Here is a 72089-nt window from a genome sequence, read left to right as displayed (position 1 = left end):
CTAATTGTAGCTCTGACGTGACTACTGACAGAAACAACTGATGGGCAGCTGGATACTTTGGGCGGCCACTTTGTGAACTGAGTTGTAGCAACATAGAGATAGTACTACATAATGATTCATGAAAAGCTGATTTGGTGTAGAAAATACAACAAATAATGTGCCCTCGAACAGCTACAACATTATAAAGGTTTTATTCTATTTAAATTATGAAAATGTGTTTTTCTGTACCTGTTTTGGGGACCTTTTTTTTATAATTTTATTTTACTTCTTGTCAAAAAATCTTTCCTGTTTCTCCAAAATGAAAGTGCTCCCACCATTGACAGCCGCAGGTGAAACACTGACTGCTCGTAAAATCCTTAACACAACCCTACTTCGAAATAACCACAAATAGCCCTGTAACCCCTTGGTATCAGACATCCCTTGGGTAGGACATCACAAATAAATATGTACTTTACTCAATGTCCCTTGAAAGTGTCTACATGTTATTTAGACTAATTCAAGCAAACACAGCACGTTTGTATGTCTGTCATAAGTAATGCTACTTAATGCTAATGGACTAAAAGACAAGAGGCTGTCCTGAGAGTAAATTACTAATTTGTGAAATACTGTTACCTAACGTAGACCTGCCATGCAAGGAAAATAAACGTTATGGCTTTCCTTCCAACCACATAGATTATTATAAAAGCTTGAAATGTGTGTAATACGCTTTATTGTTAGAATGTGAAACATTCTGCTGTTACACTTTGGATGACAATTAGATAATGTTGACGTTGGACTCTTAAATCAGACATGGTGGTAGCTTTATTTTTCCATGGTTCATATATATAATTTTATTCTTGTTCTCAGAAGCTATGAAATTGGCATAACCACTGGTACACGCTCAAGAGTAATACACACACACCTTGGCTGTTTCACTGTGCAGGCAGGTGACGTTCCAAGTTGCTCATAACTGTCCCACATTGATATTCCATTTACAACAATAAATCTGATTTATTTAATTGGTGAGCAGTGATTAACTACAAATAAACGATCTACCTAGTATAGAAACGTATTATAGTTCTGAGATGCGGAGGAATGTTGTCTGGCCTGTTTTCCCTGTTTCTCCTTTCTCTATTCTAGTTATTGTCATAACCAATGCTTTACTAACATGAAAAACAAAAGAACCTCAATATTGACAGATAAAATACCTTCATCAGTAACTTTGAGCTGTTGCCTAACGTTGTCAGTGCAGATTTATACTCTGCTATCAGTGTCTGCAGACGGCATCAAATACATTTGCCACCGCAAAAATGGCTCCACCGCAAGATGGTGTAACTCACAAAATGTACATCGGATTTGTCTAAATAATTGGAAAGCTCTTTCAAGTGGTTAAACGTTAATCTGATGTTGACTACTGTCTTATCTCTTACTCTGTCCCCATCTATCTTTCTTTTCACTCTTTTTCCAATAATTTCCTCTTGGATTTCTTTCATGAATAAGCCACAGCATGTGATCAAAAATGCCACTGTGCTGATATCAAGTTGCTAGCATGTGATGTGGTGCTGTACAGAAAAATAAAAGCAACATTGTGAAGTGTAGTTTTCTCAGCCTCTGCACGCTGCTGGGCAATGATGACTCCAAGAATGTACATAAAAATTGTTGCTGTGCCAAAAGAGTCAGAAGCATGGAATTTTAAAGCTGAAAAGTTACGTAATACTACTTTAAAGCTCATCAATAGGAAAAATAAATAAATAAATAAAAATTGGCCAAACCACTTTAATGCTTTAAAAAGGTTTACTCTCCTGGCTACCATCCCAAACTGCCCACACACCACACATGTTTTTGGATGTTTTCCAGAAGTGACACACACATATCTTTACTTACATTATTCAACTAATTTTTAATTTTGAACCAACCATCATGTTGAAACCACTTCCTGCATACATAAAATATTATTAATCCATATTGAATTAAAGGATTAGACAGTCATGTTTTGTGAGGTAAGGCAGGACAATAACACATCTATTGACAGTTTCAGACATTATTTTACCTGCTTGCAAAACAGTCACTTCTATTTATTTAACTCTATAACCTGAACCTTAATTTCTAAGACAACAGATTTTACATACTAAATGATGTGCTGTATAGCCAGCCACTATCATCTGCAATATCATCTATGAAGATATAATCATGCCACAATGTCTGACATAAAACGCATATGTACTCAGTCGCCAAAAAGCTGCACCCTTGTATGCAATAAAATATGCAATCACCTATAACCAGGGACTTTTGTGACTGGGCTACTGTGGCTTTTCAACAGAGCTTAGCAGCAGACAGTTGTGTGTATGTGTGGGTTTGTACCTATTGTTGCACCTGAGCACACTGAGTCAAAACACTTGGATTAAGTATGATACGGGAAAGACACACCGTCGGCATGCACTCACACAAATGGAAGTTTGTCTATAAGTAAACAAGCTGAAAACACAGATGCCACACTGTGATTTTAGCAAGATTCCTGGAGTTCAAAAAAACAAAAAAAAAAAAGAAAGAAACACCAAAAAAATGGAACTTATGCATAAATATGAGGAGGCTCACAATTTTTTTCAAGCATTTCTTAAAATAATATCTACAGTCTGAAATATCCATTGAGCTAATAATTCTGCCTGCTCATACTGGTTGTTAAAAGTTTCCTTTACTGATTGTTAGAACTGGGGAGACACGTATGTACATGCACACTTATTAGCACATGTATAAAGCAGTTTAGATAAAGCAATTTAATGCAATCACCTGTTGTGGTCTTATTAGCTCAAATCTTCAATGTACTGTTGTTATCATAAACCTAAATTGTGTATCGTATGCTTTCCACCTCTAAAATGTTGCATGCTTAGTGATTCTGATAATTGAAAGTTGGGTGTCAAGCAGTTGAATGTAATTTCTCCCACAATGCAACTGCTTTTACAGACCGCCCATGTTAAACAGATCACACATATTAAACAGATAAATAGCTTCATTGGGCTTTTCCCAGGCATAGCCTGATGTGGCATAACTGTGACACTCCTGTAGTCTAATCATTTATAATACATTTATAAACCTTTTATCATCAGATCTACTAATGTATCCTTTTTAATGTCTTATCGTCTTAAGATATTAAAAATTTGATATTGTGGAAAGTGAGATTCCTGTTTGTCATATACTGTATATAATGTGAAAGTATCATAATTCGTCACACGCAGTATATAGCCCAGCCCCTTTCCTCTTTCTCTTTTCCAGTTTTTACCCTGGTATCAATGGCCTTGGCAGGCCAGGGACAGTCCAATGCCGGAAAAGCTAAAATAATAAGCAGTTTGGAACAAAAACGAATGTATACATGTCATTGTGTGATCTGTGTTGTGGTGTGAGCTGAAACTTAAAAAAAAAATGTTCTAGGAGATGTGAGACAAGCATAAATATTATAGAACAGTACATAATATTGAAACTTTGGGGTTTTTCTTTTATAGAAAGCTTATTTTATTTATGTTTGTGCATGCAATTTATTCACCATCTATTCTATTATGTTTATGTTATCTCTGGAGACATGCTCACCTACTGCTGCTGCTGCAAATTACTAAATGTGGCAATGGCCAGGAACGTGCTCCATGGCTCGTTAAATAGATTAATAGTTTTTAATGGCTAAGAAATTTAGGTCTCCTTTATTCGTTTGACCTTTACATATTTGCTGTTGTACTCCTGTAAATTGTTATTCGAGGATGAGACTAATATGAGCATCTTCATTTTTAATTGTGATTTAGCACTTGCTGTAAGATGAAGCTTTGGTGACCTGTTTAGCTGACTTGTGTATCCTTATTTCTCATCTCCCATATTTACAGATTTTTGCATGCAATCTGTCATTTACAAACACAAATTTGGTCTCTCTTCCACACATACACACACCTTTGGTTACAATCACATTCAGTATGTCATAAAAACAGAGCCTGTGGCTGACTGTTCATGAGTCAACAGCATTGCTTGCTGGTAGCAATCACACTGACTCACATCTTCAGGATGAGAGAAAGAGACACACACAGAGAAAGAGATCAGTGGGCATGAAGTCAAGACCACCTCATTTATGATACACATTCCTTAAGATGAGTGGTTAAAGGTCTATATGTGTTGTTTGACATTATTACTTTGGTTTCTTCTCCCCCCCACCCACAAGCATTAAACGCAGCTGTATTCTGAAAAAAAAAAATCAGTAATTTCTATCATGTGTCTTATCTGTGTCCTATCGTTTCTGCTGCTGTTTGCCCTCCACCCATTGCATTGCTTTGTTTTCCTTGATAGAATATCGACAGTCACAGCTACCAAACCTCATTTCTGCTCACCCTCCCTCCCTCCATCTCTCGACCCTTTTTCTATCACTTGTTCTGGCCTTCACAGGGGGCTCTCAGGGCGCAGTATGTGGTTGTCCTCACCTCACAATTGTCAAGCATAAACCAATCGTTTCACCTAACCTAACACCAGCATTCATTTGTACCCTGCATGCTGTCATTCTCTGTGTGATCCATCCAGCACTTTGTCATTTTCCACTTCTGCATCTCCCCTTGTCCATTTTGTTGTTGTTGTTTTTTTTCCTTAACATTTCATTGATCTTTATACCTCCTTCTCCTCCCAGTTGCCACATATGTTTGCCCCCCTCCTGTGCTCAGTGTCCATTTTTCTTGTATTTACCATATTTTACTTCTAATTTTAGCATCACTTTCCCCTCTGTATCTTTTCTAAAACATTTGCCAATTGTGCAGTTTCACTTTTGACATGAACACTTTTTTCTTCTTCTCGATTTGTTCGACCTCCCACTAATTTTCAGGTCATTGTGACCTGCTGCTGCAGAAGAACAATAAATGCTTCCTCTTTCCCTCCTATGGTGAAATGCAATGCTAAATTTTTCACAATCCAGACAAGAAATCCATTTCTGTGCACAAGAGTGCTCATGTGTAGGAATGAGTTGTTTGTGCATGTGTACAAGAGTTCACGTTTGTGTTATTGTTCTCAACTTATTGTCTTTGACTGACAGAAGGTCCTGATCCTACAAGTATCAAAGAACACAAAACATTGACTATCCCCTGACTGACTTCAAAGAGGCAAGTTTCCAGCCTATTTGCCCACATAGTGCAAAGGATCATGGGAGTTAAAAAAAAATGCTGAGGTTTTGCATACAATCCTCCAAAAAGCTAACAAGGCATGGCCACTGATAATGACACTATACCAGGGGTGGCCAACGTCGGTCCCACAATCTTGCAGGTTTTCCAAAATTCCTTGCTCCAGCACACCTGATTCAAATTAAATGGATCCAGCCTATAAGGATCTGCACAATGACCCATTAGTTTAAGTCAGGTGTGTTGGAGCAGGGGAATTTGGAAAAACTACAGGATTGTGGCTCTCGAGGACTAATGTTGGCCACCTCTGCACTATACAATGTGACGAAAGTATAGAAACACCTTAGTACATGACAAAAAAATAAATAAAAAATAAAAAAAAACGTTTCTACTGACTGCTGATGCAAAGAGAAATACAGGCTGCTAACATTTTTCAGAATATCTGCATTTTTTTATACTGACCCCATGTGGCCACAGGGAGCTACAAAAGCTACACATGAATCTACAGTGCTCTATGAAACAGTGTGATGGTGACACAGTAACCAGTGGAAATCGTTAGGTTACCCGAAAGCCTACAGAAATTAAAAGACATCTGCTCCACCCAAGGCTTGAGAATACCATTCTATTTAAGAGATTTTAATTGCATGGTGTTTCGTGGAAAATATTCTCTTTTTCAACATTTACACTGTAGTGTGAAGTGCTGCATGAAACACAGACACTGCATCCTGGCTTCCCTGAAACAGCCCGAGGTTAGTCTCTGATACAAAAGCAAATATCAACACAAGGGAAGGTGAGGGAATTTGGGGGATGCTGATACATATATACATGAACTTGCTTATTGATGCCGTGCTCAGGTCAGAGTTCACTTAAAACAGTTGCAAGTTGCCTCTTGTAGTTCAGCTTAAGGGCATTTCATTATTCTAAGGCTGTTACAGTGACCTCATCAGTAGCAGCAACTCTGCCAAAACCCTTTTCATTTTAGGGTGGTCCTTTATGGGTCAGTTCCTTTCAATTGGTGGGCTTACTTTTCTAGGAACATTAAATGGTACACATGGTGATTAAAAACAGCATTCCTACCTTTAAAAAGGGCTACATAAAAAGAAAGAGAAAACTGCAAGACTGCCTTTGCATTTCCTCTTAATGTTTTTGAGAAAGAGGGCAGACAAGGTTCAAACACAGAACAGCAGTAACACGAAATTTTATCACTGGCATTCTTGGCTGCGTAAGGTAATCTAACTCTTCCTCACGGTCCTCCAAAAAATCTAAGAGGCCTGCATCAACTTTATTAAGAGGTTAAATATGAGGAGCAAAACCACAAATCCCTGGCAGCTTCCCGAGCAAAAGAAACCAAGATAGAGAAGCTTGAGCAGTGTTGGAGACTATCCCTGAAAAGTGCATTTTCAATGTAGCAGTACAATGTTGGCACAGGGTGTTGTTTTATATTATAAAAAAACAAATTTAAAGGGGGAAAATTCAGTGCTGTGATAGATTTCTAAATATAGGCTGCATGTGCAACAAATTAGGATTAGAATAATGATGTTTGGTAATTATTTTCATGAAATCAGATTTTAAGAACATTCCACTCTGCAGAAAGGTGGAGACAAACACGCCTCACAAGGAAAGGTAAAAGCATCACTTGTCGGATGAGAGGCTACAGGTCTAACGAACAAGCAACACTTTGGTCTCATCTGTGCACTTTCGTTTAGGCAGCGTTACATCACAGCCCACGAATACCTCACAGCAACATGGGAGAAACACTTGAATTTGTTAAAGGCCGAACTTACCTTGACTGACATTAAAAAAGGTGTGTCCAGGATTTACTGAACAAAACAAGCGAGGTTTCGCCTTCTTTCATACACCTGGCCAGCGAACACCATAGAGAATCAGTATCCACTTGCCATTTATGGAAACGGTGCACACGGAGGCATTTCGGCAATGGCGAGAACGTCGCTGCAGTGTTGCGGTGCAAAGCCCGGTTCCCCGACAGAAAATTGGGTTGTGCGTTGAAGCCCTGGCGACTCTGTGCGGTGCGCGCTGGTTTCCACTGGACTCACATTTCCAAAGAGCAAAGATTAAAAACCAAGTAGCAAATTGTTGATCTGTTTTCACCAGCCAACTTGTTTTGAGACTCCTTAACGACAATTTCAAGTCATTAAATGTAAAAAGATAACCAGTATTCTGAGTTCCACTTTAAGCCGTATGCGCAAAGGAATTTGGGAACACTTTTTTTTGCCATGGTCACGTTGACTGAGCACACTGCAAAAAAATCCTAGGTAGCAAGGGAGAAAAAAATGTCAGCTCCAGAATTTTCTAACAACGTGCATAAACCGTCTCCAGGTCCCAGAAAATGTTGGCAGGACGAACATTTCACATCTTTTCAGAATTACCCGACATATCCGACGTTGATAATCCCAGACTCTTTATCCAAAAGGCTTGCTTTTTTCCTTTTTCTTCTTCTTCTTTATTCAAAACCAATAGCAACAGTTAACTCCCCGCCAGATAAAACATGATTTCCATGTATGGAGTATCGTCTTCATCCCGTTGTGCGCCCAGACTTCCTCCCAGTGGAATACAGGGATGGAGGGGCGCATCTGTTAAACCTGGGTTCGCGTGCTGCCAAAATATCACACCAATGATCGGTTCGGAGAAATCTAGGCATTAAAAAAAGAAATAAAGAAAGAAGGAAAAGCGTTTTCCACTCTCAAGTTACAGATGATCAGAAAAAGTAACCACGCTCTGGGCATGTTTTTCGCTGGCGCGTCAAAACCTTATCTTGTGGGTAAATTCTCAGCGAAAGTGTGTGAGCGTGCGAATGTGCGTGCACGTGTTTGCGAGAAGGAGCTATAAAAGAAAAGAAAGGCTGACAGACCTTTTGTTTTATTTTATTTTATTTTTATTTTTATTTTTTTGTCTCCACTCGTAAAGTCTGTGTTTAATTGCTCGCTATTAAATAAACTGAAATGCATTTAATCTAACTGGATGTCAAACTACAAAGACTACGCCTCTAGAGAGGAAGATGAACTGGGCACTTCTCTGTGTGCGCGTGCATTTTTGCCCCCTTGCTGTAATGCAATATGTGGGGAAAATGATGTGGGATTCAATATTTGATGAAGCATGCATTAGAACCAGTTCACACCAGAATTGTGATTTGAGGTAAACGACTTGATTTTAAGATTAAGTAGACACGCGTGCACACACTCACATACACACGTACACACGCGCGCATTGGTGGATAATCAGCGTTTCATGTCTTCATTTGATCGGACAAGCCAGCGCACCATTGCAGCGTGATCGCGAGAGACTCATGCGTGAGCAACTCTGAATCCCCACCAGGAGCGCATTGAACGAAGTGCACAGCGGATCATGTTGGCAAGTGGGTGGCCATACCTTGGCACAGGACAACACGCTACTGTATCAACTGTGCACAGCAGCAGAAAGTAGACTCTGCCTCGGGTGTGGAGGAGATGAAAGAAAAAAAAAGATGGGAAGTCGCCTGGAAGGCTGCTTAATGTAGATGAAAAATCAGCTGGTAAGGCAAATATCGTTTTGAAGTTTGGGAGAGTGGGTATGACTAGTTCCACAGGCGCGTGAACGGATACATAACTACACTCACACGCCTTGTCAGAAAGAAAGAAAGAAAGAAAGAAAGAAAGAAAGAAAGAAAGAAAGAAAGAAAGAAAGAAAGAAAGAAAAGACTACTTTTACCAGGCTATTCTTTCAGCACCATGGACAGCTAACAAGCCAGCGAGCCATTTTCGGCGCCGTCCAATCTGCTGAAAACGTCTTCTGTAGAAATCTACATCAACCCAGTCCACCCTTCTCTTGTTTCCTTCATTTGTCTGCCTTCACCTCCGCAGAGGGCTTACAGTACTTGGGCAGCTTTACTCATTGGCTCTTGAGAGTTCAGTGATATGTTATTTCCCCTCTTAACCTCATATCCAACAATGACTGCAAGTGTCAAATTTCAGTTTCTTTTTTTTTCTTTCCCAAAGTAAAATGGTCTTCATTTCAAGGACATTGTCTTGTTTCCTTGCCACACAATCTTACTTTTTTGGCAAGCTTGCTGATGACTTAGCAAAAGACTTGTGATCGAAATCTGAAAATTGAGGCTTTGTCTCAATAACGACGTCTCAAATGCCAAGTCAGATGCTCCTGTTGTTGTCAGTTGTTTATTGTTTGCTAGCCATTAGAAATAATGTCCCACATAAAGCAATGTTTATGACCTTTCAGTTCAACTAAACATGACCACATTCCCTCAAATGCCAGATACTGTCACTGTTAGAAAAGAGCTACTTGCTTTGAAACTTCAGTAAATAAGTTACTTTTCCACACCCTCAACCCGCATTGACAGCAAAATATTTATTATGACACTTTAATGCCCTACAAAGGAAAAAGACTGGAGGCATGAAAATTGCATGTTTTGCCATTGTGAAGTTATGACTAATTCAAGGCACCATGTGTAAAAATACCCCCACTTCCCACTTGAGGTAAAATGCGTTCTTCATAAGTTGTGAATAATTAAGGTCCAGGAAACGTAGTTGGAAGCGGGACTTTTTGCTGACTGTGTGCTTTGACTGAGTTGGCACTACAATGCCTGGATTAGGTAATAAGCAGACAGACCAAAGGCACACAATTAAGTATCCTGTGTGTTTTAAGGACAATAAATGAATAAATAAATAAATAACAATCCAAATTTCCCTTTTCAATCTAGTTTGGTGGTATTTTGTACAACCTTAACTTGGCTTTGCCCCCTGCAAGAATTCATTCAAATGTCTGGAATAAATTTGGCATCGTAGTGTAGCAACTCAAATCAGGGGTCGTTATTAACCCTCGTCAGCTTTAATTGTCATGCTCTACAGGGGAATTTTGGATCCTGGAATTTATGTTTATGTTACTGTGACATGTACCACTCACCTACATATTGTAGCAGATATAGAAACAACTCAAAGACAATAAAAACTTGTTTGTTCAGTACAATGCCTTCCAAACTCCCCAGAGTGATTAAAAATTCCTCAGTATGCTCCAAACCAAGCCCAGCTCTATCATACAACCAAAAACACCCCAGTTCTTCACGCCACAGGACACCCCAAATGTCCACTGTCCAAAAGCCCAACTATTCAGACCTGTTCTGGTTACACAAGGAGAATCTGCACAATATTAAGCAAGTAGTTTTTATTTTATATCTTTAGGAAAACAAGGAATTGCTTTGCATCACATCATGTAACATCATGTCACCTAGTGCCACAGCATGTCTCATCACATCAGGTCACTTTATGTCACATTGCATGGCATCACAACAAAGCAATCCAATAAAGCAGCAACATCATGAGTCATGTGGTGGTTTGGTGCTGTTTTTAATTCAGTCCATTAACCTAAAGGCATGATTTACACTACAACTGTCCATCCTGAGACTCAAGAGCTTGTAATATTAATGGTAGCACCGAGAAACAGAATTTTTATGGAGCCTGCATATTGACACCAGAGATGTGGCACCTACTTGGACAGAAGAATGTTTATAATTTCAATATGCAACCAAGTAAAAACCCTTCACTACTAACATTTCTGGCTCTGTATTTGCATTTTAAATCCTCTTAATAAAGAGTAGAACAGTGTGGGCTTTACCAGTAACTGTGGAAAGCTTTTTAGGTTTAATGAAAAATTATTTTGAATGAAGTCAAAACTTTTTTTGGCCTCCTACTAATGCTGTTTAGATGTTACAATTTAAACAAACCATAAAATAGCACAAGTGGATTGTTTGGGATTGAAAATGTTCTGCTGGGCTCTGATTTTAGAGACCAGCTCAATCAAATACATCTGAAAAGTCCCAAGAATCTGATCTGTCACAGTGGATGACTGAGCTAATAGAGGCTGGTTCTGAGATGCCAGTTGTGCACAGGGGTTGCTGGGAAGGGATACAGTAAGCATGTGTGTTTGTGTGAATGTCTAATAGTGGTTGAGTTTAAGAGTATAGGTCAGAATTTCCCCCCTCAATAGGTAAAGATAAGGGGGGAATTCAGGAGGTACCTGAAGCATTGAGGGATTTGGGAAAAAGTGATTAGTGTGACAAGCACAAACCCCACACTCACTATCAAAACACTATTTTTGCTTTCCTTACAGAAACACAAACATCCAAATCCTACACAAATTCATGTAGCTTGTCTGAGAGAAAGACAGTACATCCATCAACGTCATGCAAGATGAAAGATTAGTCTCAAATTGATCTTCCATCATATCTTTTATTTCTAATGTACAGCATTTTATGTTTGCCTGCCTCTGTTCCTGCATACAGCCACACTCTCTGTATTTTACAAATAAACCCTTAATGGTGGCCAAAACATGTAAAGTTAATAGAATGTTCAGCTTTGAGTAGATAAGATGTCACGTGTGTGTATGTTTTTGCTTTCACATGAACTGTTTCTAGGCAGTGCTGAAGCATTATTACAGTAGAGGCATGCTACTTTTTCTCACCACAGCATTGGAGAAAGAGAATGTAAGGGGGGAGAGAAGGTTGAGAACAAAGATGAAAGTGGGTGTACTGACAAGAAAAGTAAAGAACTAGGAAAGCACAAGCTTTGTGGGTGGTGAGTAAATATTGATGATGATATCAAGATTTGAGACCATACAATAGAGAGGAGAAAGAGCCAAGGGTCGAGACACCCATTAATGGAAAATGTTTGCTTTAAACAGCATTTTAAAAATCAAAACACGGCCATTAAAAATAAAGAAAACTGTGGCTTCAAGTGATCAGTTTATCTACGATCTTCTGTCTCAAGCCAGCTGCCCTTATTTTCAGGTCTCGATGGGGCTTGTTACCCATTCTCAGATTGTGGGGATCCACTGATCAGATCAGGCCATGTTTCGTTCAATCTTTTATTGTTCATTTTCAATAGGAATTGTAATTTCAATTTCCTGTTCTCTGCTTTTACAGGGTCATTTGATCAGTGAGGAGTGCACCTTCATACAGGGGGAATTAAACACACTGCTCCACAAGCATTTGTGTCATGGTGTATGGGCTTTGCTATGTTTTCTCTGCCTTTTTTTAAAAATTTGGACTCTTTTTTTATGGACTCCTTTTAGCGATGTACTGATTGTATAAGTCTGAGCTGATGAATTTAATTAAAATGACACACGTGGACAAAATTGTTGCTACCCTTTGGTTAGTGAAAGAAAAACTCAGTGGTCACAGAAATAACTTGTATCTGACAAAAGTAATAAATAAAAATTCTATTAAATTTAACCAATGAAAGTCAGACATTGCTTTTCAACCATGCTTCAACAGAATAATTAAAAAAAATAAACTCATGAAACAGGCCTGGAAAAAAATGATGGTACCCATAACTTAATATTTTGTTGCACAACTTTTTGAGGCGTTCACTGCAATCAAATGATTCCTGTAACTGTAAATGAGACTTCTCCACCTCAGCAGGTATTTTGGTCCACTCCTCATAAGCAAACTGCTCCAGTTGTCTCAGGTTTGAAGGGTTTCTTTTCCAGATGGCATGTTTCAGCTCCTTCCAAAGATGCTCAATAGGATTTAGGTCAGGGCTCATAGAAGGCCACTTTAGAATAGTCCAATATTTTCCTCTTAGCCATTCTTGGGTGTTTTTAGCTGTGTTTTGGGTCATTGTCCTGTTGCAAGACCCATAACCTGCGACTGAGACCAAGCTTCCTGACACTGGCCAGCAGAATCTTTTAATAGTCTTGAGATTTCATTGTACCTGCACAGATTCAAGACACCCTGTGCCAGATGCAGCAAAGCAGCTCCAGAACATAACAGAGCCTCCTCCATGTTTCACAGTAGGGACAAAGTTCTTTTCTTCATATGCTTCATTTTTTTGTCTGTAAACATAGAGCTGATGGGCCTTGGCAAAAAGTTCCATTTTTGTCTCATCTGTCCATAGGACATTCTCCCAGAAGCTTTGGGGCTTGTCAACATGTAGTTTGGCTTTTTTATGATTTGTTTTTAACAATGGTGTCCTCCTTGGTCGTCTCCCATTAAGTCCACTTTGGCTCAAACAACGATGGATGGTACGATTTGACACTGATGTTCCTTAAGCTAAAAGTTCACCTTTAATCTCTTTAGAAGTTTTTCTGGACTCTTTTGTTACATTCGTATTATCCGTCTCTTTGATTTGTCATTAATTTTCTTCCTGCAGCCACGTCCAGGGAGGTTGGCTACAGTCCCATGGATCTTAAATTTCTGAATAATATGTGCAACTGTAGTCACAGGAACATCAAGCTGCTTGGAGATGGTCTTATAGCCTTTACCTTTAACATGCTTGTCTATAATTTTCTTTCTAATCTCTTGGGACAACTCTTTCCTTTGCTTCCTCTGGTCCATGTTGAGTGTGGTACACACCGTGTCACCAAACAGCACAGTGACTACCTGTAGCCCTATATATAGGCCCACTGACTGATTACAAGATTGTAGACACCTGTGATGCTAATTAGTGGACACACCTTGGACTAACATGTCCCTTTGGTCACATTATTTTCAATCTTTTCTAGGGGTACCATCATTTATGTCCAGGCCTGTTTCATGAGTTTATTTTTTTAAATAATTCTGTTGAAGCATGGTTGAAAAGCAATGTCTGACTGTCATCGGTTAAATTTCATAGAATTTTTATTTATTGTTACCGTTGTCAGATTCAAATTATTTCTGTGACCATTTGGAGTTTTTCTTTCATAAACCAAAGGGTCCCAACAATTTTGTCCTTGTGCGTAATATTTAAATTTGGTCCAGTAGTGTTGTGTGCGTGCCCTGCATGCTGCTCAGTTTGTTTCTAGTTTTAATGTGAGAAAGTTTTCTTTTAGTGTTTTAGTTACTTTAATGCTGGGCTTACACCAGAAGACTTTTAAAAGATTTGCAAAAGACTCTACCAGCTCACATCTAAAGACAAATGTTTAGAGTTTTAAGTCTCAGCCTAGTCTCAGACTGAGATTTGACAAAGACTGTGAATCTTTTGGGGTCACTATTTACAAGACTACAACTAGATTCTTTTAGCATTTTTTTGTGATATGTTGGACAGTTGATATGGAACAGAGCTGATCTGCCCACAGTAAAGCAAACAAGGGGAGAATTTCATTCCAGGAGGGAATTACACATCATCATTATTAAGTGTGCCTTTGCATCTCCACCAGGTGTTACACCGACTCATCAGAATCTGGAGGGATGAATGAGTTTTCTGTTCTTCTCTCACACGTTTGATATTGTCGCCGATCCAAGACTAGGGAAAGATTGACATTAAACAGCGCAGATTACCAGCTTAAACCTAACTATCGAGATGATGGTAGTGCGCTGTGACTTCAGTAAAACTCCTAAGAGTTCCCTAAAGACTTCCTTTTTTAGTCTGCGACCGTGAAAATCGTTTGGTGTGACCCCAGCATTAGTTTAATCAGTTACTGATTAACATACATGTTAATCACTTCATAAGTGTAATCACCTCTGTCAGTATACTCTCAGGTTTTCTGTTTCCATTTTCCTGATAACAATTGATTAAATAATTAAAATGAACATGGCACAATTGTTTCCATCTATTTAATTCTTAATTCCATGTACTTCTAGATTAGCTTTGCACCCATCATATCTCCAGTTAGGTTGTAATTATTTCAGAATGAGGGACAACTTTCTCTTATCAGACGATCTCCTAAAAGGGGAGATCTGATTGGTCAAATAGCCAAACAATCCAGTCAGTTAAAGTAGGGATGACTGGTGGATTTCAGCCATGCATATTTAAGCAAGAGCTGGATCCAGAATATAAAGATGAGCATCAGAATAAACCATAAAAGATCACAGCTGGACACCTGATGTTAGGTAAACATGCTTGTTATATTGTGAATTATATCTTTCAGGTCCTCATTGTACACATATTAAACTATGTGACAACAGTAGTAAAGTTCCAGCTGAGGCAGGAACATCTGCTTTTAAGATCTAGAAAGGTGCCTACACACTCCACCAGTGTTAACCAAGACAAATTTATCAATGGTTTCTGTTTGTATTCAATGATTCAAGTGTGGGTCGGGTAAGTGCCAGCTATGGTTGTTTGCGTGAATAACTCTATGTTTTTGAAGGATTGTAGAAACAACAAATATATCCTTTTCATTGCACAGTGACCAAATGCATCTGCACAAAATACTGTTAGCTCTCTTAGCTGCCTTCACGCTGCCCACATCGCTGCTCAGCATATAGTGAGAGGCTAGAAGAGGCTGCAGGGTTGTGAGTGGTTGGCTGGGACTTTCCTGGTTGAGTGGGTTGGTCCATTACATTAAGATCAGTTCATAGCTGCTGTTAGTGACTCGCTCACTTTGTCCCATTGATTTGAATGGCAGCATGGGACAGGTCCAAGTCTTCTCATGACTTGTGTTAGTCATTTATAAATAGCCAGATATAATCCATAAACAACATATAACATATATATATATATATATATATATATATATATATATATATATACATATATATATATATATATATATATATATATATATATATTCATTCTCTTTACTGCTTAGTCTATTACAGGTCACGGGTAAGCTGGAGCCGATCCCAGCATTTAGCAGGTGAGAGGCAGGGTACACCCTGAACAGGTCACCAGTCTATCGCAGAGCCAACACAGATAGGGACAAACAACCACTCACACACACACACACTTACTCCTAGGGAGAATTTAGAGTGACCAATTAACCTAACGTGCATGTCTCCGGACTGTGGGAGGAAGCTGGAGAACCCGGAGAGAACCCACGCACGGGGAGAACATGCAAACTCCACACAGAAAGGCCACCGCCCCCCATGTTCGAACCTCCCCCTAGTCAAGGCTCAAACAGCAACCCTCTTGCTGGTGTGTTGGGGCAGGGATGCAATGGAAACCTGCAGGACTGCGGGCCTCGTAGGACCAAAATGAGTAGCCCAATGATGATCACTGAACAGATAGCCTAAGGCTCCATCTATCAGCCAAATACAGCGTGACGCTGATATCCCTCCCTAGGAAGCTTTGTCACTATTTGCACCTTGATATATGCACTGTGACAGCTCATACAATAACCAAGGTGGGTTTACAAAATATAATTATAATTCTCTCCCTCAAATTCCACATATATATACTATATACATACTCACAGTACTGTATTGTAATGTATTACTTTTACATTTCTTCACTTTTACATTTCTTTACTGAAAAGTTGAAACAATGTCCATGTTACAACTCTGTTACTTATTTGTCTTTCTGCTTCATGCACAATTCTAAGTTACTTTTCCTTGAAAGTCTATGATGACCTTTAAGATGTCTGCATTCACAAAACACACATTTTTATTACCTTTATAAACATGCATGAGCAGAGAACTCTGTTACCACTGCTGTACCCTGTCAAACTTATCACTAGTGGAAAAATCCATCCACTTGCCTCTGAAACAACCTCATCTCAAACATGCACATGACAATCACACAAGTACATCCTCAGCTACAGTCTCATTACACAGTCTGCTCTTTACCTACCTCAAATCCCTCTGGAGGGATTTAGTTAAAAAGAAAGCTAGTTTGTACTTTCCATTAGAGTCTAATTCTATTACACAGTCAGCTTTTATTGATCCAAACATTCAGGCAGACATGCAAGAAAAGTAGCAAATGGAGCCCAGCAGGTGGGGCTTCTGTGGCTTAAAGATGGAAACAGGAAAAGGTGGGAAAGTGAGGAGGTCAATATGGTTGCATAAAATAAAGAATGGATGAGATATAAAATCAAGAAGGAAAATAGAGCATCTGTCTGTCAAAAATGAACTTGCATAAAGATAACCATGATGTCTAAGAGATTAATTTTGGAGTGTTACATGTACATAGGAGACAAAAATAGCACATGCTTATTTATTTCTGTACAAAATCTTTGCGCACATCTTTTAAAGACATGCTACATACAGTATAGACACAAAGAGCAGATCTATTTGCACACATTTTGATGCCCATGATGCACACACAGTCACTCTGTGGCTGCTGCAGAAAACGTTGATTTAAATTGACAGTATGCATGTCATTTGAATAGTGTTGGGAGTTGAGAATACATCACAAACAGGCACTGTTGGATAAATACACACCTACTTGTGTAAGTGCACACACAGCCAGCTCTGTAATGCTACACAGATACAAACTTGAAGAGCGTGCACAATGTTTTGTAGAGGCAGCAATTCTGTTTGACGTTTATGCCAGGTAGCCAGGAGCAAGACGTGGTCACATCTGACTCACCCTGCCTGAGGCAGCTAGTGTAAGTAAACCTAAAAAATAAGGAAGATTATAAGGGCTATTTCTTCAGAGACGCAGGTATATTGAGTAGAGAAAGTGGTGATGAGAGGCAACAGAGCAGATAAGGAGTAGATGAGCTCAGAGAGAAGTGTGAAAAACCTAAGGCAATAAGAGTTAGAGGGGCGTGGACTGTAAGAAAATTTGAAAAAAAAAAAAATCCGGAACATCCAAAAATACAAACCACACACACACACATACACACACTACCTAAAACCTAAAAAAAGCTTTTCCTTGAGCTGCATATGTCCACTCTGCTAGAAGTAAACACAAGGACAGATTCCAACCAAATGAAGACTCAGTGATCACAAACTAGCCACCATAACAGTCATACATAAAATACAAAAACCCCAAGGCTACATGGAAATGATTAATCATGTCATCAAATTAACAAGAATAAAAAAGTCCCAATTTCTGTAAAATATTAATAGTAAAACCTCACTGAGTTGTGTGGATTCTTGCCTTTATTTCTGCTTTTACAGGAAAGCATCTGGGTAACAATAAGGAAAGCTGTGTGCACATGCTGCAACACAAAGCAAGCCAACAACAGGCTAAACAGGCAGATGGGGAAGAAGATGCCATGGAACATACACTTTGAAATCCTCTCCCTGTATTTACAGTCTACAATAAGTAGGCTAACAAGAGTGCTATCTGAACTGGAATTGCTTATTCTATCAGTGATGCACACCCACAATCACATTGCGTTTCTTGTCATTTTCCTCAATGTAGTTTTGTCACTCAGAACAATGTTTCATTTGACAGCTCTGTGTGTCACCAAAATCCGCAAAAAAAAAGAGCAAATGAAGTATGTTCTATGTGTGAGTTAACGAGAATAGCAAGAACCTGTCTTTTTCTTTCTGACTTGAACAGTATGTTCTTCTTATAGACAAATGTAGGCTATGAATTATAATACTCCCACAAATTTAACACTTCAATCTACACAATGGACTATAAGGACATTTAGGAATCAATGTTATGCAGCTTTGTGATGGTTCATTATGAATTTATGTGAGCATTAAAGGCTAATTCTCTTTTAGTCTGGACTTAAATTAAAAAGAATTTTCTCAAAGTCTACCAATTGTATGCTTGGAGCCAAACATTATCTTATCTACACACAAATCTACTGTAGTTCAGTACAACATAAGTTGTTTTACAAAATCAATGCTTTTTTTTTTGTTTCCTTCGAAGCACACAAAATTAAAAATTCTTCCATTTAGCAAACATGTTTATCCAAAGTCACATGAAGGGTAAAATACAAGAACATTCCTAAGGCATTGCCAGCTAATTCAATGTGCTCAGAAAACTGGTGCATTAACAGAAGAAAATGCATTAGTGATGAAGGAACAAATGCAGTTCTCAGTGAAGCGTGCAAGGTTTTAACTGTATTTACAGTGTAAGGCTGCAGTGATTTAGCTGAGCAGGCAGGTCGATGGGTCCTGCCAAACAGCCTGAAACTCTGATTGCTGTGGGATGACAGTGAATTGGTGGGTTAGCTCTATGCTTACCTCATGACAGCGAGAGCAAACATTTGCCTTTAGTCTACAAGATCAAAATAGACAGATGTTATGTTTTCATATATAGCATCAAAGATCAAACTCTGCAATGGAATCTCATCAGGGATCTTTAAATTTTTATGTTTTAAATTGGTATTGAAAAGCCAAATTAAACCCTCAGGTTGTATGAGCTTTAGCAGTAATGTGGTGATGAACTTTATACCAACCCAGGAGACAGCTCAACCAGACAACAGGAGTGACTTTGACACACTACATGTGAGGTGCATTTTAAATCTGTTTGGAGGTTGTGGGTGATTTACATACTCACATACAAACACACACACACACACACACACACACACACACGCACACACACACACACACACACACACACACACACACACACACACACACACACACACACACACACACACACACAAACATCTTTAGTACACCAAGAAGTGCAGACAGGTGGAGAGATTGCCATTGTATTGCAAACACTTGAAAAAGATGGCTGTTGTTGTTTCGTCTGTTTCATATAGCTTTGTGTGTGTGTGTGTGTGTGTGTGTGTGTGTGTGTGTGTGTGTGTGTGTGTGTGTGTGTGTGTGTGTGTGTGTGTGTGTGTGTGTGTGTGTGTGACAGTAGGTCTGATTTGAACATTGTCTGTCATGTATGACCCAACAGGGCAACTAAAGACCCACACTTGTATCTGAAAGGGTTTACTCAGTGGAAAAGGGCCACCTGTGCTGCCATGCATACACATGTCTGCACTTACACACACATTCACACACCGTCATTGTAGGGCAGGTCAATGACAGTGTACTTTCCAAGCTGTCATGGTCATTCTGCAGTTTGCCAAGGAACAAACAAGAAATTCCCCTGAGTTTCAACCTTTGGGGACTGGCTTAGATTTGAAGCCATGCAACATGCTAATATGCAAACATGACATGCATTTTTTGCAGTGGCACAGACCCTGAAAAATCTATAATTTTATTACTGGAACGTTTGATGTCAGCAAGTGATAAAAGATGGACTTTTTATTTTTAAATTCCCTGAGAATCTAGCTGTGTTTCAGGGGCAAAACTAAGCTCAGGTTGTCTAAAATGATCCTCTCTCACCTGGCATTTTGATCCAACAGATAATATAAAGAAACATTTTTAAAAAGGTCTTTTTTCATTCAAAACAATATTAAAACGCTTCATATTCTAGCTATTAAAACAACACACAACGTTCATAAAAATTAATAATTTTGAGTAAATGACCAATAAAACTCTCTGGACTGGAAAATCATGATCTGACCACTAATGTAAACTCCACTGTGGTAAAAATGTGTAAGTCATAACTATAGAAGTTTAGAACAGTTTAACCATGTATTTTGTAATATGCAGAACTAACCATTTTATAATTAACCTAACTATTTATGGTTGGGAGAGGACTATATATATATGTATATATATATATATATATATATATATATATATGATGTGTATAATGCGTTAAGTGTGTTAAGTTTCACAGAATTCCATAGGTTAGACAAGGTTTGTTTTTCCGAACTTCCATGTATTTATTAAGTTCTCCAAAGGGCAATTTATCATATATAAGGAGAATATTTGATTTCTTATTGGGAAAATAAAACATTAGGCCACTGGCTTTTAGAGTATTTTAGTTCATTCTCTCTTCTAATAAGTTTCTTTGCAGCTGTTGATGAGCTTTTCATTGTAGAAATGAAAACCTTGCTGTCAGTAATGACAGTGATGTAATATTGATTTCCAACAAAACACATCAAATGGATTTCTTCATGACAAATAGAGGTCTTACATTTTAAATTGAAAACATTTTGTCTCATAACCACTGACTCATTTCCTTGAATGAAAGAAATTTGTGTACAGAATAAATAAATAAATAAAACAGTCATTTCAATGTTACACCAAGAATTCTTTGAAAATACTCTGTTAAGGGTTAGAAGTGTTTTTTTTTTTTTTTTTTACTTAAAAAATGTTTAAAAATGTTATATTAATGCTGTAAATGTTTCTATGTTTGTTAGAATACACAATTTAATATAGTTTTATAGAGTAACGGTTCCAAATATTGAGTGTCCCAGCTGTTTCATTCTTTGTGATAAAAATGTATCATGTGTTAAAGCATGTTTATTTCTATAATACATTTCATGTACAAGAATATTCACATAGAACATTACAAGCATTACAGCAGGTGCAGAAGAAGCATTAAAACAACTACTTTAAAAAAAATAAGCAGTTGTTTTGATAAAAAGCAGCAAATGGAAAAGTTTTTTAACCTTGATTTAAGACCTGCAGTTTTCTGGGAGATTTTTTTCCACATGGGAGGAGCATAAGAACTAAATGCTGCCTCTCCACGTTTAGTTCTCAGCCTGGGAACACACAGCAGATTTGACCCTGATGACCAGAGAAATGGTTGGTTAATAACACACCAAAAGATCCTGAATGTATTTTGGCCGTAAATTATTTGGTGCTTTGAGGTCACCAGATCATTGCAAAACAAAATATAGATTTTTATTAGAGCTGTCAAAATTAACACATTATTGCAAAGAGATTAATCTGTGAAATTAAATTAACAAGTTCATTTTAAATGAATTAATGCATAAACAGCATAGTGATTACTCATGTAACATTAAAATTACAAATTTGGCATTATTTTGATGAGAGAAGCTGATTTTAGGCATAAAGGTGCTTTGTTACAGCAGTGAACCGAATCCACCAAAACCCACTTTATCCTCCTTATTTATGAGGTCTGATATTTTTTATTTTGAATTTTTATCATCGGATGTCCAGAAATAAAGTTATTACTGGTGATATTTTAAACATCAGAATTTGGCGAGAAAAGCTGAATTTCTGCGAAAACCATCATATGTTATCTTTGGAGTCATTGCTCAAAACGTTTGAGAACCTCTGGTCTACTAACAATAAATGCCTGGACAAGTTTTTCTAAGTCCTGATGAGATATCAGTCCTTTAATCCTCAATATGTTCTTTAAGTCATATTGTTAGAGATATCATGTGTTGGCAAGAACCATAAAACAACTGAGGAGGACAGGTAAGTGTTTTTATTTACAAAGGACTATACAAACTGAATTTGTGGCTCATGGAAAATAAAAAGAAGCACTTAAGGCTCAACCTTTCTGGGAGACAGGTCAGAGTGAGATAATAGATTAGTTAAACAGTCATTGAAGTGTTCCTTAGAGATTTTTTTCAAAGTATTCTGCACTGACCAGTAGTTATTGTTGACAGCAGCTCTTCCAGTGAAAATCCTTGTACTGTGAAGCAAAGTTGCTTGGGGACTGAAAAGGTTTATCTAATAAATCTGTATATCTAATATATCTGTATATATTGTATATCTAATATACAAGAAAAAAAGAATAAAAGATTTTGGTGCACAAGTTGGATTATGTTTAGTATTATGACATAGATTGAGGGTTCACATTTTTTTCTTTGATTTACTCCCAAAAAGGTCCATAAAGGTCAAGGTCTTTTAACTTCCAGTTAGTGTTGATGATTGACTGCAGCTGGTAACTCCTGCCTGCCAACATAAAAAAGGGTTTACTGGACAGCACTCACTGCATTGGCCCACACGCAGTACAATGGGATGGTCCAGTGCAGCTCTGAGATAGAGAATCATGTTTTTGCACAAGTCAGAAAGGTCTGTTGGAGTTTCAAATATGGAAGAGTCTCGGCAAAATTTATTATTAACAGTACTTTGAAGAAATAATACATGGTTAAAAAGTGGCCAAGCCTCTACTCATCTGCATATCATTTTCTTTAGTTTTGGCTTTCAGGAGAAAAGATACTGACACTAAAACAAAAGCACAACAGAAACCATTTGTATATTTACTATTTTCCTCATTTTTTCTGCTTTTTACAGTTTTTTGTGTTTTAATTTTCCCTACTATCCTCATAAAACCAGCTCCAACTCATCTGTTTTTTTGTGGACCATGGGTCAACGATTTGTTGATCTTTGGCAGCTCCTGATTGGACATTACAGCCAAGTAGAGCTAACTGGTAAATGTTTGACAGGAAGTTTAATTTCTGGGTCAAAATAGAAGTCTGTTAGCAACATAATTAGGGTTCTTCCTTTTTTTTATTAAGAATGTGATAAATAATGGTGTTATCATGGATCACACATTGTAAATTTACAATATAGTCTCTGAATAAACATTACATTTTGCTGCCGGTTTATAAGCCTCCTGGATGGGATATAAATGCCTGGAAACCTTCTGTAGATCAGCTACAGAGTTAGGTATCCATCACAATTCAGACCCTAGAGTTACACACTACTGTTCCTGAGAAATTGTTACCAATAAAAGCAAAAGCGCTCAGGGGTGCCAGGGATCTAGCAGTCTTAAGGGTTAAAATAAACACCCTTTTGAGCTGGACTGAAATTTACAGCTGACAACATGGGTAATTAATAGGAGGAAAGTTTATGGTCAAATAAATCAGAAATTTGGTTGTTTGGCCACAGTGAACACCTGTGGCTGAACATTTCACCAACTGTTACACATAATGATGGCGCTAGATTCATGCTGGGAGGTTGATTTGCTGTGAGAGGAACTGCTGGTTTGCACTAAATGGATTAAATAATGTGGAAGACTTAACAATTAGGAAAAGGTTAGCTAACGCTGGCTAAAACATTCCGTATACTTGTGTCAGCCCTAATAGTATATGGATTATTGTAAATAGTTTGATCTCTTACTGGAAACCAACAAATTATTACCAATGCTATGAAGAAAAGAGGTCAAATAAATGACCAGAAATTCTGCCAGAAGCTTGTCGATGGCCATCTAATCTTAGTGTAACTTGCCGAAGCTCATTTTATCATGACATGTCTACGTTGACCATGTCAGAACCAAAAACCCAATATTACCTTAACATTCAGATTCCTGATGGGCTTCCACATGTAAACTTGTGACTGGAACTGCAACCTTATTTGCCAGCCATCACTGCACACACTGTACACATTCATGCATCAGTTAAACTCAGATTTATTTGTCATTTTTGCAGAACGTAAATCCAGCTCTGCAGTCAGCTCATGGCAGGCCCACGCACATCTCAATGTGTGGCTGATAGCTTTGGTGCAGAAATCTGGAGTCATGCTGGCGCTAAATATAGACAGAGGTTTTATGTAAGCTGAGGTGAATCATTCCATTCCACACATTTCAGCACATTTACTCACACGTTGAACAAATGACATGGCACAGGTGGAAAAAAAAAACAAAAGAATGTATTTAAAACCCTCAATATTAATTATTTAAAATGGCTTTATTTTACTGACAATGTAGCACATGCTTGCTGTCTGCTTACTGAAATGACATTTACATAAATTAAAGTGTACATTTGTATATTTGTGTGTGCTTGTGTTCCTCCAGGGCTCTCTATCAGTAATTTTAACGCAATAATCAAGACCTGAATATGATTGATTGGATGTGTGTTGATAGGCTGGATCCTCACCCTTCTGGTGATTGGTACACAAAACACTCCCTTTCTAATATTTTTATGAGACTTACGAAGCGTACAGATTTGCTGCCCTCAACTCTTTTCAAACATGTCGGTCAGTGGGGCTTATACATTACATGTTATGCTATGAGGATATGAGGATTACCATATGTTTCAACGGAGTCAGCGCTGGAAGACAGTCTCGAGCCAAGCTAAAATTATCTAAGTGGATAAACACAGCCTTGGATATTGATCATGTCTGCCACAAAATAACAAAGACAGGAAGTGTTAAAATTAGTTATTTCCAATTAAGAATGTGGGAGGAGGGATGAGTTTGAGCCAGGAAGAAGAGGAGAATGTGTAAGATCGCTCAGCAGAGAAAGAAGAACCATTAAGTGGTGGAAGGGAAAAATGAAAACACAAGGGACAAAGAAAGAGGGGGTGGAGGATCAAGTAAGAGATTGTGAGGTCAGTAAAAGAAGAAAGGGACTTGTAGCATTATACTGTGTACTGGATTATACTTCACTGTCTTCTTTACTCACTTGACTTTGAGAAAATAAAAATGCTTGATGACAAAAAAGTTTCTTAGCCCTTTCAAATATATAGCGTCTATAGTGTAGGTAATTTCAAGACTGTTGGGATGGGTTCAGTAAATAAGACATCTTACTTTTATTCCTAGCTTATGATTTAAAGGGGGTATATCCATATATCTGAGTAGACAGAATAATTTAGGCAGAGAGCAGCAGAATTAGTTGCTTTTGGGAGCCAACATTTGACTTGAAGTGATCTTAAAATAAAGCAATGCTGACACCTACTGGGTAAAATGACTGCTCACTACATGAATTTTTTTCTTTCTTTTTAAATTAAGCCACCTAATACAGGCACAATTTAAGAGGGGTGTTTTACATATTGTAACATATGGTTATTTTATATGGTTTGTATGTTGTTAATGGGATATAGGCTTTACAGCAAGCTTTATTTATTTCAGGAGATGAGGCCTTTGTTTAGAGCTCTTCCTAAACAAACACTTGAATTCTAAACACCATTCAGTGCTTTATTAACTTGCAAGAAGCCTGCAATTTATGTGTAGATCAAGTGCTTTGAAGTATTTGATTGTGCAGAAATTAAATAATGAAGTGTGATACTAAGTTGTCTAGCCAGATGTTTCCTCATGACTTGGAAGCTGGACCAGGATACACCACCTTGCAACCATTCAGCTTTTGGAGAAGGTTAAAGCAGATCAAAGGAGTTGTTGTTTTCACACACGTGTATTTTAGATTAAGTACAAAGGTAATAGCTACAATATTATATCCATCTCACTCATCATTAGCACACTGTGTTGGGTTTCCAAAGGCATCCATCTTTCCCCCACAGTGTGTCTTCTCAGGAAGCAAAGCAGGGGATATCTTACAAAGCGGATAACAATGTGTAGCCTGTTGTTGGGTTTTCCTTCTGGGCCACCGTAGCCAGGAGTAAGTCCCCACATTTCCAAATTTTACAAATTTGTTATGTTTATAAAAGCATGATTAAACAGCTGTTTGCACGCTGTTTGGTCTGCTGCATCACTGTAGTGATGTGCCATCCCGCCACAGCTGTTTTGTTCCGTTTCTCTGTTCAGCAGTGAGAGGTTTTCCGGAGGTTGATTGGCCACCTGGGCTTTGGAGACTGGTGGTCAGGGCTTTACCCGTGCTTGCAGCTTCCCCATGTGGCTTTCTTTTTAATTAGCATGTTTTTGTTGTGTTGTATTCTGGAGAGTCATGGCTGGGGTGAGGGCCTAACCCCAGTAGATTTTATTCCATTGTCTGCAGCTGCAATCATCCTTGCTACCATTATTTATTTATTTATTTGTTTTTACTTCTTTTTTAAATGCATTTTATTATTTTCTAAACATTTTTTGTGCTTTTGATTTTACCTCATTTAAATAGTAAATTCTGCTTTTAATATTGTGAATTTAAAATAAAACTGAAATCCTGAGGGAACACCTTGTCTCTGCTCATCATGTACCATGTGCTTTGTCCTTGGGAGTTTTTACCTGAACATATTATTCCTGGCATTGCCACAGGGCTGATTTTAACATGATGGATTATACCGTGTAGCCTGCCACTACATCTAGAGACACAGAACATGTCAAAACCTTGATACAGCAGATGAAGCTCGTCTGGTGAAATTTGAACTGAATTCTTGAAAATGTCTGACTTACACGCTATCACTGCAGGCTCCATAGAAAACTTTTCTTTAAGGTGTTAAACATTAGCCAAAAGATGAGAACCTTTAACAGAAGAAAAAATTTTATACAGTACAGGACAGAGATTATATGTCACAAACAGCAACATTTCATTTAGGAGGAAAAATTGCTTTATGTTTTAGAAAAGAAAGTTTAGAGACACCTTGTTTCTTTTTTGTTTGTTTGTTTGTTTTTTTTAATGGACATGCTTTAATAGACGCTGTTACAGGTAAGCAATATTCTCAGTTACAAAGTTGGAATGTCAAAGAAAAAAAATTATTATAGAGCACTTGAAAGCATCTCAGTAAAACATATGACATCCCAGGTGGCTCTTTCCAGCTGTACTATGTAAACTGTAAAGTCACAACTCTGTTTGACTTCATTCGGTTTTCTTTTCAGTCAGAAATTACATCAAGCACACAGAGAAGTCACATTACTTGCTGTATAAATTTAGATTTGTTAAAATTTATTTAGCTGTGTTAGGCTTCTTTTTACTTCTCTACTTTTTTTTTTTGTAACTGTGTGGTTACTTTGATCTGATTTCAATATACTAAATTCCTGCAGATTAGGACAACATGTACACTACCGAGAATGGGACAACTTTACCATTAAATCCAATAGGAAAGTTTTCCAAAACTTAGTTTTGGTAGTGAAGTGTTAAGCAATAAAATTTAGCACTGCATAGATTCAGAAATGTGAATATTTAGGGCAAATTGGGCAATATTTTATCTGTTGCCAGATAAACAAATAAAGCATAGAGAGTAAGGCAAAATGAGAATTTCCATCCTGAGGTACAATGGCGGATGGAGGTTTAGATGATCTCGAAGCTTTTGATGCGAGCGTTCCCATCGATGCTGATGACAGAGTATTTCTCTGCTCCCAGGCGGTTAGGGAAGTGGATTGTGGAGCCGTCTGATAAAGTCACCACAAACTCAGTAGGTGTGAATTCAATGACGACCTAAGCGGTAGAAAGAGACAAGAAAAACATAAAAGCAAAGTTATTAATAATGATCTCCTCATAGAAGTTTTGAATCTTGACTTTTGATGCTAATATTGGGTTAACAATAATACCTGAAACAGTGTTATCAGAGGCGCATTAGTCAAGTTTATTAGTCAATCTTTTTGAAAGGTAGCAGTATAGGCTACACTTCAGTAGTAGTTGTCCTGTTTGAATACAAATTTCAAGATGGAAAAGAGCAAGTGTGTGGGTTTCAACAAGAGGAAAGTGGAGGGCTCTTATAGAGTCATGTGGGTTTATTATGTCACAACAAATAGCTGGTAAGGCATTTCCGCCATCCCCCATCCTTAAAAATGGATAAAAAGTGAGTGTATAACCTTTTGGCATATTGGTGGAAGTAATTTAATTCTTTATTTTTACCTTGTCCACATGCCTTTTTGTATTTACTAAGAATCAGCAATGAAAACAGAAATCACAAACCAAGGGAAAGAGCCATGGAAAAGACCAGAAACCTCAAAGCACACATAGAGAGGAAGACTCGGCACGCACTCTCACCTTGAACTCTTCTCCTTGTTGGAAAGGAAAGCATTCCTCTCGTTGCTCCTCACACCAGTTGCCCCCTTCAAATGAATTGCAGACGACTGTATTTTCATCTCCGTGGGCGTTAAAACGGGGGTTGAGGTGAAATGTGATATCCTGCTCATCTGGGCCAACATTCAGAGCAAAGCTAAAGTGAGCAAAACACAAATGCTTATCAGATTTTAGTTAAATTCTTTACATTTAAGGCAATATAATATATTTATTTATTGAAAGCTCAGAGTTAAGTTTAAAGAATCATAGTGTGAACAAGTGAACAGAATAAAAGAGAAGGAAAATGTGTCATACTTTAACTTCCTGCCCTACTTATCTTTTCTGATGTAACTGAGGGGAAACTTGACTGAAAAAAAGCTCTGTTGTTTCCATGAAAACACAATTATAGTCTTGATTTCAGAGTCTACACTACCGGTCATATGTTTTGGGAAACTTTCTGATTGGATTTATGGGGAACTTGTTCCGCACTTAGTATTAATAGTCACATGTCACATCAGCAACTTTTTCATAACTCATGATCAGACTGATTTCAGAATATATGCCAATAACTGTTAAATGAAATAAACAGGCAGTTATACAGGTTAGGACTTACTCTGTAGCATCAGGTTTAGCTACTCCAACAACAGTCAGGGTTTGTCCAGATTTGAAGGACATGTTCTTTATGATCATACCCTGTGCAAACACAGAAGGATGGGGTTAGTGATACAGAATCATCATCACTGCAACAGTAACAGTATCACTGTGAGCTAATGCGACTAACATGTATTATATCTAATGAGCTATAATAGCAGATTCAGGCTGAAAAAAAAGCCCTGATGCTTGTCTTGAATAATGTGCCAATCTTCACTTCTCCCTTACAAACAGCAGAATGTGTGTTTGCAATTAGACTCTCATTGACCAGCTGGGCAAATTTTCCAGCTCCTTTTTGTCCTGTGGTTGCCAAGGACATTTTCATGCTTGCCCAATTTGGCAGAGGCTGAAATGTTGAAAGGAGATTTGGGGTGATTTTTTTTTTTTTTTTATCTCATTTGAGTAATATTTTCCTCTGTTAAATAAAGGATGGAAACAAAAAAAGTGGAATAGCCTGAGCACAGCATGTATTCTCAGTTCAGCAGTTACTATGCACATGGAGAGGAATGTTGGGCTGTGTCAAGAGGAACTTGTACTTAAGCAATCGGTCGTCACATTGCAGAATTTAAATTTTGAAAGTGGGTAAAAAGCGAAATATTATCAAGAAAACAAGTACAAAAAGATGCAATTGAGGATTTGTAATGGTTAACCTTATAGTTAGATGTGTGTTAGAGAACAATATTATCAAACACTGTAAATAAAACTAATAAAAAAAATCATGCATCTTAATTTTTTTTACTACTTTTAAGAAATTATTGCAATCATGGCCCATTTTAATAGACAAGAGTAAAACTTTTGTGCAAAAGGTGCAGCTTTTAAGGAAATCCTATCTAATGTTGATCTTATGTTAAAGTCAACAAGATACCAAACATTCCCACTAAGGATAAATTTGAAGACTTTAAAAGGATCTTCAGACAAAACGTTCTTAGTCAAACAGTAAAATGTGCTGATAACATGAAACATGTTCAAATAGTGCAACATTACAGCTGACTGCAGAACATGAGAAGATAAATCTGGAGAAAAAAATGCTACCTAAAAACATAGAATGACATGGGTTCGACATTCTTTCCACATTAGAGTCCGTGTGTAAAATGCATGTGTAATAGATGTCACTTGTGCTTGAAGTGTGTGGTTATGGGTTGAGGTCAGAGGTGACACATACCCTGCATCTCTAAGGGTTTCTGCATGCTGTATTGTTTAAGTCATGCGCCCTCATTAGAGCTTTTATTGACATAATGACAACATGTGGCTGCCAACCTACTTAATATGGCTAATAAGTTTAGGATGACTCATATAATTAGCACAAATAAATGAATGATCAAAATAAATAATTGTACTCAAACTGTCATCCTGCTGCAATTTCTTCCCTTACACATTGTAACTGTATATCAAACAACAGCCTCTTAGGACTCGGTCATACAAACAGGAGAATCATAATTTTGTTACATCTATTCTGGTCTCAACATTATTACTTGATTTCATTTTATTCTCTAATATAATTTAAGTCACTGCAACATTTTCCAAAAGTGTTTACCCCTGGGGCCAGCAAAAATCTGGAATGGGACAAGGCTTTCATTGTAATCTGCTGAGTTTATGAACTCAAAGAGACCATAATGCATTTTTCCTGTTTTTTTTACTTCTGATGCGAAAAAAATGGGATGTGGCTGGTTTAGTTAAAAGGTAACAACTGTGGAAGTGCACTGTGATGAATAGTTTGCCCATAAAAGGTAATCAAAGGAATAAATTGAACTAAAGCCTCCAAAAGTAGAATAAAAGTTACATTCGATGAGCTGCATTAGTTGCAGCTCATCTCAGCTGTTTCTATTGCATCAGCTTGGAAAATATAGCTAGCACCAGCTGTCAGTGTCACATTTAAACCATGCCCTATGGTTGTCCTTATCAGTCATGAAATACACAGGAGTGAAAGCAATGCAAATGTGCTGTTTGTAAAATATATATATATATATCTATACTTACTTTCATCATCTTTGCAGATATAATTAGTCCAGTACAGCAGAGAAGAAATGAGGGTGCTGCAGGGCCTCGCCTCCCAGTCTGCACCCTGACTCATGACTTTATAGAGTGTGGGAGGTTCCTTTAGCCTGAGTGACACTCCACACTGCAAATACAAGAGTGCCATTGCTGCAGAGCAACTAGCTGATTATAAGTAGAGTTACAGATCATGGTCAACTAACCAAGTGGTTAACAAGTGAGTGTGGTTAATCAGAGATTGATTATTTATTGACTTCAGACCGTTACTTTGCACGCTGGTAGATTTGAGTCTGTCCGTGAGAGGGAACATTGCCCAGAGCAGCTGACAAAAATAGAAATGCATTTGTTGCCAGGGAGACAGCTAAATATTTACATATATACATGTATATATACATGAATTTCCCTGCAAAGGGATTAATAAAGTATTTTTCATTCATTCATTCATTCATTTAGCCCAGGCTGCAGCCTTAATGTCCACTTACTGTATATAGCTTAACTTACAGTAAGATCACATTGTAGCACTTAAACTCAACCTGACTGCAGAGTAAGTAAAGTTTATTAAGGAAGGGATAAAAGCCTAAGTAAAAAGTCACAATGTTAGATCCTGAATTGTTTGGATTTCTGACTCAAAGGCAACAATTATCGACACTTACAGCTGCTGACGCACAGCTGACACTACTTCCTGTGACTGAAAGAGGAGAGGAGGCGCATACTTGGATCACAGTGCATCACAAATTACATTGTAAATTACATTAAAATCACATGGAGCAACTCTTCTTCTACAGTTTGTCCTCTTTCATGTGATGCAATGATAGGATTATGAGTAAATGGTCTGCCCTGGAATGTGCACATTAAAATCTGCCTTGCAGTCATTTAACATTAATAACATTTTTTTATGTTACCTCTATGAACAGAGGTTTTTTTCCTGCAGGAGCTTCTTCTTTGGGTGGTACTTTAAAATAAATGCTTCTTGATGAAAATATTAAATGGTTTTCTTATTTATTGTTGACAGTGCTGACATAAAGGTTCCAAAATGGCTTAAATTTGTTTATTGTGGTGATGGAAAACTTGTGGAGTCTGAAAGAAATTAAAATTTTGATGGCTGGTTATTTTGCTAGTTTAGTAGGATGAAAATCTGCACATGAGAGTCTGTAAAAGTATTAAATGAACACTGTTGGCCTAGAAGATAAGATGAGGTTTTCAAAAGGTTAACTTAGGTTATCACACTTTTATTCACCAGGGGAGCCTTCTTTTACTTAGTTCTCTCCCTCAGGTGTTTGTCTCATTATCTAAAGCCCACCCATGACCCTCCCTGTGATCATCATTCACCCATTCAACTTTCCTTCCTTTTCTTCCTCAATCATTCATCCATATTCCCCATTCCTCAAGCCCTTTCTCTCTCCTTCATCCATTCGTTTATCATTCCACATTCCTCAACCCCTTCCCTCACCATCATCTTTATTCTACTCCCACTCGATGCTCTCCATCCTCCATTTTCCTTTTTTTTTATCCTTACAGCCGCTTTGCCTCCTCCATTCCTCTCTCTGTAATTAATATGCGTCCCACGCCTATTACCCTTCTTATTTAGGTACCATCTGGGCTATAAAGCCAGGGTCACTGACGTCATGAGACGGGACCCCCATCTTGAGTCTTGTCCACCTAGCATGTTATCATGGCGACCCACTTCATAAACCTCATCAACCTGGTCCTACCATCAATCTACATCAAATAACTAAATTCACATTGTTGTGGTAAGCAAACAGCCCTGAATGAATATTGATCTTGTATAAGAAGTGTTAAAGTGGGTTATTCCCAGTTAAAATGTGGAAGGAGGGATCTGCCTGATAGAAGAGAAGATACAAAGAGAACAGAGAATGAAAGTAGGGGAAGTAAAAAATGTGGGAAGCAGAGAAAGCATGAACACAGCAATGCTGACATCTAGAGGTTTGCATGGGTAATTGCTGCATGTCCTTTATTTTTCATTTTTTAATATTTGAATTAAGCAACGTGGTCTTGCAGAAGTCAAAGAACAAACAAATAAATAAATATTTAGCCATTTTTGGGGCCAAATACATCCTGGTTTAATCTAAAGTTACATCCACACAGAAACTAAGCAATTTCATAAAAAAAAAAAATGTACAGGCAACAGCTTTTCCACAATGATGTGCATCTACACAATTTCAGTGAAAAAGCTGTAGTGTCAATGTCAGGTCTGTAAGTGGCACTGCAATGCTGCCACATAAATACTCCAAAACCTGAGAAGAAGAACTCAGCATAATCACCAGCATAAAAAAAGGACCAGAAAAAGGAAGATCTGAGCTCAGGCTTTTGCATGGACATGGTTGTAGTTTTGGCACTGGCTTAGTTCTTGAGTCTCAGAACCTTGGTGCTTTTTGGTGACCTGGTCCCACATTCACATCAGTTTAATCAGAACCACAGTGGGTTGACTTTACTCTGTAGAAGCAAACATCATCAGCTTGGAGGGTTAGACAAGAAAGTTGACAGTTGAGGTGTCAGGCTCTCTTTGTAACCCACCAAAATAAAAAATAAATAAATAAATAATAACAACAGTTAGATGTTAGGATGTCGGCACAAGCTCATATAAATCACCTAACAACATTTTTATCAGTTGCCAGGCAACATTACAACACAGCAAAGTTCAGGATTTGCTCAAAATCAGTGATTTTACAACCTTTTTCTGAGCCAGAGAACCACCTGTATCTACATCCCCTACCACCCTCACCATTAAAATGGTGAGGTTACGTACACTCTTCAGGTTTTATTTTTTATCATTTGACATTTGCCCTTTAGATCTGTAAAATATTATTAGTCAGATTTTCCACACATCCATGTTCACTAGGGAGTAATCTGATGACATAAATCAGATGCGCCTTTCTATCATAGAGAAAGATATCTAGTGTTTGCTTGATCCAGAGGCAGCTTAGAAGCCACACAGCCTATGTGCATTCCATGGTATGTTGATATGAAGTAGGCCTACCTGTTTCAAATCATAGACTTTTACGTGTAATAGTAATGTTGATGAATAAGGTTGTCATATTTTAACCAGTGTTACTGTATAATGTTTTGATGTTATACAGTAACAATAAGCTTGACATACTATTCCATTCAGCCTTGAACATCTGGTTCTATGTACCAGATGTTCAAGGCTGGCCTCACAAAGATTGTGCCAGAAAATACCACAAATATCTCATTGATGACTCTTTCCACTGTGGATACACAGATATAAATGGCCGCCCAAGATAGAACATCATTTACTGGTTAAATCTATGTGTATTATGTCACATAATAATTCCAGAATTTAAAGTAGTAAATAAAAAAAAGAAAAAACATGAACACTTCGCTGACACATTAACCCTGCACTTCTCTAAGGAAGCCATCATGAATGTTTTATGTTTTTTTTTTTGTTTGTTTGTTTGTTTGTTTTATTTTAACACAGTGACAAAATGTCAGCTTGGGAGAGCTACTAACTCCAAATTTTAGCTGTTTTCACAAGTAATGTGTAAAAAAGTATCTTTCTATGGTCTAAAATCATGTCCTGTAAAGGCAATATGAGTCCTAGAAGAGTTTGAAGTTATAGTCCAAGTTTTTAACCATTTTTATCTGCACCACAGATGCTGTTGAGAAAGGAGGGATTCTGACAGTATTTTTCAGGGATCAGATTAAGGTAACTGTCATTATATCAGATACAGATAACCCTGCCAAATTGTGAATTGCTTTAGCACTACATCCCCTCTTTGTACTTTAACAACTCTACAACAACACCTGTTTCTCCGTTTGATTCACTGTTGACACATTGTGAAACACTGCTACTGCTCTTTGATCTTTCTTACAGATAATTAAATCCATTTACATATGGCTGCACTGATGCTTTAGTACTTTATGGGAGGCCTTTTAAACCAGAAAAATATAAGAATTGTAACTGTTAGTGTAAAAGAAACACACATTTACTCTTCACTAAAACCTGGTTTTGCCTTTCCGTTTGAGAATGTTTCCCATCCATTATGCATTCAACTTACTGTAACCCAATAAACACTATTTTGCATCTGTGATTATCTTTAAACAATTATGTTACATTAATTCAAATAAATATAAAACCATAAATTCAAATATCAAAAAGCATAATCAGCTGTTATATTTATGATCACTCACCATTTTATCCAGTTTAAATGCAACAATCATCAACTTGTTTGTCTAATGAGCTGACTTTCGACAACCAACATGGCGGACGCCATGATGTATCGCAGCAATGGCCTGAGGCGGTGGGTGTAATGTAAGACCATTGCTGTGTCCCAATTCATCGTCTACACACTACGGAGCGCACAGGCTACATAAGCCAGAGTTTTTCCTACATAGTTTGTGCACTACGAAGTGTATAGACTAAGACTGTGATACAAATATTATAGAGAGCACTAAGTCTGTGACACTTGAGTAGTATCGTACCCAACAAAACTACTCAGGTAGCAGTTTAGTGACTAACAGCTTTGTCTGGGTTGTTTGACAGATGCATTTTTCCTCTGCAGTCTGTCATTATATACTAGATTTGACCTTGAGTATTCTTCCTTTTACTTCATGAGGACAATGACCAGATAGAAGAAAAGCACTTGTTCCTTAGGTGCAAAGTATCAACCCAACCATAACTCAACACCTGAGTCATGCAAAAGCCACTCAGCTTCTCAGAAACATTTCAATATAAATGTGGAGTACAGGTATGACCAAGCATGTCTCTCTCTGTACTTATATTTCTTCAAAACAGCTATACAGTCTGTACGAGGTTTATAGAGGTGAAGTACAGTAGCATTGCTGTGGCTTTTAACCAGCAACAATTGACACTGATGAAGGAATTATGTGATGAATATTGTGATATGTCTTGTATTGTGATATATCTTAATAACAGTAAACTGTTTTTATATCATTGTGCAGTTTCATAAAGAGTAGCTTGACTGGACAAGGAGGAGATTTTCAGGATGAATTTATTGTATGCTTTGAGATAATTTCACAAGTAAGCATAATACAATAACTAATATGTCAAAGTCAATTTTTTAATAGAGGGAATGTGAAGCAGCTCAAAGAAAACCCAATTACACTGATCGCAGTTACTCTCAAATGTAAAGCTAAAATGGCTTGAAGCAACTGTGCAACACATTGTTTATTTTAATTTTAGGTATTTATAAGCAATACGTATCATAATTGATTGACATTTAGAGTTTGCACCTTGAGCTTAATCTTGATTCAGGTTTACATGATCTCAAGACTTTTGATGCGAGCGTCCCCCGTGAAGCTGAAGAACGAGTATTTTTGTGACCCCAGGCGGTTTGGGAAGCGGATCATGGATCCATCAGATAAAATCACCAAAAACCCGGTAGCGGTGAAGATGGTGATGATCTAAGAGGGACAGAGAAAAGGAGAATAAAGTAATCTGTGATAAAGTTGTTAACATATTTGGAGCATGACATCCAGTATTTTTTAAACAGCACAAGGCCAAAGTGAAAAGCAGAAACACAGTAACTAATTAAAAAAAAAAAAAAAAAAAAAGAACAATAAGAAAAAGGTATGGAACAAATGACGCATGTCTAACAGGAAGCTCACAGTTTTCACACCTTGAACTGATTTCCTTTACGAAAGGGAAAGCTTCTTTCGCGGCACTCCTGGCCCCATGAGCCACCCTGGTTAGAGTTGCAGACAACCACATTTGCATCTCCACCATAAGAAAAACGGGGATTGATGTGCAGTGTGAGGTATTGTTCACTGTGGCCAATATTCACAGCAAACCTACAATTGTCAAAACACAAAGATTTGTTAGATTGTTATTTTTCACGTTTAAGACAGTATAAAAAATAAAAATAAAAAACTGAGGCAGCAGCAGCAGTAGCTCTGTGGTTGGTACCACTAATCCCTATCTGTCTGTTGAGGAGAAGTTAAAAAGCTGCTAGCTGTCTACAGGATGAAGAAGCAAACAGGAAAGAGAATGATCACAGTTAAACTTTCAATTCTTCACTTATTTTATCTGATAAAACAAAGGAAAAGAAACTGAAAATGAAGAGAAGCATGTCCTGTTCAAAATGTAGAAATATGGTTTTGTCTCATTTACCTTGTTGCATCTTCTTCAGCTACTCCAACAACAGTCAGAGTTTGTCCAACTTTGAAGGACATGTTGTTTATGATCATACCCTGTGAAAAAATAAAAGAGAAGGTTGGTGATACATTAAGCTATTGTGAGGTACAACAATTAAACATTGCTGCATCTGTTATTTCGGCTGCAGATAAACCTCAGTTTAAACAAAACATGGAATATTCCTAAAATAATAGAAATTCATCAATAAAGTTGATGGAAAAAGTTTCAAAAGACTTGAAGTGTTGTGTTACGCTCAGTGACTTTTATTGATGTTTCACCTGAATACATAAAAAACAACTATAAATAGATTTATTCTGGTGCTTGTTAAAAATATATAAACAAACTTTAACCAAAATTATTTTTTTTATAAAACACAAAAATTGAACAGCTTTGAAAACATGAGCTACAACAGTCCATATCACTAAAAAAACACACACACAAAGATAATAATAATAATAATAATAATAATAATAGCCATATCTGTCAAAACTATACTTACATTTGTCATGGCTGCAGGTGTAGAACAGTTTGTCAAGTGCAAGTGACAGTAAATGAAAATCTGCAACGCCGTGCCTTTATGTCTGCACCCTGACAGACATGTGGGAGGCCTCTCATGGGAGCTAGATTTTAAACAGGAAATGAAAACGGTTCAATTGCGTTAAAGAAATGACTGCAGAAATCAGTGAACTGAGAACGATTAGTTTTAACTTGTTCAGAGGTATTTGAACAGATTACTAACTTATGGTCACAGAACTTAAAAACCAATTCCTAATCTTTTCAGTAAGATGTACGAACTTCATCATTTAACCTCACCTGTTAAGAAAACTTGCATCACACATGTGTATTTTACTTTCAGGATTGACATTGATGTACTTCTCCATTTCAGGCCTGATGCAGCATGACAAGTTTTAAAGATGCTTATCATCAGAGAAGAACTCTCACACCTGTTTTTTCTTAGCCTCCTCGCTGTTATGAAAGGACTCCTCAGAGACAGAAGGCAGATGAACAGACTTTATTTATACAATGGCTAACAAGGGAATCATCTTACTTAAGACAGGCAGCAGGAGGGCTGACTGGAGATCCAAGGTGCAGGAGAAGATTGGTCCATGAAGGTATGAACTACCTTCAGAGCAACCTTCACTTACCATTTCTTCATTTAGTTTTTGTTTCTCTCTCTTTCGGCTACAAAGAGTACAGAACCCATACAAGCAGAATCGATGCAGATTATCTTAATCTGCTTATAGCAAAAATTGGTATTGGTGTTACTAGAATCAGCTACAGATGACTGATTGTAAACTAATTTATTGCCAGTTGTTCTGCAATTAATTACTTCACTACCTACATAAACCTGTCGTAGACTCTTTCTACTCATCATAAGGGCGGTTCCTTTTGGTGAGAAACATCCTTCCACATTACAAACCTTTTGGGCTGGTTGCGAGCTGCGGAAACCCTCATTTTAGAGGTTTTATTATAAAACAGTAGTGAAGTTAGAAGTAACAATGTTTAATATCAATGGGGGCGACGTGGCTCAGTGGATAGAGTGGTCGTCCTGTAGCCCAAGGGTTGCCCGATCCTCGGCCTATCGAGCTCATGTCGAGGTGTCTCTAAGCAAGACACCGAACCCCAAATTGCTCCTGATGGGTTGTGGTTAGTGCCTTGCATGGCAGCTTCTGCCATCAGTGTGTGAATGTGTGTGTGAATGGGTGAATGTGATGTATATACAGAATACAGACCATTTACCACTTACCAATGGGGTGGTTGGGTGTACAGCAGGGCGTATATAAACTCAGAAACAGAGCCCCTCCTTTCACTCCATCGTAAAACTCATTCACCCTTCATCCAGTCAATCATTCAGACTCCCAATCTGACCTTTTCTTCCTGTGTATTGATCCTACCAAGTTATCACATTACTCCTGAACTCTGGTCCAGATCATGACAATCTATTCTTGTGAAATCATCTGGCTTTATTCTATGGAGCCGAATCAGGGTCATAATGTTTGTTCATTTAAAAAAATACATATTTGAAATTGATAAAAATGTAAGTTGAAATTGAAAGTGAAAGTGACGCAGGTTGGATACCTTTTGCATATGTGGCACTCCCTTATTTTCTAGTTAATACACTGAACAAAGTAATTCAGTAATAATTATAAGACAGCCCTTTTTCAAGGTCAGGTATGTTTATAAGTATCAAATTAGACTCAAATGTTCCTCTAATAGGAGTTAATTATCAGACTGTCTTATTTATTATTCATTATGGTCTTAAAGTTGAATTATTCTCCTCATTTCATTTATTTAAAAATGATAGTAGATAATTTGTTAACATTACAGTTTTGGGGGTCTGGTGCATTTAGTTTTCAAGATAATGCAGTGACAGTATTATCATCATAATCTTGAAATTACAAGGAATCAAGTGATACCAAATATGTCACAATTGATCTCTGAGAAAGAACTAAAATATCAATACAAAATTGAACTGTCTTTGTCACGAGGTCCATTAAAATAAAGTGACTTGCAGTAACAGCTGATCTGGTAAAGCCTTCATTAGGAGTTCATACAAAAAACAAAATAAGTATCAAACTGTAACTTTAGATGTACAAAGGCGTGTCACTGGGGTGGTTACCTCAAAAGTACGGCTTTTGTATACTCAACAGTGGCAAATTATATGTACCCTAATTTGTACCTTATAAAGACCAGTAATGTACCTCTAGTGGTCTTGTTGTACCTTAAGTTAAAGCGGGAAAATGCCTGTCTCCCACCACAGGCCAAGACAGAGATAAATTTTCATCATAACATTCACATGTCACTGACAACTCTCTTTTTCTTTGTTGCTTTTTCCTAACTAGGGCTAACATTTAGAAGAAACAGCACATATTTGTACCATTGACTACTAAGGCACAGAAATGTATCTTTCAGGCTCTTAAAAGGGTACACATACTTACCTTGAGGTCCAGTTGTTAGCTCAGCTAGATTTGTAAAGATAGATTGTACTATATATATATATATATATATATATATATATATATATATATATATATATCAGAAAAGAAATTTAATTTTTCATTTTAAAAATAAACCTTATAACTTCTGATTAGAACACCACTCTCCTTTGTTCAGACAGTAGACAATAATGAAAGTGTTGTCCTCGCAATAAGACTTTTCTGACACAACATCTGGAAAAGGTCCTTTTTTCTGTATGCCATTTGTTTGAACTGTAGAGCAATGTAATAATTTAATATTTGCAACATATAGTTGAGAAAATGTTTTCTAAATTAAACCAGGATTGTCTCCTTGTGTCAGGTTATATTTTGTATTATGTTTTGTAAGCTTAAATTCAGGTTATCATGTTGACTGCGACTTCTAAGTAACTGGCGTAACTACACACTTCTGAAATTATCATCTCAGTGAACTATAAGATTTGATATATGGACGCTGGCATGTTCAGACATGTTCTCTTAAAATTAGTTCATAGTCTAAAAAGGACATTACATCTGCCGTTTTACCATTGCATCAACAGTAGTTCAGGAGTATTACAAGGTGATTACAACATTACCACCCTCCTCTCGGCCCCACTAACCTGCGGAAAACTGGCCCTACTTATAATAATATGGGCCACCCCCTCACTGTTATTGGTCCGCTGCTAACATATTCACAGGAAAATGTACACTATTGGTGAATAAAACGTTAAAACATACGTTTACTCACACACCCCTTATTAATATTGATGAGGTGGTGGCAGTTCTTTGATTAAATGGCTTGAATGCAAAGTACCGGCTTTAAAAGAGGTCGTTTTTATTGTAATATTGGTGAATGTGAAGGCTAGAGCGCTAACTACTTTATCCCCATGTGTAGCTAATGCTAGTAAACAAACGTTAGCTTGCAGAGCTTGCGGTTAGTGTGTGCCATCACAACAATTGCATTGCCTGAAATTATAGTATTGCAAAGTTGGCGTAGAAATGGCATCGATAGCAGCGGCGCACGAGCCAGGCATAACATCCGGCTCCGTTCCGCTGTCTGATGCTTTGGTCCCTGCGAGCATATTCGCTCCAGACCGAGGAGGATGTGGCGACGATCCCGGGGATGAGTGCTTCGAGGATGGGGACATGGCCAATGGTGAGCCTGAGGATCGTGGGATTGACTGCAGCAGCAAGGTAAAGCTAGGCCTAGACATTATAGCGCTGCCAAGCTAACACCCGCTTGTCGCTCCTCTGGATGAATGAATGGATGAAAATATGAACACACCTCCTGCATTTTGATGTGTATTTATTAAACATACTCATACTGTGGCTGTTAAAGACCATGTGTATGGCACTGTTTATATTGCTGACTTCCTGAGTTCAGGGTTGCCTTGCCGAATCCGATGTTAAATAAAATAGCTGTGGCTAAAGCTAGCCATGGCTGATGCTTGAGCGGGTAACCTAAAACAGCGCTAACATAAGTTGCGTTTCTAAGCAGACTGCACCATAAACTACTTCTTGACATGCAACGACATGTGGAGATTATGGTAACAAGAGCTGTTGTTGTAGATCTAAAATACTAACTTATCATAGTCTATTAACATCTATACACAAACACGGGGACTGATGACACACAACAATAAACCGTGGTCAGGTTGTCCTGCTGAACCACTACCAGCAGCACCAGACCGTGCAACCTCTATGAGCAGCTGGAAGTTGTTATTATATACAGAAACTCTTTAAATGAGTCAAAGTTTCATTGTGATGTAATCTTTGACGTTTGGGTGTAAGCCAGACAGCAATCAAGTTAATTCCCGGAAGCTTCAAATTACACATTGCAGTGGTGCTATGTATCCCATAATCAAATTGCAAAGTGTTGCATCAGGAAGGGAGAACCTTATTGACTTACTGTATTGATAACTTTTTCAATAAAGTTTTTTATGGATGTTAGGTATACCAAAAGTGTATTTAGTTGGCGTCTAGCATATTGAATCTTGATAATATTTTGTAGCACCATCATTTTACCCCTAAATGCACATATTTTAGCATTAATCTCATAGTAATGACACCATTATAACCATGTTTTCCAGGGAGATCCTTTAGCTGATGGGTCAAAGTAAAATAAAATTTTAAAAAGTACAGATACACTATCAAATGATAATTGTCTTTAAAAAAAACTTAATTCGAACTCATAAGACTTGTCCAAAAGCATGTAAGAAGGCAGTAACATTTTACAGTCATTTAGGAGATGCTTTTATCCAAAGCGACTTACATTTGAGAGTAAGAACAACACTAGTAAGAATTTTAGGCTTGTTTAGCTAGAGTTATGAGTGTAATTTAAACTAGCAACCAAAAGCAGTTTCAACAGTGGTGCAGTTTGACATGGAGTTTTTGGGCCACATCACCATGGTTGATAGTATTGTGTTAATGAGTAACACTGGGGTATTTCATGGGAAGAGAGACAGCTGTGTATATAAAGAGCATTTTTTGAACCTACCATCCCCTTATACATTTTCCTTCTGGCTTTTATTTGAATATTAGACATCGTTGCAGTGGATAAAGTATGTCCTGACATCATTGTCTGTTTTAAAAAACACCACACCTGATAAAATCCCACGATTAACTTTTTCTCCTTGTCTTCTCTGATCCCTGGAACCTAACAGCTTGCACTTGTTAGCCCAAATGGAGAGCAGTATGACTCGTTACTCCGGCAGCTTCAGGACAGAATGGAGGAGGGCTGTGGAGAGACCATCTATGTGCTTGGGGTGGGCTCTGGTAAGAAACACACAGCTCTTCTGTACATGATAGTGTAATCACCATGTGCAGTTACAACACAGCTATTGTTCCCCTCCTGGGTAGATGGTGGTGACTGGGGTCTGGATGAGAAAGATATGGAGGCCTCGGTAGCCACGGTGCATTCTCTGTGTGAGCAGCTGGACGCTGATCTTATCCCTCTAAGAGAGCGCAATGAGGCTGCTGGGTTGGTGCGTGACTATTTGATTCGGAGGCGTGTGGGTGAGCTAGACTTCCTGGAGGTCAGGTTAGTAGTCAAGTGGTAATAACTGCAACCCAGTACCAAATTCCAGTCACAGTGTCAGAGTTTTCTAACTTTTAAGAGTTCTGAAACACTTTCTTCTACTGTTTGCATTTGGACATTAGATAATAATTACTCGCCCTCAGATAGCACTTTTCAGATGGTATTTTGCCCTTCAGGGTTGCAGTGGTGGGGAATGTGGATGCCGGTAAGAGCACCCTGCTGGGAGTGTTGACGCATGGCGAGCTGGACAATGGCAGGGGCTTTGCCCGCCAGAAACTTTTCAGACACAAGCATGAGATGGAGAGTGGCAGGACCAGCAGCGTGGGCAATGACATCCTGGGGTTTGACCAGGAAGGGCAGGTGAGGGAGAGGTCTGCTGTCTACACTGCTTATAAAAAGAAATATTTATTAGTGGGATAAAAAATTTAAAATTTTTGTTTCTATGATTAATTTTTGTTCAATACAATGAAATGTTGGACACATTAAACAGAGAGGTAAAAAATGGGGGGGTTAACTGCAATATGTCTTTAGGAGCATCAATGGTCCTGCCTTTAGTAAAAAAATAAACTGTTCAAGGTGACATGAAGAGTCGTAAAAGTAATTTTGTGTACTATCCTTGAGGCGTTATACTTTCAGCCTGTTGGAACATATATAACTACTTAACGTGTTTCATATCTCATGTACATAAAGTTCATGATATGCTTTGTGTCTACTTCCAGGTGGTCAACAAACCAGACAGTCATGGAGGAAGCCTGGACTGGACCAAAATCTGTGAGAAGTCCTCAAAAGTCATTACCTTTATAGACTTGGCCGGCCATGAGAAATACCTTAAGACCACTGTGTTTGGGATGACGGGACACCTTCCAGATTTCTGCATGCTCATGGTTAGAAAGGGGGAGGCTGTGTTTGCAGGCAAAAGAACAGCCTCTATAAGGCTGTCTTTGTATTTTAATTTATATCGCAAGTATATCAATACATTTTTCTCCCCCTCTTCCTTTCCAGGTTGGCAGTAATGCAGGTATTGTGGGAATGACCAAAGAGCATTTGGGTCTTGCTTTAGCTCTGAATGTGCCCGTATTTGTAGTAGTAACCAAGATAGACATGTGTCCAGCCAACATCTTACAAGGTTAGTTTTCTGTAACGAACTCTTAGCTATTCTAAGCAATATATTAAGGACTTTGTGCTGAATTGTTGTGGTCTTGCTTTCTTTCTATCAGAGACTTTGAAGCTGCTCCAGAGGCTACTAAAGTCTCCCGGCTGCAGAAAGATTCCTGTCCTGGTGCAGAACAAGGATGATGTCATAGTTGCAGCTTCAAACTTCAGTTCAGAGAGGTCACCGAGTTAGTCCCAGCTACATATTGGATTAGAAAGGAAAAGCTTAATTGTAACATGTCTGTTTTTGTTTTTCCAGGATGTGCCCCATCTTTCAGATCTCCAATGTGACCGGAGAGAACATGGACTTGCTAAAAATGTTTCTCAACCTGCTCTCCTCCAGGACATCCTACAGGGACGATCAGCCTGCTGAGTTTCAGATAGATGACACCTACTCTGTACCGGTACTCTGAGCACTGATGAACTCCTATCACTACATGTATTTTACTATGTAAATTAAACCAATGTTACTAAAAAAATGTTCACTAAACTAGCAAACTACTGGTGATGCTTTGTTTATGTCTCAGGGAGTGGGAACTGTGGTATCAGGAACTACTTTGCGTGGACTCATACGGTTGAATGATACCATGCTTCTGGGCCCAGATCCTCTCGGGAGCTTCATCCCCATCGCTGTTAAATCAATCCACCGCAAGAGAATGCCTGTGAAGGAGGTTCGAGGTGGCCAGACTGCCTCTTTTGCTCTCAAAAAGGTAGGAGAAAACTGTCTCACAGTGCCATCTACAGGGAATTGTAGGGATTGTAGGGATGTTGGTCATCAGTACAAATCAGCTAAATAAATCATATTAAACCCTTAAGAAGCTAAACAGATAAAACATTTAACACCATTAAACAGTTTTAATAATAGGTTACAATATTCTGACAATGATCAAATGCAGTGATCAGATAAACGATCCTCTTTTACATGACACTTCACCAAAAAAGACAAGATCTAAGTTCATTCCCAAAGAAGCAAGTATATCTAACTCTACTATCCAAAAACCTTCACGTTTTCTGGCTACCTTCTCATCTGGAAACTGGACCTCCTCAGTTCCACTACCCCAAATTGAGGTTCTAGGACGTTTCATACAACATCAAAGAACATCTGGTTGTCATTCTCTCTCCATAAATATCCATTACAGCCTTAGAATTATCTCCATTGCACAGCAGGGTGGCCAGAAAAATATTTTGTTGTTACTGCCTATAATTTTATATTTGACCTTCAACTTGTATGCTTTTTTTTAAAAAAAAAAAAAAGATCAAGCGCTCCTCCATCAGGAAAGGCATGGTGATGGTGTCCCCGAGGTTGAGTCCCCAGGCAACTTGGGAGTTTGAGGCTGAGATCCTCGTGTTGCATCATCCTACGACGATATCCCCCAGATACCAGGCCATGGGTGGGTAATAGTGACACAGTAGAGAACGTGTGTCAAGGATAAATTGGGAAAAACATGGATCTGTGGGTTTCAGCTGTAGTACACTACACTAAAGCTGTACAGTGACTACATTTGTTAGAAGTAGAGCTCAGTTTGTCTCCACTAACAAACTGTAGTCTTTCTGTCTCTGATGAATAACATGTTCATATTGCAGTTTATCAGTTTGAAGTGTACAGTAATTAATCTTCCACCTGTTTCTATTTTGTCTCTACAACTGGCAGTCCACTGCGGCAGTATAAGGCAGACAGCCACCATCTTGTCCATGAACAGAGACTGCTTACGGACAGGGGACAAGGCTTCGGTTCACTTCCGCTTCATCAAAACACCTGAATATCTGCACTGCGACCAGCGGCTGGTGTTCAGGGAGGGGCGCACCAAGGCTGTGGGAACCATCACTAAGGTAGAAAAACCATGTGGATTTTGTAGTGTTTCCATGCTGGAACTTTCTCATGTCACGCTACAGATTAGAACTGAGGATTGTGTCAGATCTTAATACTCTAATTGGTGGTTTTCCTATTCACAAGTGGTAGTTTCTACTGAGAGAAGTCCTGCTGCTTCTGAGGTATTCTGAGGCAATTTTAAAATAGCAATTTATGGCATTGTGTCTCAGAAACTTTTCTCTTATCCTTTTCAGAGCATATTCTAGACATTTATCATTTAAAAAATAGTTCTTTAAGGCTCAAATACTGATTCATATACTTTACAGTTGCTGCAGTCCACCAATAATATGCCGTCAAACTCCAAACCTCCACAAATCAAAATGCAGTCCACAAAAAAGACGCCTCTCCGAAAAGAGGACGGTACCATGGCAACTGGTGACGATGCAGCAACAATAGCACAGCCAACAGGCCCAAACACATCGCAACTGGTGAGTCAATAATGATGTTAAAACATACTGCACGTGTCAGGGAGAACTCTTCCTGTGTTTCTTTGGATTTCTGGCCTTGTAGAAAGTAGCTCCAACATTGCTGATCTGTTTTAACTATTCAACTTCTGTCACCCCCCCCCGCCCCACCCCATCTTATCAAACATGTTATGTTTTGATATTTTTTTTATCCATCCCAAACTCAAACTTTGTCCCACCACATCACTCCTTTACACTCTCTCCCCTCTCCTTTGCTTGCGTGGCTGGCTTCTAAAGGGAGAGGGAGATGATGACCCTCAAATAAAGGAGGGCAACAAAGAGAACAAGGTAAAATGTGTTGGTGAAATAGGAGTAAGAAAATTACAGTGGTGCTCAAACTGAAAGATTGAGTCAAACAGCTGGTGTAACAACTTGGAAGTATATATATTTTGTTAAAAGTTAAATGTACGTGTCCATTTTGCAACACCTAATCCGTCGTCTTTGTCCTTTCTAGCCAAAGTCTGGAGGTGGTGGAAGGAGACGAGGTGGACAGAGGCACAAAGGAAAAGGCCAGAACAGCAGCACTAACTCGACAGCACCGCCTTCCTCATCGGGGTTAGGAAACTGCTGAGTTGCTGTTGTCTTCTTGCAAATCTCCCACTCTTTCATTCCACACATCATGAAGGATAGAGATGTTTGGAGCAAGATAATCTTACTCCTTTGCCTTTTTTACACCAGGTCATTTATTTATTTTTTGTGAACGAGGTAAACCTCAAACCAAAAGCATACACCTTGTCTGCATTTAATGTCAGCTGCCTTTACTATGTGGAATTATTTTGGATGAGGTTGAAACAGTCCTATGGTAGGAGAGAGGGAGGCTAAACATAAAAAAAGGGTCTAGTACCAATATGAGCAGCTATATGTTAAACTCCCTCATGCATTCCATGTATCTGCATCAATTAAAACAATTCTATTTATACTGAAAATGTACATTAGCTGTTAGCTGTATGGATTGGAAAGATGACGCTGTACGAAATGTATGCAAATCACAAATGAATGTAGCAGAGGGCACAAAGTGATTTAAACTAAGATATATGGAAAGTATTAGCTGTGGCATTTACTAATGATCAGTAATTTATTTGGCACATGCAGAATGTTTACTCGTGGATGATTGAACTCTTTTGACCATATCTCACCTTCGCTCTTAGACTCAGTAGTATCCGTCATGCTTCCATTATCAGTTCATGTACACTCCTTACAACAATAGTGTTTGTACAAATACAGATTATTTCTCACTTAATGCTAATGATTATAATGAAATACTTGCTACTCTAGTACCCCAAGCAGTCAAGCATTATGGCCTGTTGTTGTTTACATGTTGTGACATTTTAAAAACACACTGCTGCAAAACTAGGACTATGAATAAACACAGTTTACTGAACATTTTAACAGTGCTGCGTTTTCAGTTTGTGCCCTTTAAGAAAAAGTTTAGTGGGCATCACAGCCACCATCCAAGATGAAACGTACAAGATACACGAATACATCAGGAAGGTGGCCCCAAGGGATGAAGCAGTAAGTGAATGTCTCAGGCAGTGGAAACTGGAGGGAAAAGGGAGTTGAAGGAACTATTACTGAAGTGGCTGATATGAACAAATCCTATAAATGGCCAGAAAGGCCTGGACTGAAGGACAGCACAGAGGCGCTAATCATGGTGACACAGGAGCAAGCCTTGAGCACCACAACATGAAGCTTAGATCTACCACACCAGGCAGGATCATAGGTGCAGGCTGTGCAGAGAGGCCCCTGAAACGATCCAGCACCTGACAACTGGGTGTAAGATACAGAGACAGCCTGGAAGGTGAAGGCAACAGACGCCAACAGATATCTGGAAAAACATCAGACATCTCAGTCCAGAAGAGCACAATCATGGGAACAGCCAAGGTCCTCTGCAGAGCTTTAAAGCTTCCAGGCTTCTGGTAGAGGACCTGAGCTTGAAAGAAAGGCAACTACCTACATAGTGATGAGGAATTCATTATTATTTTACATATGTATTTATTACAGGTATATTTCTGAGTGGTGGTTTTGAAAATTATGTGTTTTAAGTGTTGAGTACTTATATCAAAAGGTGGAAGGAGGTGACTGGTGGCCAGATTATCTTTCAGTAGATAGACCTGTAGTGTATGTGTAAATTTTTAAGGTTATAGTGTCATTTTTCTTTAAAGGAAAATAATACAGACCAAGAGATTTAAACTGATTGTGTTCTCTGTGCAAAAGAAAATAAATACTAGTTGGAAATCTTAATTTAAAAACTTTACATTCAATGAAAACTGTTTTGAAAAGTGACATTTGCAAGTAAACTGTTTTTAGACTGCATCGAGTAACATGTGTAGGTTATTTTAGATAATCAGTGCAAAACCTAAGTTCTGAATTCTCTCCACTGCATCACAAAATCATTGAAGGTCAGTATTATTTTTGAATAAAAGTTGGTAAATCATTGTCACAAATGAGAAGCATGAAAGCCCAAGCTTAATTTCCTTTACCTTGCCACATTTAGTCACAAACAACAAATATATCCATTTACAAGGAGGAAAAAAGAAAAACAGCAAAGTATAGATCATATATATGCATCTATATTTTATGTATCATGTATTATGTAACACAAAAAGTATGTACTTTGTGTACATTATATTATACAAGTGCATTTTCACTACCACTGTCAAGGTAGCACACATAGTTTTTAATGAAAAGGCTTTAGTTGGCATGTGCAACATTACAGTAGGTTAACATGAAATACTTTGTAGATCTCAGGATATTGAGGAAAGTAGCATTACTCTCAAAAATAGTTTATATCTTTACAACTCTGTGTTTAGGAATGCTCCATTTGGTCTTGATATTTGGGAATTGACAGTGATGAAGAATTAAGGATTATGTTAAAAAAAATCTTGTTTCTTAGTGATTAACAGAATGTGCGAGAAAGAAGACAATGTCTAACTCTTAAAGTTAAGCAGACTGAATGGACTAAGTAGTGAGTAACAAAGAAAAAAAAAACTCTTGTTGGGAAAGTAGTACAGACCATTCTGTACTATAGAAGTTTCATATATTTATATATTTAACCTTGTTATGAAACCTTGTTTAAAGGGTGCAAATAAAGTGTGAACCAACATGTTCCCATGCTTCAGCAAGTCCTGAACAAACCACTTTCACTTTACTAGTTTCAGTCATTATTTGAGTGTTTTCAGTGGTCAGTGCCAACAGGAGGGAAAGGGTGTAAAGGAGCCACCTGCTGTAGCTGACATTAGTGTCTGAGTTTGATTTGCTGCTGTAAACAACAGCCACAGAGACATAAAATATACACAGATACCAAGCTCAGGATAAGTTTTAGCCATTTCTGTCTTCAGCCATCAATGTCCCAGCTGAAGAGGTGATGTTTCACCAACATATCCTGCACTCCTTCCTTTAGAGGTTTCTGCTCCTTCTCCTGCAGACAAATGAAAAAGTCTAAATCAACTGCAGCCACATAAAGGGACTTGTATTACCACAAAAAATAAAACAGGAATGAGGCCATTTTTTTCCTTTTAAAAGTATTGCTTCATTTCAAAGATGAAGTAAAGGTTAATATGCAGAGCTGATTTTTGCAACAGAGTAACAAAATGACCAGCTAAGTCAAGCTGTCTAATGACTAAACTACTGCATTCAGAGTCTCATACACGTTACCTAGACATCCAAACTAAAGAGGTGATGCTGAACCAGCACATCCATAACTTCTGCTTTCAGAAAAGTAGATTTCTGAAACAGCAAAAAGTCAAAAGTTTTTTTTTCCTCTCCTGAATTCTAACATGCTGTTGTGTCTATTAATAAGACATGCATCCTTCAGGTCTGTGTTGCAATGCTGGAAAAATCTCCAAGGCTCACCTCTTTCTTGTCAGGCAGCTCACAGTCTTGAGAGAGACTGAAGGCAAACTTTGACAGGACCCTGAGAACACAACAGAAATGGTTGTTATACCACTGGGTTTATTTTATGTCTTTGACCATGATTGGTTTGCTCACTGTATTGCATGTTTAATACCTGAGCTCACACTTGATCTGGACCCATCCCGGACTACGAAGGAATGACCAGGGATGATACCACTTTTCTACAGCAGCCATGCTGGAACACAACACCTCCAACCACAGATGCAGCACCTGCTCACTGAAAAGACAGAACTTTTCCTTTAATCTGAAGGTTTCAACACTCTTAATCTAAAACTGAACTTTGCAGAGATTTGTAAAATGACAAATTTGTGTGTATGTTTGAGCATGTGTGTGCTGAAAACTCACTTCAGGCCAACACAGACAAGGGACCTAAACTTGACATCCATCTGAGCATGTGCAGAGTCGTGACTCATGTTGACTGACTGCACCGCCTGGGAATAGCAGGCAGAGGGCACTCGTTCACTTCCTGGTAATTTTTTATCATTGCTGGCCTAATTTATTTAACAAGTTTGGTTTTGGTGAACAGAAGCCAAGGGAAATGACGTAAACCCTAATGTTGAGCTAAAATAAATTCTCTTTTCCCCCCTTTTAAAAAGCAAAAACAAAATACATATTAATCAGATTGACTCACTCTGTACAGCAGCTCCTCTGGTGTTAGTACTTTCCCATCTTCATCTAACCTGGTAAATGCCAAAGAAAATGACTTAATACTTATTTTATTGGACTGTTTGAAAACTAGAATTCTGTTTATCTTTTACTCCCTTATATCTAGTAAAAACACAAGACGCTGTGCAAGCAAAGTAGGTCAAGTTCTATAAATATGTTGCATCTATTGCAAAGGAAAGTCAGCTGACTCCCAGAGTGCACCGGGAGATCATAATTCACTTTTGGGTGATAGAAAAAACACAAAAGATGTTATTTACCTGTATGTTTTGCACAGCACAAGTCTAGAATATACCGAGTTGAAGTCTCTCTCAACCTCCCTGCTGGCTGCCTGAGAGAGAAGCAGAAGGCGGAATCGTACGTTACTTATTGACTTTGATGAAAATGTGAACTATGGTTCTACAATGACAGAAAAAAACAAGAAAAATCTACCTCTTCTATGAATAACCACGGGTGACACGGCCCTCCTAGTATAGATGGTTTTTTCAGTCCGTGCTGAAAGATGGCCTTCAGAGCTGGACACAGAGTGCCTCTGACCAGGTCTGTCACTGCCTCTGTCACAGAGTCATCGCCAGCTAGGGAGTACTGGGGACACAAACAAGATGCCTGTGTCAATGTCCATTATACTGCCTGAATTTATTTTGCAGTCTCTAGAAGGAGATGATGAAAGATGTACAAACATTACATGGCATTGGGCATCAGCTGTGCACATCAGACAAGTCAGAAACACTCAAGTCTAATCAAGATAAAAATGGAAATGCATTCTCACCTCCTTGCTTCTTTCATCTAAAATCTCCACAAACTTTGCTGGAAACCAACCTGCCACACAGAGTAAGAAGAAGTATGATGCAGTAGATTACAGAAAGCTCATTCACTTTCCAACATTTGATGCTAATGAAACAAAACAAAAACAAAAAAAATTCACACCTCTAAGGCCATTGAGCTCACCAACCCAACAGTGTTCATCTTTCTGTGAAACAATCTGGCAAAGAAAGAAAGAAAAATAAGGCAGAATGAGTCAGTCACTGGTTACATGTTGTGTGCTTGCCAAGCAGTGTTTTGTTTTCAAGCATTTCAATCTAAGTCATAGCTCACAGTGATGATGTCATTCTTTCTGAAGCCCAGTTCATCATCATCGTGACGCTCAAAGTCCAACAAAGCCTTTGCCCGTCTCCGTCGGTTTCGAGACACCACAAGAAAATTTTCGTGATCTCGCTGATGGCTCTCCATGGAGTAGTCTGGAGTCAGTTCCTAAATAGAAAACAAGGGAGAAGTCATTAGAGTGAGGTTTCTACAATAAATGCTAACTCACAGGTTAGGACTAACCAATTTAATGTTTCTCATATAATGGCTAATAATTTTCTGAGAAGACATAAAACACTGCTCCTGTGCTGCAGTGTTGACTCACAGTGCTGGAGTGACGTGGGTCCAGACAGTGGAAATGCTCTGCAGTGCGGGCTATAGCCTCTCGGAGGGCAGCTACCAACTCTGTCTGCTTTATGTTTTTGGATTTCAGGGCCTCTGCTTCATCCTCTCCAAACAGCAGAGAGGTCAGAGTGGATTTCCTGCGCAGGGACTGTCTCCTCACCACCTAGAAAAATTCAAACACAGGAGAGAACCTTTCCATTTTTACCCAACAAAAAGTTAGGTAGACTTATGTCCAAACCACAAGACTCTAGTTTACCAAACTTAATTACCTAATTTAATCACTTAATTTCATCACTTCTTTAATCTCTGATAATATTTTTCAGCAGGCTAATGGTTCTTAGTTAACTCAGACTGACCTTGTTGAGACTGGTGTTGAGTGCTGTACTGTTTCCATTATTGAGCTGAGCCTGTTCGTTTAGGATATAGGCGAGGTGTTTGTGTCGGTGAGCGTCCAGAGTTTCTTGAGATAATGTCCCTGCTAACCTCATGGCCTCCCCAAGAACTGCCGGCCCATCTCTCAGCTGACTTGGCAAGTCCGACAGAGTATTAAAAATAGACGCAGAGTTTTCTGATGACACAAGCTCCACCTCCTAGTTATGAAATAAAAAAAAAAAAGGGACAAAACTCAATATAAAGAGCTTTTGTCAGTAATTTGAACGGCTGGGGGATGGTTTGTGAAGAAGTCATTCCAAGCTGTGTTTAATATCTGCTGGCATTAATGGTTTTAATTACTCATTCTCATTATCTTCTATTCACGGTACAACTTTCCAGACTGTCAAGAGAAGTATAGAAGGTGTAGTGCCATACCTTAATCTTCAGCATGCCCAGTGTGACCTGAAAGAGCACCAGTGAGCCTTGGTAAAAGAGCAGATCCCAGATCCTTAGAAGCAGACGGATGTCCACCACACTGGCAAATGATGTCAAGAACCAGTGCAGAGTGATCAGCGATAACTCTACACGTATAAAGAAGAAGGTGTTATACACTGTACATGATATATATTTCATTAGATGTGGCATCTAATTCAAGAGATGTGACTCAGTAAAAACTTTCATGACAAAAATTCCCTTTTTAAACTCCCTAATCCAATCCCTAATCCTTAAGGCAAATCTTCTTCAAATGCCCTTGTTACCTCTGATACTACGCATCCCACTGTCACCATCTTTACCTATGTCATGCTCCTGGAGAAGACGGTCAAGGGCTGGTAAGTACTGAACAATAAGTTGGCGAAGAACTCTTTGATCTGTCTGGACTCCCAACAGAGTGGAGGAGAAATAAGATGGAGGAAGGAGGTCTTCAATCAGGGCACACATCATCCACAGCGCATCCTCCTCCTCAAGAAAGAGCAGCAGGCAGGAAATGACCTGGATGGATGAAGATATTAAGAAACAAGACTGATAACACAAAACACGGAGGTGATGTAGATTTGATGCTGTCACTACAAGTGTATATTGTAAAAGTTAAAGTGTAAATGAAAAAATGCATTTAGTCAGGCAGCTGGTATACAATAATTGTGTGTTCTCACCATGCCAGTGCCCTGACAGTAACCGATGTCTGGGTAGAGCCACGCCAAGCCCCTCAGGACTCGTCTCAGCCTGGGTACTCCAACACTGGTCAAGTTATTGAAACAGGCGTTGGATGGCATAGTCCGTAACAGATCTTTCTCTATCTGACGGGTAGAAATAAATAGAAGACTATTATTATCTCAATGCAGCAAAGTAATTTCTGACTCCACTGAGTGTTTCTTTTTTTTTTTTAATGGACAGTAATGTTCTATCCTGTGTTTGTGTTCACACAGAGAAGATGCAAACACAGTCAGGGATTTTACCTGTTTTGCTGTGGTAGTTTCATCATTAGAGCTGTTTTTGACGATTTCTTTGTAGGAGATCTCTGAGGTTCTCTTCTTTTGCAATGCTCCAGACAGACGCATCCATAGCTAACAAATAGAACATCTTTAAAGCTTATTTTTGATCACAGAGACAGAAGATTTTATTCGTATTTACATCTGGCAGTATCTGCCTAACTTGGGCTGTACTTGATTGAATTTTGTCAAACCTCTAGTTAATGCCAAAAAACAGTCCACCACTGCAGTGGACCTGCTTACCTGTGGCCTCATGCTGTGAGGAATGCCGCCAAGCACCAGGGAACGCAGACGGTCTGAACGTGGCAGGACAGGATCGATAAGATCCCAAGTCAGATCACCCACTGTGTGGTTGTGGGTGAACTCCAGGTGGGCTTGCCAGCGCAGTCGCTGCTGGGGGTCTTCACGCTGAGGTGAGCCCTCAGTGCCCAGCCAGGACTTGGTCTCCCCACTCTCTGAGAGAGGAAGAGGTAATAAGACCAGCTTTAGAAGTGTCTGTTCTTTTAAATTACAATCACAACGATGGTTGGTCCTGTGGTGCAACCTCTTTAAGGAAAGTAGAATACTGAAAACAATTAAAAAAAGATTTAAATTATTGTGTAAACAAGCATCCCAGAGACAACAAAGGAAGAGTTTCTCTTTTTATAAAGAAACAAACAAAAAAACAACAGCAGCACATGCAGAAGCTATTAAATGACAATAACAACTATCACAAATCCAAATGTTCCCTATTGGAACACATAATGTGTTAACTATTAAGCAGACACGTCTGAATCAGATTACAGAAGTTGTCCAAAACACATTTTCCATTCATCAACATGGGAAAAAGTGGTGAAAGAACAACTCTGAGATCACATGGACTTGATCTTTGTTCATAATGTGCTCATTATGCCCACATACAAAGATTTAATTCTTCTCAATACTAATTCAGTTGTACTGTTGAAGGGAAAAAAGTGAGATGGAGAGAAAAATGTAAGTATTGTGTGAGGAAAAAATTACCCTCTGTGTCTACTCTGAAGCCAAACTCATCGTACTGTAGTTCAGGCTGGTCTGCAGGCTCTTTCTGCAAAGACAAAAATTTTAACATTAGCTCTCAACTCACTGCAGAATAAACATAAAAAGTGACACATGTGGCTCAAGATGGCTACAGGTCAACGACATAATTAAAATGTTACTGAGTAGCAGAGCAAAAAAAGCCATCTGTACCCGAGATAGTACGCAGAAATGACACATTGCAAGCAAACAGTGGATCTGACAGAACTGTGGCCACAATTCAACTCCTGCAGGGAAGTCCATTTCACACCAAGTTGGACCACAGTTTACAAAAAAAGAACATAATGTTTTAATAATAAAAAAAAAAAGATTAAAAAGAAACATGCAAATGAGACCATACAATCATTAGGGACACAGTAATAACATATCGTGTTTAAAAACATAGTAATTTCCTCATAGATGTCTATAGTATCTTAACTCCTTTTTCTCTGCAGTCAGAGGAGCAGCCTTGTTGGGTTTTAGAAGAGGGGAGGCTATTTCCTCAATGACTTCATATTTTTAGTCATAAAGACTATTATTTCTAACATTTTATCTATTGTTAAGTGTGGTTTTATCCATTTTGTCCTGGATTACAGATGTGTTACAGCGTATTGTCTGTAAACTGTCAATTTTTTCGGACTACTTTTAAAATCACTTTCTTACTTGATGGTACTTGGCCAAAATGTCCTGGGGCCACATGCTCGGGGTGAGAGCAGAAAACGGTCCACCGGGAGCTGGTGTGTAGGTGCCTAGCACAGAAAAAATGAGTTTATACCAGAAACACAATAAACTGTAAAAAAAAAAAAAAAAAAAAGGAAAAATAAAAAATAAACAGAAAAACATATCCATTTTATCCACTAAAAATAAAAATGATCAAATTATTACCAGACATTTTGTTGACTGAGTTAATGGTATAAATATGGAGAGATTGTGGTTACTCTGGAGAAAGCCCATCAGCTGACACACACTCTGTAATTAGAGAGAGAGGAGGGAAAAAAAACACATCAAAAGTTAGATTTTTCAATCATCTAAACAGCAAAAATATCCATCCTTAAAATGAGAATTACAATAAACCCCAGACTGCTGTAGCTGTTTCTAGGTTAAAATGACACAGGACTGTACCATCCATCCATTTTCTATACCGCTTATTCCAGTTCATGGTCGCGGGGAAGCTGGAGCATATTCCAGCAATTAGCAGTACACCCCGACAGGTTGCCAGTCTATCACAGGGCCAACATAGAAAGACAAATAACCACTCACACTCACTCCCAGGGACAATTTAAGAGTGACACAGGACTGTACCAAAGATAAAAAAAAAAAAAAAAAACAAAATAAATAAATAAAAACATCTTTAACTGCAATCAGCTCACCACTAAGTTAATTGCTACAAAAAGCACTGCGATTTACTCGTCTTAAGTCATATGCAGCATTTAAAATCCTTTTTTTTTTTTTTACATAGTCTTGCATCTCTCAGCTGCTTTTGTTTATACCAATTTCAATTATCTTTAAAACTTGCTTAACTTGCTAAACTCTAACGCTATTCCTAAATAGTAGCACAGTACCTTACCACTGAAGAAAGATTGTCCAGTCTCTAAATAAACGGCTGTGTAACAAAGCAATGCTTCTTCCTCTGGCGTCACTTGAAGTAGATTCAGGAGGTTCTGTATTATTATATTAAGGGTGGAAAAAAAAAAAAAAAAAAAAAGTTGTTGAAAGAGAAAGGATATCATTGTGTCTTTTCTCATGGCCATAAAACTGATGTACTTACCAGAGGCTAATTATCTACTTTGTGTACATGCTCTGCTTTTAAAAAGAACCAGTTTCCTCATATTATGTGAGAACACTGTCAAAAATTTGTGACTAAAAATCCACTGAGCCAAAATGTGCTAATTGCACACAATAAAATGTACTACTGCACCAGGAGCTACATTACAGTGCTGGGTCTTTGGCAGAAACAGAATCTTACTAATCTCAGTTCCCATCCATCAAACGCAGATATCTCACTATTACAGAAACCAAAATCTCTGTAAAAGGGAAGTGGTCATGCTGTGAATGAAAGTATACGGTTTACCCAGGGGAGGGGACAATATTTGACATATAAACACAGTTAAAGCACACACCAACATAGATGCAACAGAAGCTCAAGTGTAACCTGGAAAAGAGGCTCACCAGCATGCAAACACCCTGCCAAAATGATTCATTCCAGCAGCAGGCTTGCAGCATTTGAAGGGGGATTTAGGACTTAAAGAGAGATGAGAAATCAATTTGAGGTCGGGAGGATGGCCAAGTGCTTTCAGGGAAGCTCTGTTTGTAACTCTGGGGAGTACTGGGATTTTAGAGCTGCTCCCTTACAAGAATATTAACAGTTTAATCACAAGCCAAGAAAACCAACACCATAGAACTCCTGCAAACTGCTGCTGGTATTGATGGTCTGACTGTGAATACCAAAAAAAAAGAAAAGTGCCAGGTTAAACCTGAGACATTTCATCCCATTTCATTATTTCTTTCTCCTGAATCCTTATTCAAATTAACACTTCAGATTCTTGGGTCAGCCTAAAAGTGATTCAAAGATCTTAATGGAGCAAAGCCAGGCTAAGGGGGGGGACCAAAAAATTGGAAACTGGGGCAACCCTTTTTGGGTGGCTGTTTAATAGAGGTTCCTCACTGGCAAGCGCCATATGGCTGTGCCTTGGCTTTGAGACTCAATCCAAAGAAGCCACAAGAAATTACACTCACCACCTGCTGAGAGGAAAATGAAGTCAGGGACTGTATGAGTTGGGTGGAGGATAAGGGTAAATGCCTGAGTGTGCAAATTCCCAGTGATACCCAACTATATCCAGTGGGGAACCCAACTAGATATAATTGCTTTTGAACCTAACTAGATACAGTTGGGTTCACCCTCATGCACTTGATACTGTAACCAAACCTCTGAAGAGGGGCTAGAGACATTTTTCTCTCTGGATAAAACCAAGGGGAGAAGTGTCCACGTAAAAATATTCACACGCCCTCTCTGATGTGTCAATGTTGGAGTTCTACTCCGGTCCTCGGGGGTTGCAATCCTGCAGGTTTTTGTTGTTTCCCTGCTACAAAACCCTGATTTAAATCAAATGGATCCAACAGCTTCTTGTCAGCTTCTTAACAATGACACATTCATTTCGGTAAGGTGTGTTTGAGTAAGGAAACAACCTGCAAATTAAAGCTGCAAGCAGCGTTGGAGGCCCTCGCACCTCTGGCGCCGCTTCGGCCTATTGTACCGCCCCATCAGCCAGCAGCCTCCCTCCAGCGGAACAGGAAACTATTTTAATCATGATGCTGCAAGAATTCAGTTCTATTTTCAACCATGAGTTCATGCAGGATGATATTAATGAGTCTGAATTGGTTTTACAGATAATAAAGGGTTAAAATGGTGGGACTTCCTATTCCCAGGGGGCGCGGCTATGGCGTTGACAACATCAGGACTCGACGAGGCTTTTTTGTATTTCCTGGCATGTTAAATAAATATGCTACATTTCATCAATGTTAGTCAAAGCAGTGGTTGGAGCTGATAGATTTAATATTTATAGATGGCGCTATAGAGCCACATAACCAGCATATGTCCATTTGAATCAGATACAGGTCTGACCACTGTCCTCCCTGCCGACTTTTGTGGAGATCGGGAGTACATTGGGTCAGTTACAAGTACTTCCTGTTTCATGGCGGTGGACGCCATTCGCCATGGTTTTACTTAGCGAAGGAACTTGAGGGCTTTTTTCTGTAGTATCATGAAAGGGTTTGACCTTATCTGAAGCACTTTAGAATGTGTGAGACTCATTCCTGAAGAAAGGGACCCGCGTGTCTGAAAGGGGCATTTCCTGTTTCAAGTGGGCAGGGCTTAGGTCAAGACCAGAAGTAGTTGTATGTATCTGTTCAGGAGCAGACCCTGATTAATCACTGTAAGTGTGATGGTGATTGGATGAAAATTGAGGGATTTATACTGATTAATGATGTCATGGCGTCTTATCCAAGCTTGTCATGGCACCATGGTCTCGCCATGCAGCGCTGAGCAATGTCCCGGTGACAACATCTTCACATGTAGATGTGGTCGGCATGGAACTTAAGTGAAACATGGGCAGATTGGTGCAGACTGAGTGTTGTATGTCAGAAATAATGGATTCCATGCTTGATGGCGAAACATCAAAACTTGATGAGGCGCCGCTGCTGAACGCCACCTCCTATTAGAAAATTTTCAATAACTTTTAACCACACATGCCTCTGGAGTGTTCAGACTGAGTTTGACGTAAATACGATAAAATCTGTAGGAGGAGTTCGTTCAAATGCAAGGCAAAGAAACATGCAAAAATGACCCCAAAAATGACACTTTTTTCAAAATGGCCGACTTCCTGTTGAAGATATCATATAGGTCCAAGAGGCTTTTTTGTACATCCTTCCAAGTTCTATCAATATACCGGATTTCAGCCATATCGGTCTATGTAGTTGGCAGATATGATCAATTAAATATTTGTAGGGGGCGCTATAGAGCCATATTGCAATTTTTGCAGCATATGTCAATGAGGCTGACTTCCCGGCGTGACTGCGGTCCTCTCTGCCGAGTTTGGTGGAGATCAACGTTACAATGGGTCAGTTACAAGTACTTCCTGTTTGATGGCGTCGGACCACTATTCGCCATGGTTACGTTTGGCAAAGGAACTTGAGATTTTTATTGTGGTATCATGAAAGGGTCTGACCTGTTGTGAAGCACTTTCAAGTGTGTAAGTGTCATTCCTGAGGAGATGGACCCCGGCGTCTGACAAAAAGCACTTCCTGTTGGAAGTGGGCGGGGCTTAGGGCTGGGCCGGTATTGGTCATATGGATCTGTTCAGGGCCGGATCCTGATTAATCCCTGCAAGTCTGATGGGGATTGGATCAAAATTGAGGGATTTATAGTGATTAATGATGTCATGGCGTCTTATCGAAGTTCGCCATGGCGCCACGGTCTCGCCCTGCAACATAGAGCAACAGTTTTCACTGGATATCATCACCAACTTGTTTTGTACTGTCTGACCCAGTTTGGACCTGGTTGTGTCCAAAACGTTAGATAAGGTGGTCTTCGAGTAAAAACCATGACTTCCTGTCACCAGGGGGCGTGGCCAATTCATAACCCAAATTTTGACATGTAGTTTTGTTCAGGATGGGACTGGCATCATACATGGCCATTTTGGTTCAGATATATTGTTTTATGTGGAAGTTATATCACTTTCGTTCTTCATGGCGAGACGTCAAACTTTGAGGCCCCACCCCCTCCATGCCCTTTCTCCTATTAGAAAACTTTCAATAACTTTTAAAGAGACATGTCTTCTGGACATCCTGAGCTATTTTGGTAGCGGTACGAAGAAATCTCTGGGAGGAGATAGATTTTGAAAATGTCAGTAAAACGCCAAAATGGCGACTTTGACCCAAAATGGCCGACTTCCTGTTGGTTTTAGGCTGTTACTCCAAGAGGATTTTTTGTTCGCCCAAACATTTGGAATACATGTAGCGATTTTCATAAAGATTGATGAGGTGCAGTGGCGGGGCATCATAAATAGGTGGCGCTCTCATTCAATTTTGCCCGAACAGTCCCGAGCACCACAAAATACGTAAATTTACACATTCCCTTGGGGGGGTACGCAAAATTAGGCGCGTTTTCGTGCATGTTCAGGTCCCCTAAAATGCAATTTACTTTTGACAAGAAGAAGAAGAATAAGGAAGAAACGGAGCAATTACAATAGGCCTTCGCACCGCCTTCGGTGCTCGGGCCTAAATAGGGGCCCTAGAGGACCAGAGTTTGACGCCTGTGAGCGAGAGGATCGCCCTCTTGTGGCTATGAGCTGCAGGAAAGAAGTCTTTGACTACAGTCTGTGCTTTTCCACTGAACAACAATTCAGATTATCGGGCTTTATTGGAGATGTTGGGCGATGTTTTGGAAGAGATGCCCCCTTGGGCACACTGTTCTCCTGAGCGACATGAAGGGGAGCAACAGAAAGGAATGGCCTCTATGATCTAAACATAACTATGTTTTTTTCTTTTATTTTTTTTTTTTGTTATTTGACTTTTGTGCAAATGAATGCTGAAGATGGCTGTGAGCCAAAAGGCAAAGTTTTCCATTCATTGTCCCATCTACATTGCAATCCTTATCAATGGTCATGGGATTTGTGTACTGGCTTAAGGAATAAGACTGCACATACAAACAGGTGAAATGAGTTTCCATCTGAATATGGCCGGGCTAAACCTTAGAGACATGGGAAAAGCCAAACATCCAGGGATCCAGGGTAATCTTGAATTATATCCACCTTCTTGGCATTTAAGAACTCAGCTAAGACAGTTCAGGCTTTTGATTATGATGCTTCCTGGTTGCCTTCCTTTGGAAGTTTTTCCATGCATGTCTTAGTGGGAGAAGACCTTGAGACAGACCCAGAAAAAATCCATTGATAGAATAACCTGGTCTTTCAGTATATTCAGGTAGTCAGCGGAACTAATTCTTTGGGTTCATAATATTGCTAAACCTAGACCTAACCAAGTGCAGTTTTCTTCAGGTTACACAGCTGTTCACACTGTGTGTGTGGAAATGCTCTTACTTTTACTCTTAAGCAAAGTCGTGAGTTCTATTTTCTTTCTTTTTTTTTTTTTCTTCAATCTTTGATTTCCCTAAAAGTTTAAACGATCATCCGATTACAATTATTCAAGACTTTTTTTTTCCTGACAAAATTCATTGCTGGAGGATGATGGTTCCTTACTACCCTTCCTGGTTTTAAAAATGCATTGTATAGTTCTTAATCAAATTTGAGTAGTTTCAGCAGCCTCCTTATATGTTTTATTTGCTTGATGCATGCAAATATATTTGACCCTTCTGAAACAGATTGACATCCTCTTTTTGGACCGTAGGATGTGTAGTTGTTTAAGAAATGAAAAGCTACAGATTGCAAGAGTTTGGGGTTAAATAACTTGCCAGCTGAAACCTAACCATCCATGCAGTAATTATTAAATGGGAGGCTCTAACCTATTTTTCTTTTCTAAATTAAGGTGATGACTTCTTTTTTGGGCAGGCAATGTAAATGAAAACCTTTACGTACATACAAGACTGAGTTTTTAAATACTGCCTAATTGTTTTTTAACATCACATAGAATTGACAAATAAGAGATTAGAAAGCAATTAAAGCATACAAATCAATTTACATTACTGCACCCAACTCCAAAAATATAAATTACCCTATAAACAAGAACTAATATGCAAGGAACATATATTATATTTAAAAAAAAAGACCTATGAAACATGTCATTAAATGGAACTGAAAAATCTCCCTTTGTACCACTTGTTGTTCCACTACTTGAAACTACATAAGAACATGTAAATATATATATATATACTTGTGTTCTCCCAATGATGTAAATCTTGGACCTGACATTTTAATGCTGAAATCAATTCTAGGAAGAATATCAAAGTCAACAAAAACACAAGAAAAATCTCAATTATACAGGTGCGGCAGTGCTCACCTGTGTTTGCACTTAGTGGTCAACACCCTGCTGCACCAACAGCAGTAACATCCTGCTTTACAGAGAAGACTTAACTGTGCACTGCAAAACATCCTTTTACTTCACTAAAGAAAATTATTATATTAAATCATGGAGTCTGATGCTCGAAATGTCTCTTTCAATGAGCACTACCCCACTTCCTCCTAATACACATCACCTGTTTCTCAAGAGTAGCCACAACATTGGTGAGGCATTTATCTTTCATACACAAATTGCCACGTGTATTAAGTAAGCATAGTAATATGAGAAGAATGCAACTTCCTAGAGCTCAGGGGAATATGACAGCGCAGTAGAGATAATTCTGGTACATTTGCAGAACGAAAGCTTTATTATCAAAATGCCATAAGGACACATATGTAAAGCAACAAGTTCCCCTTTTAAATGTTCTTTAGTGTAGTAAAAGGAAGTTTTGCTATGCACAACTAACAGTCTTGTCATATACATATATATATATATATATAGATATATATATATATATGTGTGTGTGTGTGTGTGTGTGTGTGTGTGTGTGTGTATGTGTTATTTATTATTCTTTCGTTAAGGGTTTATACAAATTTCGAAAAGGCTAACGTCAAATTTACACGTGATGCAAACAATCTGTCACACGAGAGTTTAAAGTACTTTTTGCATAATACAAACCACAACATCAAACAGCTGTTAAATTAAACTGCAGTGACGTGATAAACGTGACAGTAAGCCACAACGGAAGTCAGATGCTGTACGACAACACTGCATTTTAAATTCTAGTCCCACACATTTAATTCGCCATTTATTTACAAATGACGCCAGCTAGAAAAAACACTGAGCGCAAAAGTAAGCTATGCCGTCCATATGACAAAACTCTATTAACATAGGGATATGCGGTCTTATTTCCACTCTCAGATGTTAGCTAAAAGCTAAGTGTAGCTTGTAGCGCTAACAGTTATTTGCAACGCTATGACAGGGCTTGCTCATATTACTTACCGTGACATTATTCCAGTGAAAGCACAAGGGTTTGGTTTATAGTGACGATACCTTCTGTCCTTGGAATAATGATAAACACCATATACTACGTCATTACTCGCCTCGTATTTATGACTTATCTCTAGGTTGTGCACCTGCTAGATGCGACTTGTGGCTCCGGTGTATACTTACGCCCATAGATATTTGCGTATGCTTACGCCCCCAAAGGCTTTCCACGTTCCTTTTCCACCCTGACAAGAAGTTCCAGAACCCGGAACTTCACAGCTTAGTAAACTATATCCTTCCGCGAGGATAACTGACGTAGGCACTCGACGTGGCGCTGGTTTGTTCCATTCATTCATTATTGTCTCGGTCGTCATTCACGGCACTTTAGAAATAAACTAGTTCCGTTAAACAGCGGAACTTGCATATTATATACAATTTGTTAGGGATGGTTTGTCGATGGTTGTGTGTTAGTGTATACTTTATTTCTATAATTTCAACATTAAGTTTAGCTTCTTTACATTTATTTACTATTGTGCCCCTTCTTTGTATCATCTCTTTTAATCTTGCTAGAGAAATTGTGATTAATATTGTCCGAAAAAAGAAAAGGAACAGTAAAAAGGCCAACATTTTGTTAAAATATTTATTAATCCAGTTTCCTGACTGACAATTTATGGTTGTTTTACAGTTTTACAGTGGTTTTCTTTGTAAAAAATAATTTATATAGCTACTGGCTCTTGGGTTGTTCCCTTATGAATTTTCATAATTTGATGAGTTATACTGAGATTGAATCAGCTCTATCCTCAGTTTAGAAGCCTAATTTTGTTTTTATTACTAAAAAATGTCACATGCACAGTGAGACCTCTTGACATTGGCACACTTTTCAAATATGTTTTATTCATTAATGAATCTTATGATATAGTTTTGTTTAATAACTTATAAAATGACCATGATTAGTTGTGTGGACCCAGTACAAACTGGCCTATATGTTATCTGAGCTTATCAAATGGAAAGCAAATAGGAATTGGACCCAAATGATTCACCAATTTATCACTGTGGACATTCATGCATAATAGAAGGCAATACTAGGATGCTGCATCTGAAAATTTTGCACAGCAAAAGGCAGCATTTGAATTTCCCGTTAAGTCCCAGCTGAGGACCTTCATATGCTAATCACATTGTGTCTTGCTCTGGCATTATTCATTGCATTTATGCAACACTTTACCATTTATTTCTAATAATTCCTCTCCTGTTTTCTTTTGCTGAATTTCACCTTTTTCTGTCTTTTTTGTTTTGGACATGTGTACATCTAGTGAAAACTTACTTGTTCCTCTGAAGAAAAAAACAAAACAAAAACAAAAACATATGCCTTCCTTTCAGTCCTTCTCTCCTTCAAATCATCTTCCCCTTTACTTCTGTCTGCTGACACATCAGTATGACACTACTCTCTTTCTAACCCTCTTGCAAAGCTTGCATGCTCAGTCTGCCGCACCATGCCAGAATGACTCACATCATTAAAAAAGCTGAAGCCATCGACCTTGCCCACAGCTTGCTGCCCAGCGCCTAAACAGTTCATTCCCCAGACATGTCAAAGCAATGTGGGTGTGGCTCAGATGTATTCTGCCATGTCTTTCCCCCTATTCCACCTCTGTTAGTGCTCATCTGTCTGGCAGTCTTTGCCATCCTTCTTTTTTTAATACATACAGAATCATGTGCCCTGTCAAGCAAGCCCTGAATCTTACACTGCGGTTACCATGACGTCAGGCAGAGGCAGAGAGAGGCGGAGAGAGATGCCAAGGGAGGAATGAGGAGACAGACAGAGATCGAGAAATATATAAGGTGGGAGAATACATGGGGGAGGAACGTGGGGGAAGAGAGATGATGTTGCCATAAGGGAGGTATAAAAATACAGGAGGATGACAAAAAGATTCAGCTAACGAGATGTGTGTCTGTATGCTTGTGTGAGTGACTGAGGCAAGAGAAAAGGGAATGATTAAGGGAACAGGTAAAGCAAAGAGTACAAAGAGAAAGCTGTGGAAAATACATGAAGAGGAATAAGAAAGAATGTGTGGGCTGAAAAAAGCATTTTTTGGGGAGGCAAATGTTAAAAAAACACAGTCTTGTACTAGTGGGTGGAATTTTAGACAATTCAAAAGCTTGTACACACATATACAGGAACACAAAGGTTATCAATCTCTTTGTTGGATCACATAAAAGACTTTGGTGAACCAGATGAATCAGTATGTTACTGAAAATATGAGTAAAAACAAGTACTTGTTCACACTAGATCAGTTTGCTGCAGTCTTGCAGTTATTTTTCAGGACAGAAGATAGCAGTGTTGCATTGCATGAGGCCGTAAACATGTAACTATGCATGTGGGCTATATTTAAGTAGATTAGACCATAAAAGCAAATGCATGCACATCCCTTTATATGCACATTGATGTAAACATGATAGACCTGTGCCAGTGTGGCATTCATGCTCATCAGTTTATGTGTTTGAATTTGTAAATGCAACACTTGTCTATCCAATTTCACATGTATATTTCATATAATTACAATGGGTGTGCACCTTTATATACACTTTTTAAAACTTGCATTCATTTGCAGATAACCTTAAACCATTAATCCACAACATACATAAATCTACATGCCTCTGCTGTCATACTGGACCTGCACAGGGCAAATTCTAAGCTCATTGAACAAGTTCATGTAACTTGCTTGGCGTGGCCTTTCCCTTTGACATAATTTAGTTCATGTATGCAAATAAGGTCAGGATAGACCAGGTCAGGTTGGGTGTCTGGGGTTGGATTACAAGTCTTTTACATGGCTGTTTACCCTGTTCTCAGAAGGCTTCTCCTGTGATGAGGATTGAAGTTAAAGGGTAAGGGGCTCTGTGGCTACACACTGCATTGGTAAGTCATTTCTCTTGGGTGTTGTAATGAGAGTGGTATTTACGACTGTGGTTTCAAAACTATACTGAATGTCAGGTGAAACATGCAGCAAAAAAAGGTAATTTAGAAAAAGATAATTTATACCGGTATTAAAAAAAAAAAAAAAAAAAAAAGATCTGTTCTAAAAATCATGTTCCTGGCAGTCTTTTGTCTTGTTTCTGGGCTCTTTGAAAGCGTAAAACGATATTTTCTATAGAGAGGCTTAAATGAATGATGGAGGTCTATATGAATCTTACATTTCAATCTGACAATCTGACATATTTTTGCCCGGTTGGTCACACCATCTGTCACCCAGTGGTCTTTGTCTGATCAAAAAGAAACCCTTGCAACTGCAAGGGTCAGATAATGCTGGATGGAAACAGAGGCAAGAATGTAGCTTGTTTCCTTTTCTTTGTTTTTTTTTTTCAATGTGGGGTATAAAATACAAAGCTAAAGAAGGGAGGATAGCAATCATGATGCTGCAGCATAATTTCACAGAAGCATATAAAATACTATTGGTGTGACGATACAAGCCAGCTCAATCAATACGTAACTGCCATAAAAGGACTCTCCATCTTTGTAATAATAATAAAAAAAATGTTGTGTGATGTCCTTTACAATATTCTGATGGTACCTTGTAAAGTGTTAACAAAAACCATAGACACTGAATCCAACAGCAGCGAACATGTAAGACGCACGTTCCAACATGCTATTGCCATAGTGATGTGCTGCATGTGCAGCACTTACGCTGCTTGATTCTGTCCTTCTGCTGTGGTCATGTGGTAAGAAGAGTAGCCATTAGTAAACTTTGTGATAGCCACAGATGAATGGATGATGCTGCAACATAAATCCCTTTAACCTCCTATCACTCTTTTTATATGTGCTGTGTGACCTTGAGAATAATTCTCATTAACGTGCTAATCCGTAGTGTGTTTGTGTATCTGTGTAATAGTCTATGTGTGTGTATGTTCAGATTAAGTCACAGCTGACAAAAATGTAAAAAAGCAGTGAATTTTTTTCTTTTGAACATATTTCTTGGGTTCATTTTATAAACTACTGAACTTTTCTTCGGCCAGATCTATAGTTTCAGTGTTCATTTCCAACTAATACTGGTGACTTTCTCTGACTGCCGAAATAACACAATGAGGCCAATTTCCTGAAGTATAGATTGTAAGGACTCTTATGGGGTTTTTTTTTTTATCTAAATCTTAAGTTTCAGTACTTGATAAAAGAGGTTTTATAGAGACGTTTGAAAAAAAAAAATAACAAAAGATTCAGCATAGATTGTGACTTGCTGTAAGTTTACATGTTAATGTGTAGGTGGGCACATCTAGGAGGTTTATATCTGTGGCTAAGTGCTTCCTAAGAGGATATAAGAGCAGTGTGTCCTTGATCGTAATGCTGACTTACATCATAGTTGTAATAATAATGGGTGCGCAGACTCTTCGGCATTGACAGTAATGGCTGTAACCAAACAATCAGTTTGTAAAGAGAGCCTGATATGTAAAGTTAATGCGTAAAAAGCTGAGAATGTGTATGACTATCATTCAATGAAGCTGTTATATGCTAAATTACTAAATGCACATCTCAGTGCATTGATGCATCTGTAATGAACAGACTGTCTTTTGTCAAGGTGTCAAAATGTCATATCCAGAGGTGTTTTAAAGTTTTTGAACCTTTCTGTAGTTATTAAACCTGGCCGAAAATGTTATAAAATACTATAATACATGAAGAGCCTTCTTTTCATCTGTAACAATTACCCATTATTTGTGTCTGAGTGATGTTTGGTGATTTCAGATGTTGAATCAATGCTATAGACAAATGCACTGCCTTGAGGAGGATATCTTTGCCATCCATGCACAAAAGCTCCCACAGTTTCATATGTATTGCAGTCTATATGCAAACCATGTCTATTTAATGATTTACCTGTCAGCTATCAAATGGGAGTGCTTCACTAATTAACATGGGTTTTTAGCTAAAATAACCACTTACTGGCTTCTCTCCTAAGCACTAAATTAATCCTTAGAACTACATCTAGGAGAAAATCTTTTTTACACAGCTTTCTTGTCTGTTGACTTTTCCCTTGAAACAATCCCGGTAATAATACAACATCATAAATAATAATTTGCTATTTAGATGGTTAATACATCCATCTAATCCTTCCGCTTTCCTTGTAGTAATGATTATGGATACAAATGTTCATAACTTGAACATCACTCCAATGTCTGAAAAAAATAAAATCTTCTGCAGCACCACTGCAGATAAAAATCAGCAAGAACACTCAGCAGTGAAATTCACTGATACTATAAATGGATTCCTGCAATCCTGTTACACATCAGATGATAGAGACAGTCTTTCCCCCTTTATGTCAACACTTCCTGTTGATAAACACTGCAGGTTCTTTGTATGTCTATCCAAGAGGTCACAGCCATAAACACACTGAGCACTTTACTTGGAACACCATAAATGGGTAAACTAAATGGGTGAGAGTCCTCCTCTGCTCTCAGAACTGCCTCAGTTCAATTCATGTTGACATGAGTGCAACAGATCATTTTTGCAGACTTGTGCACATCCATGCTGCAAATCTGCAGTTCAACCACATCAAAGGTGATGTACTGAATGCTGATCTACTAATTAGGTCCAGTTCATGGAAGCTGACTCCCTGCAACGATCACATAACCAGTTTGATAAGATTTTGTTGCTGTGCTGCACAGGGCATTGCCAGTTAAGGTACCCATTTTATGTCAAATTCTACGCCCTGCTCAACTATCTGAGATTTAATGGACTTGTGGGTAAGCTTGTACCCTCTGCAGCTGCATGACAGTATGCATTGTGCATTCTGAGATTCTTCTCTCTTTTTTTGGTTCCCAGTTGTTTGTTGGTCTCTTCTGAACTCCACAACACATAAATAAATGTATAGCTTTTGCTTGCTAGATCTGTTTTGTTTGTTTTTTATTGTCATTATAAATAGACTCAATAGACATTGTAGGGCTTGAAAATCCCTGGGAAAAAAGTGATGACTCAAGTGTTTTTCCATAGTTAAAATTACTAAAGATATTTTTTTCCCATTTTGTTGTGTGATATTAACATTAACTGAATTTCCTGACTTAACTACACACAATTTTATGAATCCCACTGATTCCATGAAGAAGCATCTGCTAAGGCGTTCTGTTTTTAGTGACTGTTGAGCATCCATCTGTCAACCACATAAAAAAATTAATAACAAAATAAAAGGACTTATAGCTAACATATAATCCAGGTGTGAGAACAACAACAAAGAATTCAAGGTATTGATTTTGCCTCAAAATTCCCTCAATCTAAATCTTGTGCATCTCTGAGAACTATTACTGAAGACTGTTTACTGGAAAATACAAATCCAAACCACTGAGCTCTCTCTTTGCATTTTACAGGACTTGTTTAATCCAAAAAGACACATTTAGAGGTCTTTTGCAGTCCAGGTCATTATGAGCTGAATCAGTTCCGGTGACATACATCAGGAGTTTTTAATGTCGCTGATCTTCTTAGTGGGAGTGTAGGAGCAAAGCACATTTTCAGTCTCAAATAAAAACAGTTTTTTGATTGGCCCTTGATGAACTCATTAAAAGTCTGCTCCACTACAAGACAGAAGAAGAAGCCAGAGTTATGGAAATTCAACACTAAATAGTATGAAGTACAGAAACATAACTAAAAAAAGAGAACAATACAAAATAATAAAATAAGGCTCTTAAAAGCAATTTTATGCAACAAAGATTTTCTATAAACCCTGGATGCGATGTGGATGCTAATACTGATTGAAATGTTACTACTGAGACTTCATTAAAACCTTGTGTGAGTAAAAACATCCCAGTGGGTGTCTGAACCAATAAAAACCAGTAATACTTCAGGATTTCAATAACTCTGCCTGCAGGTAAAGTTAAATTCAACCGAGCGAGTTTAAAACATTAAATGAAATACCTTTATCTTGATGAACATTTACTGACAGTCACAAACATGGAAATGCACGGCATATGTGCCTCTCAGCACGTTTATACACCATCCATGTCTAAGAGAATAAGCACATTTGTGGCCTGAATTAATTTTCTTTTTGACATTATGATAATATAATTTTATGCATGCAGTGTATTTAATAAAGGCTTCCCGTTGAATTTATGCTCAAATAACAGTTTAAACCTTGTACATATCCACAAGTTAGGCTGCTGTACATTCAAATCTTGTTGGCAGTGCTTCTCTGGATAACTTTACCTTTTAATTTGAAAGTTTTTTCCCTTTAGCATGCTATCCTGTCTTAATTTTTCAGTGGATGTTTGCAAAAAAGTGAGAGACATGTGGGTGGCCAGTTCTCATTCATATCATTAAAGTAGCAGATGGAACAGCTTGATAGAAAAAGATTATTATAAAATGTCCAGTCTTCAGTCTTCCTGTATTCAGGGTGTGATGGAAAGACTTCAACCACATGTAAAGGAACAAGAGAAGATTTTTACAGTGTAATTTAAGAGGAATGAACTCTGTGTTACAACAGGTCAAAGTATCTTTTCACTGTGCTTTTACTAATTTTGCACATCTCTATGCATCCATTTTTATTTGTGTATGTGTGTAACAGAAACATGAAAATGAATTTAGAGAAATTCATTTAATGCTGGGAAGTCTTGAATACTAATATCATTGTCACTGTGTGCAGACCTGACATCACTGTCTGATGGATGGGTGCCATTGTGGATGCAAGTCTTATTTTGTGTTTGTCTCAGCCACTCATTTTAAGATTTTAGAGGTAAAATAAAAACAAGCCTAAATATCCACTCTAAAAAAAAATAGTTTCATTGCTAAAGAAAACAATTTTCAGTCTTTTATAGATGTTGTTGCTGTCTCAGAACTAACAGCAGATTAGATGTCACTATATAAGTATATTAAAATCAGATCAGCTCAGATGTTAAAATGGGCTTATTATTTTTTTTTGTAGCTTTATCTTTTAGACAAAGTAAAGCCTTTTCTCTCTCTGAGATTTTTAAAAAAGTGATTCATGCCTTTATTTCCTACAAGCTTTGTTATTGCCATTTCTAGTCGATGGGTATAGTACAGTCTCTTTTTCTTCATATGCAACTGGTGAGAAATAAAAAGGCAGCAGCTTGTTTCTTATAGGATACAAAAAAGTATGATCATATAACACAGTGCTGGCATTACTCGGATTGGTTTCCTGTTCATTACAAACTTGGTCTCAAGATTTTATAGCTGGTTTTTAAGTATAAAAAAATGCAATGCAAGGATGGGTCATTTTTTTTTTTTTTTAAATGAGTAAACAAGCAGAGGCACTAAGCAGGAAAAGGGTGGTGCATGTTCTGGAAAACACAAAAAACAACAACAACAAAACCTGATTATTACAACCAAAGCCATCATCTGATATAAAACGTTAAACCA

At 38.3% G+C, this 72089-nt stretch overlaps 4 protein-coding genes across 9 annotated transcripts; 1 reads left to right on the top strand and 3 right to left on the bottom strand.

The window, feature by feature from the left end:
* Positions 1-26756: 26756 nt before the first annotated feature.
* Positions 26757-30822, bottom strand: LOC121650689 (beta-galactoside-binding lectin-like). Its single transcript, XM_042002343.1, has 4 exons — positions 30734-30822; positions 28719-28798; positions 28091-28262; positions 26757-27535 (listed from the first exon to the last, which is right to left on the bottom strand). The coding sequence occupies exons 1-4, from the start codon at positions 30740-30742 to the stop codon at positions 27389-27391; spliced, it is 408 nt and encodes a 135-aa protein (XP_041858277.1). The 5' UTR covers positions 30743-30822; the 3' UTR covers positions 26757-27388.
* A 4899-nt stretch (positions 30823-35721) lies between these two features.
* Positions 35722-37777, bottom strand: LOC121650682 (beta-galactoside-binding lectin-like). The gene is made up of 5 exons (XM_042002332.1): positions 37695-37777; positions 37381-37501; positions 36858-36937; positions 36367-36538; positions 35722-36151 (listed from the first exon to the last, which is right to left on the bottom strand). The coding sequence occupies exons 1-5, from the start codon at positions 37760-37762 to the stop codon at positions 36005-36007; spliced, it is 588 nt and encodes a 195-aa protein (XP_041858266.1). The 5' UTR covers positions 37763-37777; the 3' UTR covers positions 35722-36004.
* Positions 37778-40597: 2820 nt separating this feature from the next.
* Positions 40598-47739, top strand: gtpbp1 (GTP binding protein 1). Of its 2 annotated transcripts, XM_042002310.1 has the most exons (14): positions 40598-41029; positions 42499-42610; positions 42695-42875; positions 43049-43232; positions 43592-43756; positions 43875-43998; positions 44090-44204; positions 44284-44428; positions 44552-44734; positions 45280-45415; positions 45676-45854; positions 46161-46322; positions 46596-46646; positions 46813-47739. In XM_042002310.1, the coding sequence occupies exons 1-14, from the start codon at positions 40835-40837 to the stop codon at positions 46927-46929; spliced, it is 2049 nt and encodes a 682-aa protein (XP_041858244.1). In that variant the 5' UTR covers positions 40598-40834; the 3' UTR covers positions 46930-47739. The 2 variants fall into 2 exon arrangements, with proteins under 2 accessions (XP_041858244.1, XP_041858252.1); XM_042002318.1 differs by lacking the exon at positions 46596-46646.
* A 1079-nt stretch (positions 47740-48818) lies between these two features.
* On the bottom strand, positions 48819-64012 carry sgsm3 (small G protein signaling modulator 3). Of its 5 annotated transcripts, none has more exons than XM_042002269.1 (22): positions 63764-63927; positions 56815-56913; positions 56138-56221; positions 55916-56001; positions 55220-55283; positions 54464-54675; positions 54188-54295; positions 53885-54028; positions 53528-53723; positions 53169-53314; positions 52718-52951; positions 52342-52524; positions 52029-52184; positions 51861-51915; positions 51703-51752; positions 51366-51518; positions 51194-51264; positions 50902-50950; positions 50616-50701; positions 50365-50487; positions 50211-50271; positions 48819-49776 (listed from the first exon to the last, which is right to left on the bottom strand). In XM_042002269.1, the coding sequence occupies exons 3-22, from the start codon at positions 56142-56144 to the stop codon at positions 49693-49695; spliced, it is 2268 nt and encodes a 755-aa protein (XP_041858203.1). In that variant the 5' UTR covers positions 56145-56221; positions 56815-56913; positions 63764-63927; the 3' UTR covers positions 48819-49692. The 5 variants fall into 5 exon arrangements, with proteins under 5 accessions (XP_041858203.1, XP_041858212.1, XP_041858221.1 ...); XM_042002278.1 differs by having other exon boundaries at positions 56820-56913; XM_042002287.1 differs by lacking the exons at positions 56815-56913; positions 63764-63927 and adding an exon at positions 63935-64012.
* Positions 64013-72089: the final 8077 nt, after the last annotated feature.

Source organism: Melanotaenia boesemani, chromosome 2 (assembly GCF_017639745.1).
Source record: "Melanotaenia boesemani isolate fMelBoe1 chromosome 2, fMelBoe1.pri, whole genome shotgun sequence".
Classification (NCBI taxonomy): domain Eukaryota; kingdom Metazoa; phylum Chordata; class Actinopteri; order Atheriniformes; family Melanotaeniidae; genus Melanotaenia; species Melanotaenia boesemani.
This window is presented reverse-complemented; position numbering and strand designations above follow the sequence as displayed.

Excerpts from the sequence above, each read along its gene's own strand:
- LOC121650689 (XM_042002343.1), bottom strand. Across the intron at positions 28,263-28,718 it reads GCTAAACCTGATGCTACAGA|CTTTGCTCTGAATGTTGGCC; the intron begins GTAAGTCCTAAC and ends TGCTCACTTTAG. Across the intron at positions 27,536-28,090 it reads AACAAGGAGAAGAGTTCAAG|GTCGTCATTGAATTCACACC; the intron begins GTGAGAGTGCGT and ends TCTACCGCTTAG.
- LOC121650682 (XM_042002332.1), bottom strand. The coding sequence starts at position 37,762 with ATGGAGAAGTACATCAATGTCAATCCTGAAAGTAAAATACACATGTGT. Across the intron at positions 37,502-37,694 it reads GATGCAAGTTTTCTTAACAG|CTCCCATGAGAGGCCTCCCA; the intron begins GTGAGGTTAAAT and ends TTTAAAATCTAG. Across the intron at positions 36,539-36,857 it reads GCTGAAGAAGATGCAACAAG|GTTTGCTGTGAATATTGGCC; the intron begins GTAAATGAGACA and ends TGACAATTGTAG.
- gtpbp1 (XM_042002310.1), top strand. The coding sequence starts at position 40,835 with ATGGCATCGATAGCAGCGGCGCACGAGCCAGGCATAACATCCGGCTCC. Across the intron at positions 41,030-42,498 it reads GGATTGACTGCAGCAGCAAG|CTTGCACTTGTTAGCCCAAA; the intron begins GTAAAGCTAGGC and ends GGAACCTAACAG. Across the intron at positions 44,735-45,279 it reads CCTCTTTTGCTCTCAAAAAG|ATCAAGCGCTCCTCCATCAG; the intron begins GTAGGAGAAAAC and ends AAAAAAAAAAAG.
- sgsm3 (XM_042002287.1), bottom strand. Across the intron at positions 53,315-53,527 it reads TCTCCAGGAGCATGACATAG|AGTTATCGCTGATCACTCTG; the intron begins GTAAAGATGGTG and ends TTATACGTGTAG. Across the intron at positions 50,951-51,193 it reads GTGCTGTGCAAAACATACAG|GTTAGATGAAGATGGGAAAG; the intron begins GTAAATAACATC and ends GGCATTTACCAG.